Consider the following 70735-nt stretch of genomic DNA (forward strand, 5'->3'; position numbering starts at 1 on the left):
TCGAGCCATTTAGCTGCTGGACAGTGCATGTGTCCGCATGTGTGCGTCACCTGGAGAGTTTTCAGGAAGAGCCACAGGAAGACCCCCTTGGCAGCGCACTTTTGAAAACAAGATATGGACCAAATACGCTTTTTAGGCTCTTCCTGCCTCGATTTGTCTACATTTGGCTTAGAGCACATTTCCCAGCTTTCACATCAGCAGAGGTTTAGCTTTCAACACAGAATCCTACACTTTCGTTTCATTTCTTTGTTTTAAAATCTCATTCAATGCCGGTTTTGGATAAACACAGCTGATGGAGCACCAGCCCTCATGCTGGCAACAAGGACCCGGCCCGGCAAGCCACACTCAGAAAAGCAGCCCTCCCCCTGATTCTGTACATAAACACCATTAGCTGCAGAACATCATAATGTACTACAAAACCTATGTTGCGAAAATGACTGTCACGAGGGCTTAAAAATTTTGATAGTAAGAAGAAATGAATATATGCAGAAGAAAGTAAAAAAAAAAAAAATCTTGTTATTTTTGCACCGACCCTGACCCTCCATTGGCTCCTAGCTCGGAGCGGTGATTGTTTTGATACTGTGCCACTCTTTTCCTCCACATTTGCACAAGGACCTGGGCCACCGCAGTGGAGTGGACCGGCCACCTGCACAGTGCGTCATGATGTCATGTGCAGCCTGTTTCCTAGAATTGTGCCCTTACATAAAGTCCATGATCATGCCTTTCAGCGGGTCACTGACCACACTGAAAACCTGACTATGAATCACAGTGATGAAAAAAAAAAAATCTGTTTCACTAGCCTTGGAACTGTGATGCAGGGGGTAATGTGGGGTTGGTTGTCGGATGTGCATTGTGTCCATCACTAAACCTGAGAAGGGATGACCTGACAGACTGAATTGAAAGGGTTAATCATCCACCCACCTGCTGACCTAGAGTGACCAAAATCACATCAACACATTGTTTTATTACATCTGCACACTGTCCATATGACCCATTTTATGAGTTTTATGGGCATACACACCCTGTGCCACCAAATAATGAAACGTAGACATAAATAATTTGAGAATTTGTTTAATGAATACATTCAGTAGAACTTAGTACCTTATCTCAATGCTAACACAGTTGCCCAACACTTTGCCCACGCTTTCACAATTGAGGCAAATTTTGCGAATCCGTCTCCCCAGTTACAAAAAATAAACTATTACGCAGGCAAGTAGCACTATAATGATCCATTTGTCCATAACATAGGGTCCTTCATTTATGTAGATGTTACTTTGAGACAGACCACCTGCCTAAAACTTTGCTAGCTGAGCACACCCTTTCATGACCGTGCCCTCCAAAGCTGATTGGAGGAGCACAACAACAGGCTGAAGGTGTTTGGTTGGCCTTCAAATCCTCCAGATCTGTCCAGTCCAATCAAGCATTTGTGCCATATGCAGACAAAACCGCAGTGACAAACAGTGGGCTGTTAAGCATGCATGTAGCTCAATGAAACCCTCCAAGCATTTAGTAATCAAACTCACTGGTAAGCCATTACCATAGAGAATATCCTGAAACCACTGATGATGCTCGGGCAATCGTTTTATTACAGAACTGCTCCACATGCAGAATATTTATTTATGTCCAAATGTTACAGATGTCACAGCAAACCCAGAATAAGCATTAAGACTCTTAACTTAATGAGATATGAACACACCGGAGCAAACATGAGTAAAGCATGGATGCAGTTCAACTTCTTTTACATATTTGATCCAAGAGCACAGATTGCAGGTCAAAGAATGTTAAGTATTCTGCACAATCTCAGTTCTGCATACACCATGGACAAGAGCAAGCAAAATACATCAAACAGGATCACTTTTTAAAAGACAACAGCCAAACAGCGCTGCTAAATGTAAAAATATCAAGAAAAAAAAAAAAAAAACAGAATAAAAAAAATAAGGCTATACTGCAAAAAAGAAATGATTCACTTCATAATTTCTACATTCTGATGGGTGGTGTCCACACCAGTTTCCCTAGATCGACAGCAGTGGAGTTGTAACTGAATGGGCCGAACTAAGCAGCTTGCTAATGTGAGATTCCAGAGTTTCAGAGGCTTTGAAACTTGGTGTGAATGTAGGGTTAATCATTAGGCCTCAGAACTCCATAAAATTGAGATCTTCAAAATGACATCACACAAATAAAATCATTTATCAGACACCCTTATCCAGAGCAACTTACCACTGGTAGTAACAGGGACAGTCACCTTGGAGCAACTCAGGGTTAAGTGTCTTGCTCAGTAAGTGGGGTCTGAACCTGAGTCTTCTGGTTCATGGGCGAGTGTGTTACCCACTAGGCTATTACCATTTGAAAGATGCCAAAGATTGAACTCTTTTAAAATGAAAGTATGTTACAAAATATACATTAACACCTTACACCAAACAAGCATAACATTCTGACATCTGAGATCTGAAACGAATAACGCTAATTATCTTGTCCAATTAATGCTAGAATTTGTAAATGTAATGGTTAGATAGCTGGATCATAGCAACTGCTGAAGCGCTAACAGAGTATTCGATGAGCAATGCTTGTGGGCAGTGCAGGGTGGCCTGTGTCGTCCCATGCAGTAGAAATAATACTCTCCTTGCAAACCTTGGCTCCTGTATTTATGTGGATGGCGGTCGATCTGCTGTGGTAACCTCTAACAGGAGCAGCTGAAGGAAGGAGGTTACCTGAACTTAATGGAGTGAGACCTGTGAAGCAGGTTTGTAGAATGCATGGAAGTTTGGAAAGATGAAACAAAAAGAACCAAATGGTTGGTCCCCTCCAGCATGTTGTGATTATTGCCGGAGTGTGTTGTGTTACAGAGGGGCTCTGTGGTGGGGTTGAAAGGACGACAGCAGCCACAATCCTGTGCATTGTTCCCCCCGTCTGCCCTGTAGCCCAGCACAGTCTCTGCTGACCTGACCCTGATAAGAGCCACGGATGCCGTTACAGGAAGTTGGATGCTCCTCGACAGATAGGCCTCCCCTGATGAAAGGGTCCTTTTCACTTCCTGTTCGATTGGCTGCCTGTGAAGCAAAAGTGGAGGAGGGTTTTGGTCTGGTGTTACATTGCAAATTCCAAGTTCACCCCAATAAAAACTAAGCACAAATCAATTAAAAAATTAGACTATTAAAAGATAAGAAGAACAGATAAATAAAACTTGAAGCATCCATGAAGCATTTATACAGAAATCCAACTGTGGATTTAAAAAAAATAAATTATGGAAAGACAATCTGCTTTTCATTTTGCAGAAACATCAGAAAGAGAGAGGCTGAGTCATAATGGCACTCCTGGCTCCTGTTTTCCTGCAATAGCAGATAGGTTTCGATTTCTATCATATAGTAAATGTGATTGAAAATAAATGGGTTACTGAAACATTTATGATTCAGCGGCTGAGCTGAAAGTGTTTTATGATCTCTTGTCCGACAACACAAGGTCATTTTGTAATCAACTGGTATCAAATAGATAAACTTGCTCAGTTCAGGGAAGAAACCCTATTCTCAGCTAGCAGTTGTGGCAACCCCTAGTCTGAACAGAAATGCAAATTGAAAAATAAAAATAAAATCTTTTTAAGATTGAATATGATAAGATAATTTCTGTCCAGTGTCCAGCAGATTTTAGCCTTCTGTTTAAAGTTCTATGCTACCAGAGTAACTTGCTCACGGCAATGCTGTGAAAGCAGAATATGACTGTACATTAGTGGCCATAAAAAGCCTTCCAGTAACATGTCTTGGGCATGGGCCGGAGGTAATTATTTCAAAATTCAATAAAAGGTTGACAGCAAGAGTGATTTTTATTGCCATTTCTCAGGAGACCAGACCACTATGTCAAACAAGATATAGTACACACAGAGGAAGGCTGTCATTTTGAAAGATTTTCAAAAAGCACATATCAAAAATGATGTGTAAGTGTGAGTGACAGAAAACATAAAATGCTGTGCTTCCCACAGAAGAAATAAAAATAAAATAAGGTTTGAAACTAGGAAACTGGTCTGATAAGATGGCTGGTTTATTGTTTTCAAAGAATACTGATCATGACGGATTCTGATTTTAGGACACTGTATACAACACCACCCTTCAAAATTTCATTAGACATTCTTATTTTCATTTCATTTTGATTCTGCCTGATAAGTCAATAAAACTAAAACTGTTGATGTAAATAAGTCAATCAAACTGTTGATGAACCACTAATCTATCAATACCAGTAACAGTACACAATGAAAGGAAATATTGAAAGGGAACTGTGCAGGCTTTCTTGCATATGATGTTATGATCTATATTGTGACATATATGGTTATGATTTATGCTATAATACTATGCTAAAGGGTCCTGAGCAAAACTTCCTTCATATCTGGTATTCAAACATGACAACTCATTTGCATATTCACAACCATCCAGTGGTGTGTCCTTTTGAGGCTCTGAATATTGATAAGCCCCTGCAAAAGACAGCTAGGCTTTGTTGGCAGATTCATTTCAGTTCTGATACATATCAATTTTTAGTAGGGAAAATTTTAGGGTGTGTGTGTAAGAGATATTATATATAACAATATCTCATGCATAACAATGTGTGCCAGTCACGGATTATGTTATGTGCTCCCCCTCTGCTCTTAACAGTTGTACTCTTCCTCACAGGAAATGCATTGTCAAGGTATTCCCTCAGGCTTAGGTTATGCTGCAGAGTCATCACAACAAACACTTACCATTCCTGTGTATTAGAGTGAATGTACTCAGTCTATATATGTGTGTGTGTGTGTGTGTGTGTGTGTGTGTGTGTGTGTGAGAGAGAGAGAGAGAGAGAGAGAGAGAGAGAGAAAAATGATGTTTGTTTTTGTATTCTTTCTGCATGATTCTCCCAGAATTTCAGTCTGAATCATAAACATTGGTTCTGCTGTATTCAATAACTAGAACCTTGGTTCTCAAACTGGGGTACAAGGTTTGTTCTAGTGGTATGGCAGGAATGTCTGAGATTGTTAATGGGGTGGTAGTAGCCTAGTTGGTAACACACTTGCCTATGAACCAATCGACCACAAAGTCACAGGTTCAAACCTCACTTACTACCCTGAGTCCCTGAGCAAGACACTTAACCCTAAGTGTCTCCAGAGAAACTGTCCCTGCAACTACTGATTGTACTTTGCTCTGGATAAATATGATTATGCTTTACATTTTTGACTGCAATATTTACAATATTAATTATATTAATATTAGGAATAAAAACACTACCTGTGAAAACTATATCATGTATGTACCTTAACACACCTATGCTGTATATTAGTGCTGGTCAAAATTGCTGTATTTGGAGAGCTAAGTAGTTCCTGAGGTGGTACTCATTGTTGGTGTTGGACAAGTATGAAACATTTAGCAGTTTGATGTTGAAATTACCAAGCCCCGCCCAACTGAATCCAAAGTTTTAATAGTTGCAATTTCAAAAATATATATTAAGGATGCAGTCCTAGTCTGTATGAATACACATGGGTTTGAGCAGTACTCACTCAGCCTGCGGCTCCTTCCTGCTGAGGTTGCAGAACCTGGCCTGTTGGAACGCTCTGGCTCAGACTGAGAGTACTGGGGGACGAGAGGAGGGGGCAGGGATTTGTGATGGCTCCCTGCGTCAGTGTCAGGCGTGCGGGGAATCTTGGGCCAGCTTGTAAACCCAGAGATCTGCTCATTACTAAAAATGGAGGGGGGGGGGGGGGGGGGAGTAATGCAATTAGTCCTCAAGATATTTTGAATTTAATTACATTAATTTATTCAATGAAGAAATTGTAAATTTCAGAGTAATACTTGTAGGTACTGAAAGCATATTTGTAAGTATCTAATGTCAACTTAAAAAGTTGACTCATCCATCCATTAAGGAACGACAATAAAAATCTGGTACTGTCCAGCCCTAGGAGTCACCACATTGCATAATCTGCTCCTGCTAAATGCATTAGTGCAAGGGAACATATACATCACCCCAGTATCTAAATCAGAGATAAGGGTAGTCCTGCCTGAACTGGGCTCCAATGTGTTCAAGTAGCCAGTTTTCAACTAACTTATCTCTATGGTTTTCATTTCTGAAAGTGGTGGAGGAGTCAGCTCTGACACAACACAGTGTTGTTTTGTCCAAAGCAAAGGTTGATAACATATTGGAAATTTCAAAGAGAAACTCCAACAATTCGTGTCTTAATCTAGTCTGGACCCTGCTATCAAATACTGGTTTGACTGTCAAAGGCTTCTAGCCAACCTGAGTACAACATCTATTCATGTTTCAATTGATTGGTCTGCAGACTGCTTTAATTCTTCTAATTGACACATGGTTGCATGAACACTCCCATTGCTGATATACAGCACAGACAAGCCACATTACATTGGAAAACTAATGTATCAATTTTAAAACTAGCTCACTGTTTCCACCACACCTCCTGCTCTGCACTTTAGATTACACTTTACCTCTGATCTGATCGGTACCATACACGTGACTAGGGAAATTATGAAAAAAAAAATCCTATTAAAGTCTTAGCAAATATTTTACAGTTAATACTGGTTTACATAGGGATGGGCTGAGCTGGCACATTGCAGACAATACAGACATAACCTTAGCAGAGTGGTAGGGCACTGGCAAAACCTGCTCCCTGCAAGACCCGGAAAGCGTTGAGAGTAAAACAATTATGAAGGCTTTCTTTTTCAGGCCAATTACATGAGGACAGGAATCAAATTCAGCAAGTGTGAGGGAGGACTCCACAGAATAGTTACACGATTCAAACTATCTAAAAGATCCAAAATATAAGCTATTCAAATTAAACAGATATAAATACAAAAGAAATGCAGTGATAATTTGCAGCCAGCACTGTGGTTCTGATTATGTATAGATGGGGTAGAAACCTGATGAGGCAAAGAATTTCTCTAGTGACAGCCACCATCAACATGAGAAGAACTACGGGGACAATCTGGAGCATCGGTCCAAGAAACCAAAGGGATCCTCAGGCTTTACCACAGATTTATTTGTCATCACCAGACCATTGCCTGGATGGTCTTCCTGCATAAAACAGTCTAATATCTTCTTAAATGCAAATGATACTGTAATAGCTCATTGTAAATAATACCACCACACAATACTAAATCATACCAATCCTGCAAGTCTATTTTGAAGGAGGTCCCCTCACAGATTAGCTCCTCTCAAGGAGGTGGAGGAACACAAGACACAGTCCTGAACATGAACCTGATATATCCCTGTATGAATGTTTGGAACCCAAGGGGGTGAATGCCAGAATGGAGAAGCATTAAGGTTTTAAAAAATTACCTCAAATAGCATAATTACTAGTATTGAAAAGTTTACTGATTGATAGTAATTCTGGCATAAAGTTGGTCGGGGTTACCAACAAAAACCACCTCCATAACCACCTGAGCAGTCATATGATCTCCATTAAGGTGGAGAGTTGTAGGGAGGCATGTCACTTGCTCTTCTCATGTCTGCCTACTTGTCTGGAGGATAATCTGCCTGGGCTGGCAGCTGGGTGGGAAGTTAAAATGAATGTGGAAGACTGGAGGAGGCGTACCTGCTGGAGTGGCCATTGCTTTTGCTATATGGTCTTTGGGGATGTCCCTCTACAGACCCCTCCAGTCCTGATTCTTGGGACAAGCGCCAGCACTCTGAATCTGAGGAGCACATAAGGAAAACGTACTGTTTTTTTTTAAACACTCTCTCACACGCGCACACACACTTACTTCACACCTTTGCAATCATTAACATTCATATGACAAAGGTTGAGCTTTGGAGGAGAGTTCATTTTCAAGAAGGAGTGTCAAGTTTTCACAGAGCTTCCCCAGCACAGTTGCTAAAAACATTTTACTGCAGCAAAACTATTATAAATGCACTGATTTCATAACATTTTAGAACATACAGTGGGGTGGGGGGGCTTTTTTGTCAACTGCAATGACCTAAAGGCAATGGACATCAAAGACACCCCATCCAAAAATGTAAACTATGAAGAGTGCACTTACTTGAGGCAGTGAGTGCTTAAGAAGGAGGAAATTAAATCTCTCATGAAAAGCCCCCGAGGTTACTCCCATATCACATGTACACCAAAAGGCAATATTTAGCCAGAGTAAAGTATTTCAGCTCCTGTTCGGTTCAACAATCTCCTGACTAAATGTTAAAAAACAGTATTGCCGTATATGATGATATATATTACACTGCAAAGAGAGTCAGTATTGAGCATTATTAAGCTTACCAATCTACTTAGCTGTAGCCACAATAACTTAAACAAGACCTTATGTACTGCAGAAGCAGGGTAAAGTGATGTTGTAAAAACTATTTAGTGAATTGTGAGAAGATGAAAAGTGTCAATGTGATGTTTTAAGTCACATACCCAGGGTATGGCGCATGGAGTCAGCAGTGCTGGCTCTACTACCACTACGTGTAGGGGGTCGCGAATCATAGCGGGAGGAGGGCAAACCATACTGCGTCTGTGGCCTACTCAGTGGATAGGCTCGGTCTCGACCTCCCTGAGAGCCACTATGGAAAGAAATAAAAGAATCAAATAAAAAAAAACAAAAAAACATAGGTCAAGACATTATTTTGTATTACACAAAGTGACTCAAAGATATGTAGGTCTCAGTCAGGGTCACTTCAAAATTTGTAGTACAGTCACCTCTGGACTAGAGTATTTTTTACTGCAGTCAAGACTCATAATATTGTGCAAGAAGCTTTAGTTGAATACATTCAAATTAATGCTAATGTTGTAGTAGTAACATTACTGCAACATTAATGTTACATAGTAACATAAGTAGTAGCCTGTTTGGAAACATACTCGCCTAAGAACCAGACGACTACAAAGTCACAGGTTCAAACCCCACTTACTACTATTGTGAACCTTAACCCTGAGATGCTCCAGGGGGACTGTCCCTGTAAAGTGAAAGTGAAGTGGTTGTCATTGTGATGCACAGCAAGCACCACACACAATGAAATGTGTCCTCTACATTTAACCAATTACCCTTAGTGAGCAGTGTGCAGCTGTGAAAGGCGCCCGGGGAACAGTGTTTAGGGTGGTACCTTACCCAAGGGCACCTCAGTAGCGCCTTGGTGGTTTGGGATTTGAACCGGCAACCCCTCGATTCCTTACTCGCTAGGCCACCACTGCCCCACTAACTACTGTACTGTACTGTACTGTAACTACTCAGGATAAGGGCTGTCTGGATAAAATCTGGATAAGGGCATCTGGTAAGTGCATAAGTGTAAAGGTAAACATAGCATAAACAAAGCAGTATTGATGGAATAGTGTTGGTATTGTGCACAAATCAGAACAGATAAAAAGAACCTCATTGGGACAAGCTGTACCAATCCTTCTATCAAATCCCAGTTTTCCATTTCAATCTAGATGACCTCATACTGCTTTTGCATACACTCCTAAGCAAACAAATAAATGTATATTAAGCAAAATATATTATTGTTCAGGAATTGTGAAAAGAAATCAATTTGCAAAAAGCAATCGTTTGGTCTAAAAGTATATCTTAATGATATCAACTAATGTTCCTATTTTTAATTCCATTATCATCAAAAACACATCCAGGCCAAAATAGTCTCTAGATAAGGGTATTTAGGGTAAAGCTTGTGACTGTGCACGACTGTGTGTGTGAGACTGAGCTCACATGGAGGAGTGACTCACCCAGTGTTTCTGTGTGAGCTTGGTGTGGCTGGTCTCTGAAGGGGCTCATCAACACTGTGTCTTGAGGGTAGGCCTGACTTCCTCTTGCCCCTGCCCATGTTGGTCATGATCTGTAAAGTTTTTTTTTTTTTTTTTTTTTCAGATTACGCAGTGGCTCCAAATCTAGATGGTAACTCTTTAACCTGAGTGCCCCCACTAAGAGTCTTTGTGATGTGATTGGCTGCCTTACCCCAAGATACTCTGTGGTCAGTAGGGCCTCTCCAGATAGCTCATTCAGCTGTGGCTGAAAAACTTCCTCTTTGTCCAGATCTGCTTCCATTGCATCCTCCTGTTGAAACAATTACCACAGAGGATTTCTAAATAATATATTGAATAGATTCAAATTAAATAGGTGCAATGTAAAATATTAAGTAAATATTGGATTATAGAGTTGTTACAGAGAAGCATGAATAAATGTATGATGCCTTGGTGTTCAGACATCTGTTAACAGAAAGCAATGGATGAGTGTATTGACAGCCTTTGTCTTAATATGGTTCACGTCAAAAATCCGCCAGTCTGACTGCATTGTCAGGGAACCAGTGAGGGCAATGATACACATTTCAAAGGCTTTCAGATTAGCGCAGGGCAATGGGACATTTTGTTTGCCAGCTGCCTCAGGGAGGTGCCAGCCCTACCTCATCGTCGTCGTCCTCATCGTCTGACTCGCGTTCATCTTCTGTTACCTCCCCTGAGGGCAGACAGAGAGTTTAGAGAGGACAGGCACTCACATTCACAAATGCCCTCCTTCAGTGGTACAACCTCCTCTACAGAGAAGGACATGAATGCTATTGTAAAGACTACTTTAGGAATTGGATAGGCTCCCCGTCGAGCATTGACTGATAGATGCCTCTGAGGTTGCAAAGTGTGTCAAAACATATCTATTTTAACAAAACTAAAGTGTAGTTAGAAGAAAAAGATATGTGCAAGCTGAGGATTACTTGACGTTGATGCCATAACCTAGCATGAATGAACCAGGTAATATCTGACATAGCTGATAGGATTATTTATGTGTGATAGTAATGAATTAATTTAGCTTCACATGTAGTTCTTTTTGACTTTGTGATTGTATTCGAGTGTGCATGTTATGTTGAGCATTTTATATTCTACTGAAGAGCAGCACTTGTTTGATACAGAATTATTAGCACAACTCTGGGTGGTAGTAGCCTAGTGGGTAACACACTCGCCTATGAACCTGAAGACCCAGGTTCAAATCCCGCTTACTACCATTGTGTCCCTGAGCAAGACACTTAACCCTAAGTTGCTCCAGGGGGACTGTCCCCTGTAACTACTGATTGTAAGTCGCTCTGGATAAGGGCGTCTGATAAATGCCGTAAATGTAACTCTCATTCCACTTATTTTGGAGAGTTAAGCCCTAAAAAAAATATAATGTGCAGCTCTAAAGGAATTCTTCCATATTCCCTTCCTCCATGGCTTCACAGTTGTGTGTTTGCAGTATTAGTCTGACCTGAGTTGAGCTGCTTGATGATGAATTCTATCTGCCTGTTCAGCTCTGGGTTCTCCTCTTTGCTATAGCAGTGCAAGATCTCTTCCATGCTCTGTGGTGAAAAAAAAATAAGCACGTGAGGCAATTTAAGGTGTACTTGAATTAGGGGTAAAGCTTGGAAAAAAACCAAAAAAAAAAAACGAAACCAACAGTTGCCTCTGTGTTGTGTAGTGGCTATCTTGTTCAACCTCTTGAATTTAATTATTTAAAACAATGCAAAAACTAACCATCTCTCTGGCTTCATCCCGCACAGTTGGGACACAAAGAATGCTATAAAGAGCTCCATTTACAAAGGGGCGTATCTGAAATGGTGCACACAAACACAGACACACAGTAAGTACATTGTTTAACTCGGTTTATCTTCTGCATAAAGACATAGAAAGACATCATTTACTCTACCCTGGGTGAGGCATACATTCTTATTTCCTGGGCAAATGTTGACCGTGCTTGACCAATGTTGATCATTCTATGTCTACAAATGGGCATAACCCCATGCTTTTTATGCAAGATGGACATACAAAAAAATCCACTACCTTAAACTATTTGCACTCTGAAATTGGCACACAAGGTGCGTCACACACTTCAGCCATTAATGATGTGGATTTTCCCATTACCTCATGATTCTCGTGTCCAAGGAGATCTGTCAAAACCTTTAAAACATGCTTGGGGTTCTCAGCACACTTTCGTTTACCTGTCATAAAAACACATATTATTTTGGTAAATTGTCTCTCCCCAGAGCAGACAGCATTGTTAACACAATTCCCTTATGCTACCTTGGGTTCTTAGGCACAGATTCATGAGCAGGGCCACAGCGTAATTCAGGGTGATGTCAGACAGGCAGTCAGAGTCTTGCAGTTCATCCACTAACCAGCCAATAACACCGTCCCTGATCATGGCTGACTGCTGTGCTCGCCTGAACATTTAAAGCCCAGAGAGAGAACAAACACATTCCGATTTCAGTGTTCTCCAAGTAAACACCAGTGAAGCATCAGAGGGGTGAAAATGATTATGGAAATGATTTAGGAAACTTCTGGAAATGTAACCTTAGGCTGAGTTTCTGCAGAGCCACCAGCGCATTCTCTCTGGTCACGGAATCCTTGCCTTCTTTCTTAAGATAATATAACAGATTCCTTAACAGCAAAGGTGACTGAGACAGGTAGGAGCGGCCTAAAGACAAGCATATTGATTTTGGTCACAATGTATCACTAGAAAAGACAAAAGCAGCACTTTGACTGATATAGCAGACCTATTAAACAACCTATTGACTCATTGCAAGTGGAGCTGCACTTTCAGGAAAAGAAAAGAAGCTTTAAGAAAATTGGAAACTTCTTTTCAACACAACATATGTAGTCCAACAGATTACATTTCACATCTATCATTATTTGCATTTTCTTCTCACTGCCCGAACAGCTCACTTACCATCTGGCAGAGAAGCAAAAGCATTGATCATGCGGGCCATGTATTGACGGACAACATCATCCTTGTATTCCATAAGCTGCAGAACTGTTTTCTGTAAGGTTGATAAAGACTCAAAAATTAAACACACTTTACACATTACAAACATTATCAGAAACATTATGAGAAACCACCCCACCATAGGCATTTGAAATACAAATAGCATAATAATGACCAAATTGATGAAAAGGGGACACATTCTGTGCATTAAGAAGGCTCTTAAAAGCCATCCCAGGACATGCACTTTGTTGTGAATGAGGCATGCCTCCTGCACAAAGGAAATAATCACAGTGACTCCAGACTGAGTAAATCCTGTAACCCGAGAGCACTCTTTCAGTTTCTCCTAAATACCTGCAGAAATTCTAAACCTGTAGCCGTGCCACTGGAATCACATCTAAAACTCCTGTTCGTGTAGATGAAATAATTTCTTTGAAATAACCATGTTTAGAGTGTGGGGATGTAGGGATTTCAGAAGAGAAAATTAATGTGACCTCTCAGAGGTGATCAAGGAGACCCAATGAAAGCCACTTGATGTGGGTTTGTAAGTGGGATTGGGAGTATGTGCACATTTGTTGATTACCTGTCTGGAGCTACTGAATTCCAAGAGATCATAACTGATGAACGCCTGCAGAACTGAGTCCCTCTGCTCCCCTCGAATGGATCGAGTCAACCTCTGAGAGCATCGACACACATACAAATCTAGCAATGACAATATGCAGCACAAAAGACATTGCAACTAACCAATCACAATCAAAAAACTTCACTACTCTAATGTGAGGCGAATGAAACCTAACCAGTCCCACAGAAGATCTACTGTACCACAAACTGTTGAAAACCTTAAAGGTCATGATAGAAATGTGTTGGAACACACAGCACTGCACACTTGGAGTTTATAATTACTATGTAACTGCAGAAAGGCGTCGTTTTACAGTGTTCTGTTAAAATTGTTCAGGAAAGGCTGACTTGACCTACAAATTCCAGATCTCAATTGGAACAAGCATCTGTGTGATGTGCTGGAAGAGCGGCACAAATCCACAGAGGCCCATCTTACAACTTAAAGGACTGTTGCTAATATTTGGCGCCTTCACAGGCCTTGTGGAATCCATGCCTCAATGAGCCAGAACTATTTAGGCATTATGCAGAGTTGGTTTTAAAGTTCTGTCTCAGGATATAATAAATCAAGGTAAGATAGAGAAAATCAGTTCCAAGTAGGTGAAATAATGATGATTTATGCTTTCTTGAGTGACATCCCAGACCCAATGAAGTCTTACCCAGCGTAGGGCCTGCAGCAATGCAACCTTCCGTCGGTCCGAGCCATTGATTAAATCAGTCTTTAGCTTCTCGTAGTCCAGGGATGGAAGCAGTGGTACATCTTTGGCCCTGCAGTGACCATAAAAAAGGGGGTAGAATATGGGATATTGAACAATCCTAGTGCAAAGCAAAGCAAAAAATAAAATTTACACTAGAAAAAAAGTACTAATAATCTATAGGGTGTATTTAGTTTATTATTATGTGTTTAGCATAAAGCTATACATAATCAAAGTACTAAATTTGGTCATTATTCATTTTTGGACTGTCAGCTTACAGAAAAAGAAATAATAAAATGTCTGTGCTCCACTTTAAAGCTCCTCCCTTTATTCCTTTGTATAGTATTCTAGGAATCTTTTCTTCTTCTGTGTTAATCACTGGGTGTGCTTCAGGTTTGCCAGTCAAATCCCCAGTTAGAGTTTCAGTCACATAGCTGCACATTTTAAAGGACACCAAATCATGACCCTCCCTGTAAAATTATGTCTTGGGATTGCATAACTTACAGAGTTGGGATGGAGGCTCGCAGCATTGAGGAGGCCTGGGAGGAAAGAAAAAAGAAACAGGCCATGTTGTTTTTTTTATATTTTAAAGACATTTTAGACAGGTCGTTTCAGTATAGGATCCTCTTGGTCACTTGTTAAAGAAGGAACTCTGTTAGTGATGCAGTCAAGCTTCCTGCATTTGTCAAATGAAACAAAACAATACCAATGCATGTTAATATTTATACTGACTGTAAATCTCCAAACTGGCCAGCAACATTTGGCCATTTTGCATGAGTCTTCTACATCTAAAAGACACTGACGTGCGGAAAAAATGTCACATGCAGAATCCCTGGGTGAGCACACGTGTGTTTTGGGCATGCAGTGAGTGACAGAGGAGTGACAGGGGCGCTCTCCTGTTCATGGAACAGGAAGCAGGTTAGTCAACATTATTCCCCAAAGTTACTATCACGTTGCACCTGGCTTGTAGATCTGATTTCCCCGGAGAGCCAATAATGAACAAGCAATGGACAAAAAGGCTAAGATCCGAAGGAGGTATTTAAGTTTTTTTTTTTTTTTACGTGCCACTAAATAGGGCATGGGCGATGTGTGGGGATTTAAATCTGAAACTCTATCCCAAAAATGGACACTTCAGGGAAAGGTCAGGGAAATTATCCATTATCCATATTATCCAGGGCTCAAAGGCATGTTTTGCACTTAAATGTCTACTGTGAAAGAGTGACTCTGCAAGGATCTGGTTCTTGAGTACCTTTAATATTCTTTCAAGGAGCAGGATACTACCAATGCTCAAACTACTTCTACTTTGGCCAGTGATTGAAGGAGCCACAACTTTCTGTGGCAGACAGGGGTGCGAGTGTACACACAGCAGTCAATGCTCTGTTAGCTTTACAAAGTTGCTCTTTTCATGGATGTCCATGAACCACACAGAAGAACATCAGTGTCACACTGTGACGAATATATAATGTTTGCATTTTGGGGCAATTACGTGACTTATGGACAATAGCTGGACGGGTCCTACCCAGCTCATACTAAACACATTCAGTACTTTAAGCTCAACCTCAAAGTCATAAAGATTTTGCAAAAAAGCAGTCAATACTGGTCTGTGAAGATTCTCGGTCATCCGGGTGAATTTGTGTGAAAGTTGAGTCATGGCAACTGGACTTCTTTCTTTACGGGAGAGACGTTTCATTCAGATTGACAAAGTTCTGTGGATGCAGAACAAAACGTCTCTACTAGAAAGAAAGAAGTCCAGTTGCTGTGACTCAACTTTCAGACAGTGAATACTTGGTAAGATCTAATTCACCATATTGTATTATGTCAAATTTCAGGAATTTAGTTGGGCTTTGTTGCTGCCTACTCAACAAATGCCATTAATATTCCCACACATGGAAGTAAACCATTTTTACATGATTAATGCGATAAGAGAACTGACTGAGGGTTTCGTTAAAAGTATTTTGACTATCATATACTATATACAGGGTCTCTGTCTGGTTTTACACACTGGCTGCCAGAGAATAAATGTTGCGGAACGGTTCATGATTTTGTGACTGATAAACAAATGGAAATACAGACAAAGTGCGGTGAAATGCTAACTAGAGACTGGGCTTTGGGACAAACAAAAAACACTCCCCCTGAGACAGAGAAGAGCATTCTCACAGTAAAGGATGCCTTACATCCCATTAAACCAGGCCAATCTAGTGGGAACTAGACACAGCGGTGAGTTGGAGATTAAGTACAAATGGGAGAAATGTGCAGGAGAACGTTGGGAAAAGACATGGGGAGCAAGGCATGAGCAAGACGAGAAGAAAAGAAAGAATGAAAGACCATTAACTTACATATCCATCATCATTGTCATAAGGGCTCATAGAGAAATATCCCTTCATGGACACACAGTCAAACACACACACACACACAAACATGAACAGGTGAACACGAGTAAAAAAAGAGATGAAGAATAAAGAATAGATGCCTATTTTTCAGGCTAAGACCTTTAAAAAATTGTCTGACCATGTCAGATCAGTCACAAGGAAAATTGCTAACTGTGTAATTTACAAAATAATCAACTCAACCTGCACCCATCAAACCTTCTTGGACTATGATACATTTCTATAACCTCTCAATGACTAATCTTCATTTTGTTCACCTTAATTCAATTCATAACAGATGCATGGTGGAGGGGAAAAAAAATCCAAATTCACATCTTAGCAACCTAAGAACTGTATGCACTGAACTGTTTACAGAAGGAGGAGAATTTCAAATGAAAGGTCAAATTGTGTTTTTGGCATTGATGCATTCTGTGCTACAGTCCATTTGTTTTTTCTTAATTTACACACTGGATTTAAACAGTTGGTCACAAATGGGTTTGGAACAAATGTGTGATTATGTAACTAAATTTCAATAAATTTGCTTCTGCAAAACAAATAAGTATGACTTTTTCTCATGAAAGTGCTTCTAGCAAATTTTCAGAATAAAGTGGCCAGAGCTGTAGATCTCAGGGCTTTGGGAACTGGCGCACAGTAATCATATTTAGCTTTGCTGAATAACGCTCATTTAATCAGCATTACAACGTGGGGTAACGGTCACTCACGGTTCCAGGCCTGATGAAATCAATGCTCTGCGCCACACTCTGGTTACCAAAGAGTCTCACGCATACTCCCTGCAGATACTCAGGGGAAATCTGGTGATGATGGAACAAACAGAAGTCGGCACATGAGCGTTGGCTGTGGGTTAGTGTGAAATGAATTTGCAAGTGTGTGTATGTGTAAAGAGAGGAGGGGGGGGTCTTCTTGCCATTTTCCCGCTTATTGTGGCTTCCAGGGAGTCTACCAGTTCAGCTGTGACACCAATGAGGTTGTGATAGTCAGCCTGCGTCTTGCTGAACTTCCTCATGTAGCTGGATGCCTTCATTTCCATCTCTGCTAACTGTACCTGCATTTGCTGCATTAGGTCTTCAAAACACAGAAAGAACTTTAATACAACCTATACAGAATATGTCCTTACGAGCAGAAAACTGAGGTGTTAAAAGACAAGTTAAGCTAAGGAGACAGCATTTGTTAAATGTCAGAAAGACCATATTACCTTTGTTATTCTGTATTTGTTCCCTCTGAAGCACTAGTGTTAAAGAAATTAATAAATAATACAAAAAAAATCTATCATCTAATACAAATCGTGTTGAGAGATACAAGAGGCAAGATATCAAACCGAGAGGATATGGAACAGAAGTACAATCGACCTTATCGAGATAGCTGCTAAAACATGCATGTTTTACAGCTACAAAGGAGAAAATACAGAGACAGGATCCAGGATCCAAATATAAAGCAACAGAAATGAAATGTTAATAAAAGACTGTAGAACAAAGTCCAGCCTCAGTTCTCCTTTTAATGAGAAGGAACAAAAAAGAAAATGTGAACTGAGATATTGGGTCCAATGCCTTACATTTTAAGCAAACTCTTTTTCCTTTTTTGACCAAGAAACATGGATTTGAAACATCCAATAACTTGTGTTCAAAAGGGGTAGACCAAGGATACATATAAGGTGAACAGCCTTGGAGCATTAGAAGCTTCCAGCGTTGTTGAAAGACACTTTTCCAGCTTTTCTTTTAGGTCTGGCATCCAGGAATCCTAAATCAAAAAGAAAATCTCATTATAATATTCCAAAAAACGCAGTTTGAAGGTATCCACATGATTATTTCCCAATTCAACTGTACCTGGAAAAGCATTTTAAATGACGGATGTATAGTGGGATTAGGCACAAAAGGAAGAGCATAGAAGGGTAAAAACTCTGCGCTCTGGCTCAGTGCTGCCCCTTTGGTCTCCAGATAGTTTTTGAAGAGCATGATCCGCTCATCAAACTCTGCCCTGTTCTGTATATGAAAAAAGAACGTCACAAATTCTCATAGTTATGACCGTGAGCTGCACAACACTAGAATTACTCAGTGGGGGACATGTAATCTCACACGCGAAGCTGGACTAAATGTATTTGTTAGGGACGATGTAATAGGGACACCTGCTGGTTGACCAAAGAACAAATGCCAAAACATCTGCACTGCATGTTCTCTGTGACCTGCCTGAACTGATAGTAATACTGTAGTAAATACATTAGTACAATAATTAGTACAAGCAATGCACTTTCCAATAAGTACCAACCATTAAAACTTATCCATAAAATATATAGAATTATGAAAAATGACTGCGTTATATGTAACCTGTACCGTTTGTTTTGGTCTCGCAAAAACAACTTTTACCAGTTATTAATAAAAACCATTGATATTATAGCAGTTTTAAATAATTGTGGAGAACCATGAATTAGTAGTGATGCTGTAAAAACTTACTTGTACCGCTGAGAACTTCAGAGGGTAGATGGTAAAGTGTATATGCAGGTAAAACTCTAACTTCTGCACGACTGGATCACTCTCTCGCATGTCAGCAGGTATGTGTTGAGCCCAGAGCTCGAAGAACACCTTGTGATCCCCATCTTCAAATGAAGTCATCAGGTCCTTCTGAGTGTAAAAACCACGATTCATGCACACAGTGGCACGCCTCGGAAAACATCTGTCAAGCTTTATTCTAAGTTCTGATGCATGTGGTGTCGACAGAACACAGTGGAACGAAAGTCAGGGGTTTACCTGCAGGTTTGATGTTTTGGGATCCTGAAGGATGCTGTCTGGAACCTTTGGAATTGCCTTCCCTTTGTTTTCACATTCCTTCTCAAGCTGTCTGGCTGTTTCTTCAAATTCGCCGAATATCAGGTACTGATACAAATATATATATATAAATATGTAAAAAAAAAAAAAAAACGAGCTTAGTAAATGGACTCTTTAAAAATACAAATGGACTAACCAGTAGATAAAGAGCCAAACGAACCTCTTTGATCATTCCTAGCAAATGTGCTTCACTGGCCGAAAGGTCCCCCATCTCTTCACCTCTGCTGAAACCCAGCCGCCACAAAACATTAACTCGCGTGGAATTATTCAGAACACGTAACCGCACCCGGAGGCTCATGAACTATTTACGGCGTCTCGCACGCACCCCGACGCCGCGTTTCCATTCCGTTTACGGCCGTGTTAGTAACCGCGCCAAGCACTTCCACCAAAGCCCGACCTACCTTACAGAGAGTTATCGATCTCCCGGTAAATCCTCCCTCTACACGGCGATTCAACACGGTAAGACACGCGTAGCCATTTGGGCTAAGGACGCCAGCTAACGTTTCTACTGTACTCCCTACTAAGTCCTAATGTACTCCCGATGCGCTGTGGTATAAACCATTCCATGCATTACACATTGTCATACTTTATCCTTCCCTATCCCACATCTACCGGCTTTTAATACCGTAAAATCCCGGACCCGATGCATGGACGACTCCAGAGATCGGACGGTAAAAACGGTATCTAAGGGGAAGACGCTGGGCGCGAACCTAGCAACCGCGCACGCATGTTTAAGGGCAGCAGGAAACCGACGCCGACTGTCGTAACAATTGTAGTTTACACCTGCGTTGCCAAATCCGCTAAATATAAGCAGACTTTGGCAACCCCCCCCAAAAATGGACAAATTCGACCTTTCACTGAAGGTGAAAATTCAGGTCAGTAAATTGGCATGGCCAACTAACAAATTTTGTGTTGATTGGGACACATAACAGGGCTTTCAGAACCTTGCACTGCTGGAAGTTCTACTTTTAGTTTTTACTGGCAGGGACAGATAAAATGTTTCCATGGCATTCCCTCTGGAGCTCTGTCCTCTCACTGATCTCACTCTATCCACACACTCATCTGCGGTCATATTGTATGCCTGGTTTGACCTGAACTATTTTATGGGACAGTGGACAATGTCCTGTTATTCCATTTGCACTATGTCTTTTTGGATACTGTGACTCTCCAAACCTTCGCAATCTTGTCTCTCTGTGTACCTGTATATAATGAGATGATAATAAAGTGGACTTTGACTGCTTGTGTTTGAGTACTCTCCCCACATTTTCCCCCATGATAATGAATGACAAAGTTGGCTCACAATTATTTAAAAGGGAGCCAACAATTCAGTCAATACACCAACATTAATTTAATTAACATTAGTGTTCTATGGCTGACTTCGTGCATTTAATGTAGATGCATGTAACTGTAATATTTAAGCATTCAGGCAAGAGTCAGCAGTCTTAAAATTTCAAAACTTATAAAAGCAGTTTTATTTACAGCAACTAGTAAGATTATTACATCGTATCATATTTATTCTTCAAGGAAACCATAAACAAAGGAATAACATTTCCTCCAAGGGAATAAATACCATTGACTACACTGAGAGCAAAGAATCAGGAAAAGGCTTTTAAAGACACGAGTTAGAAGGCAAGTTTTTTCATGAGGAGGTAGACTCTTGAGTCCACTTCAAATCCATGCAAGTTGTTGGCATCGCCTTGTAACCTCATCAGCAGGCCACCGTAGGAAACATAGGCGGAGCTGAATTGGGGAAAAAAAAAAACAAAAAAACATTAATAATATGTTAAATAGTATTAGTATTATTGATATCACATACAAATTACTACATTAGTGCATTTTATGTCAGCATATTCACATCATTACAATTTATGACAATAATATAATTATTTCACATAATTATTCATACGTTATGCAAATTAAACAAACATACGGACACAAAAACCAGACTCATGTAGTTGACTTAATACACAAAAACATAACTCACAGTCGTGTAGCTGCTTCTGTGGATGTTTCATCTCCCTCAATTCTGTACACTTTGCCGTACATTACGTAGTCAAATTGATCTGCCCTAAAGAAAAAAAAGACTTTAGAGCTCAAGTACGATGTACTAGATGTGCGAGAGAGATAATACATTATGTTACAAACGCACCTGGAGGGTCGATCATCTTGGGGATTGTACTCTCCATCATCTGGAGTGCCATCTTCATACAAAGTGCTGGCTATCACCAATCTGAACTTGTCCCCTGTTGAGGAAAAAGCATTAAACATGAACACTGTACATATAAAAACACCCGCTTGTCCACTTACCTAGGTCCACGGGGTAAATCTGAATGTTGACATCAAGTATGAGGTCCATTTTGAAAGATTCACTTTCACAGTGAAGGCGGGATACTAAAAATATGATATATATATCCACACACATATATATAGATGAAAATATGAAAAGATATGATTACCATAAAAGCTTTAAAAGGACAATAACGGCGCTTACCTCTGTCAAATTTCTTCCCATCAGGGTCTATGTCTTTCACGTCAAAAATGTCCTCAAAAAGAATTCCTGCCATGCCAGCCTTGGACTAATTACACGGTAATTACTGATGAAATAATATTTATATAAAAAAATACAATAGGAAATTGTCGCGAATCCTTTTATCAACTGAGCATCTTAACGTCGCGCCGTACAACGCTCTCGTTTGTTATGATTAATAACTAATAAGAGCGAAAGTTAACAACGCGCGAAGTTTTGTGAGGGTTTAATGAATGAACGCGTGGCGCGGACGACACCGCGGGCTAACTGCGCTGGGGCGACGAAGAACTTACTTGCTGCGGTCGCTGTAACGGAGCCCGTCAACTATTCTCCACGATCGGCAATTCCGGGCTTCGGACATTAAACTAAAAGCACCAACGAGGGGCCCGCAAAACCGAACATTCGCGCTCCGACAAGCGTGCGCTGCCCCGACCTGGCTATTTACTTCCGGCTCAACGTGCGACCCTGTAGCAAAAGCGCGTATAGCGCCCCCCAGCGGACTGGGGCCGTAACGACGGATGTTTTTCGTAAATCTCTTAAAATAATAATACATTTTACTACTACATATACAGTTTTAAAACGTCAAAAAACGTCTGCCCTGTTCACAAAGGTTTTCCACATGCATTGGCAATTGAAATCGTTGGTTTGAGCATACGTAATTAAAATTATGCATCCATTGCATCCTACCTAAATACATATGGCATTTAAAGTTTCATTTAAATAAGTTTTTTAAAAAAAAGAGGTGCACTGGTAATTTATTGTATCAGTACACCTGATATACATAGTGTACTAGACCAGAAAAGTGAAGCAAATGTTAAAGAGTGTAATAATTTCTAGATCTGAATAAATAGATGTATGGATAGGTATATTTTCAGGTGGGTCGGTTTTTATTATTGTTATTTTTTACACGTGTAAAGGACGACCAATAGAGTGGATTCGTATTTCTTTCGAAAGCTGCTCTACTGGTCGAGCGCCTCGGACCCGGAAGAACGGGAAGAGGATGGGGAGAGGGCGCGGGTTATTCTTCCTACAATAAAACATAGATACAAAAAAAAAGGTCGTAACGTAGGTCGTGCGCAGTCGGAGAAAATTACGCGTCAAGATGTCGGCGTCGGCGATCTTCATTCTGGACCAGAAGGGCAAGGTAGGAGCCCCGGTTCGTGAGAAAACTAACACCGCTGGCCGCAGTGTGAACGCGCAGTCATCGCGCCGGGATAAAGAGACGGAGAACAGCTCCCTCTCAACAGGTGCATGTGAAACATTGGGATTTGTGGAATCTGTGAAAGAAAACTGGAGGAATCAAGACCTCGGGCGCGCGAGAGTGTTCCGGCATGATATCAGGACGGGACGTGTCCTTCAAATGAAACCTGAAAAGTTTCCAGACATTATGAATCGGTATGATTCGTATTTCAATATGTGGCAGGCATCCGCCGTAATGAATGGGGAGGGAGGGCGGGGCCTCACGCAACAGGTGCAGCTACGTCACTGTCGGTGTAACTTAACCAGAGCTAATTAACCAGAATTAATTATTCATAAAAAAAGACGTGCAATGACGGGCGATTACTTACACAGCGGGTGAAAGCAAAGCAGCAGGCAATTTATTTAAAATGCGGAGAAATCCTAAGCATGTATAGAATGAAACTCATGGAAGGATCACCTTGCCATCTTCAAAACAGCAATGTAGTGCATGATGAGTCAAACCGGTTCTTCCCTCCTGAAGAAAAGTGGATAGATTATTTTTGCATTGTAAAGGATTACTTGATGACTCCGCCAGATAATGTGTGCATGAGTGAAGTAGGCCAAAGACGAATGAAATACCCTCTGAGACGCCCTGGACACCGTGAACTGCTGATGAATGCTTTTCTCACAGCACACCGCAGTAGATACGTGGTGGCTCCTCAGTCATTCTCAGGTTTATTGTTCTGGCTCATGTTAAAATCATGTTTAAAATATTGGGATGCTTATATGTATTCTGTTTTAGTATCTAATTTGGAAGAAAAAACACACTGTTTACCTGGTTCACAATCTTAACTTTATCTAATTGTCACTGCACAAGTGGACACCATCACAAGTGGAACAAAATATAATGCATGGAAATGGAAATAATGGAAACTGGAAATGAGAAAAATAAAGGTCTTGAGACTACAGAAGGTCGGAATGCCAGGACTAAGCTAGGGTAATGCAGGTCAAACAACAGCTGGCAAAGGAAAGATGAAGGAAAGAACACATATATAATCCAAATTATGAAATAAGATCCAGGGTGGTGGGAATCATCATAATAATTCAACCCCCTCACCCCATCTTTCCTTGTACAGGGTATCATTTGAATAATATAATGTATAATGTAACTTACCTAGTACAATTAAATTGAATGAATGGCATTCATCAGGGTGACTTCAGTAGTTACAGGGCCAGCCTGTGTCTTACTAATGGTATTAAGTGGGGTTTGAACCTGTGACTTTGTGGTCTTCTGGTTCAGAAGCCTAGTGTGTCACCCACTAGGCTACTACCACCCTATTAACTAGTGGACTGTAGTGTTGTTACTGTTGTGTTTTTGTTCTTTTAAATAGTCCTTATAGCATTTGATTAATTTGACTTTGAACCAAATGCTAAAGATTTTTCATCTGTAAATAATGAATATGTGAAGTCAGCCAGTGACTGTTCGAGTTCGTTTGTCTTCCTATTTTTTCCTGTCATTTCCTATTCGTTTTTTTAGCTTTTCTATTTTTTTTGGCTGTAATATGGGCTCCGATTCATTAGCTCTGTGGTGCAGTGCAGTTGGTTTGCTAAGAGGCTGTTGTAATCAGCCCATCCTCTCCTGGGTACATGTTGCACCATGTTCTTGTGCGGTGTCATGGACACTGTTGTTATATAAATAACGTGTTTAATAAGTACGTCCTTCAATATATGCACTTCTTTTACTCCCGCAGGTGCTGATATTTCGGAACTACATGGGGGATATTGACATGGGTGAGATCGACCACTTCATGCCCATTCTTATGAAAAGAGAAGAAGAAGCCGAATTATCACCAGTTGTCACCCGTGGGTCAACCCATTTCCTCTGGGTCAAGCACAGCAACATCTACTGTATCCTCCAGTTCATCTGCTCCTAGCAATTTAACATTGATTTCTTTTCACCTTCATTCCTCACTGTAATGTCCATATGATCCAAAGTGATGTAAGGCTCAGACTGTCACAACCATGGTGGTATGACGAGGCAGGTCGACGGAGACGATGAGAATAGATGACGAAGAAGAATTCAAATTCAAATTTTATTTGTCACATACATAGTCATACACGGTATGATATGCAGTGAAATGCTTTTTGCGACTGCTATAGACCACAGTATTGCAAATGTTGCAAGTATACAGTGAAGACCAGTATGCAAATATTGCAAACATAACCAAATATTCCACTTTTACGTCTTTAACATTAAATATGTGTAACAGGTAGGGTGAAATGTAAATGTAAATGAAATGTAAATGAAGGTGTGCAAATGAGTGAAAGACAATGAATAAGGACAATGAAAAAGCAAGGTGATTTTGTGCAAAGAGTCCAGAGTGATTGAAAGTGAAAGTGCTGGAGTGTAAAGGAGTTCTATGTAGTGTTGTTGTTGAGAGCTCGGATAGCCTGCGGGAAGAAGCTCCTCCTCATTCTCTCTGTGTTGGACTGCAGGGAGCAAAAGCACTTCCCTGATCGCAGCAGAGAGAAGAGTCCATTGTTGGACGCATTCGCACAACGTCACGAAACCGGGGTTTAATTTGTGCAGAACAGGACAGCGACATCTGGTAACATGTGAACGTGTAACACAACAAAGACCCGACTGCAAACAGAAACAAACAGGGCAGCTTTATACAGTCGACACAGGTGAAAAAGATTAGGGAACATTACACATGGCAAACGTGAAACTCCGGTCCGGATCCCGGAACGGAGTAACCCCTTCCGGACCGAATCATGACACAGACAGATTGACCCACACTCTTCTTTTAGATTATACAAGTACAGAAGCAAAATATGGACGAAAACATGCTGTAAATGAGTCCATCTATGATGTTAACAAAAAAAATACAGTGGGCCTTTCTGTCCCACGTCATATAATCTTTCACCCTTTAAACTCCCAAATTCAATTTTCTTAAAACATATGAAATGGCTATAAAGAGTCACATGTTTATTTAATCCAGTATGTACACATTGTCAAAACTAATATTGTTATAAATAATCACTATTTTCTCCCCAGCACATTATATATTTATATCTGATAGTTGCCTTAACAGCCACTGTTCAGTGGTGGCCATCACTAAGAAGAACTCAAATGCAGCCCTTGTGTATTCATTCCTTTTTAAAATAGTGGAGGTGGGTGTGGTCTTCCAAATCCACAATGGAACTACAGTACCGTTTTGTCTATTGGTTCTTTCTGACTACATTGGCTGACGACGGATGTGATGTCGCCTGTTGTCTTTAGGTTTTTAAAGAGTATTTCAAAGAGCTGGAGGAAGAGAGCGTCCGTGACAACTTTGTGACGGTGTATGAGCTGTTGGATGAGGTCATGGACTTTGGCTTCCCCCAGACTACTGAGAGCAAGATCCTGCAGGAGTGAGTTCACCAGTTCACCATTGCAGACTCACTAGGTCGCCAATCAGAATGCTTAAATTAAGGTGCTCATGATCTGGCAGCGTGTTTGGTTAGATAGTGGACAGTGTGCCGGGACGACCATAACCGAGATCATGACTGCATTGACAGGAGGGGGTTTAAATAGTCTAAGAATGACGAAGTAGCACATGTGAGAGCTTAATCCTTGGGCCAATAATTTAAATTGTACAGGCATTTTAAAAATAGTAGTAAGTAATGTTTTACGTATGAGATTCAGATTGACAGATTAACTGTGTGCCAACACAAAGAAGTAAATATCACAAAAATGCTGTTCAATCATATTTATGTGCACCGAATACCCCATTTACACATTTTTATGCTTATATTGCTGTCACTTAAATATAGGTCTATAGCAATGCCACAGTGTCATAATTTGCAAGCATTATAATAGTTCACATTAGTTCACATACTCACTCGCTGATTATTCCTTAGCAGTGATGTGGATATTAAAATGTACAGTACAGGCCAAAGGTTTGGACGCACCTTCTTATTATATTATATATGTGTTTTCTTGATTTTCATGACCATTTACATTGGTAGAGTCTCACTGAAGGCATGAAAACTATGAATGAACACATGTGGAGTTATGTACTTAACAAAAAAGGTGAAGTAACTGAAAACATGTTTTATATTATAGTTTCTTCAAAATAACCACCTTTACTCTGATTACTGCTTTACACACTCTTGGCTTTCTCTCGATGAGCTTCAAGAGGTCGTCACCTGAAACAGTCTTGAAGGAGTTCCCAGAGGTGTTTAGCACTTGTTGGCCCCTTTGCCTTCACTCTGCGGTCCGGCTCACCCCAAACCATCTGGATTGGGTTCAGGTCCGGTGACTGTGGAGGCCAGGTCTCCACTTTTTGTTAAGTACATAACTCCACTTGTGTTCATTCATAGTTTTGATGCCTTCAGTGAGAATCTTCCAATGTAAATGGTCATGAAAATAAAGAAAACACATTGAATGAGAACGTGTGTCCAAACTTTTGGCCTGTACTGTGTATTAAATTGAAATGTATGTGAGGCACAAGACGTTAATATATCATGAAGACACACAACAACAACAAAAAAAATCTCCTCTTTGCTCAAGACATTTTTCCGGCCCGGCGTCTACTGTCTATTTTGCACAGATTCAGTATTCCGTTGACCAGCACAATGTCCCCCTATCTCCCCCACCTGGTCTTCTTTGTGCCAGGCAGATTGGCACAACAGCGATGAGAGGCGAGGCCTAAGCACGTCCGCCCTTCATTTTCATGCTAATGCAAACGCGTCTTCTCGCAGGCAGATGCTTTCATTAGCATTTATGAGACGCGTGTGCCACCCAATTGTTTCCCTTTCACCCGTCCCCTGCTTTGTTATCTGCCAGCCCCATAAGCACCTGCGACCACGCGAGACGCCAGGGAGCCGCGCGGTAAATTAACCAGAGGAACTATTCTCAAAAACTTTTTTCAGCGCCGAACTTGGCAGATGCTAACGTCAGGGACTTTTAGAACTTCAAAAATCACAATTTAAACCACAGAGAAAACAATGGCATTCGTTATTTTAGGGGAGCGTTAAGGCCAGTGTGCTTTAGCGATATCCGCCGTGGCCTTATTTCTGTTTACTCATTTGTTATCCCTGAATATAAGAGAAATGCGCGGTTAATGTTCGCTAATGTCACAGCATTCATGCCCTCTGGATTTCAGCAAAATAAACAGAGGCAAACAAGGATGGACCGGTGGATTGATCCGTACAGAAGCACTTTCAAGGGATGTTTGACCTAGTTTAAAATGGGAGGAGCAAGTAGGGCATGACTGACAGCTCCCTTGCACCCTACTTTCCCATCTCTATGGCATTTAAACCCGCTCCTTTCAGTACTTAAAACAGTACTGCCGCGCCACACACCTACGTCCCCTTCACCTCCGTTTTCCTCCAGCCTTTACACGCCAGTCTCTACCACTGCAGTGATCTCATGAACTGGAATAACCAGCCCAGGTGGATTTTGAGTGGAAGTTCCGTATTTGTTGTGCGGGTTAGTGTTGGGAATGGAAGTGGGGCATGAACTCATGTATTACAGATGGCTTATTAGCTTCATTGTTTCTTTTTTTTTTTACCTGCCAGATGGTGCTGGACCTCTGGGTCAGATGTTTTCCTCTCTAAAGCTTTGTCCGACTTTGGCGACAGTCACTTTATCATTTTAAACATGAGATCATTCATGCAGATCTTCGGCAAAAAATACCTTTTAATTTGAATCTGAAAACTCATTCAGCAAAGCATGAAATTACACTTTTTTTGAGCATGTTTTTATAATTCGTTGCTTATCTTTCATCGTCTTAGATACATCACACAGCAGGCACATAAACTGGAGGTGGGAGCTCCTCGGCCCCCTGCCACAGTCACTAATGCAGTGTCCTGGAGGTCAGAAGGCATCAAATACAGGAAGAACGAGGTCTTCATGGATGTGATCGAATCCGTCAATTTACTGGTTTGTATTTTTTTGCTTGTTTAGTGCCATATATAGTACAGGCCAAAAGTTTGGACCCACCTAGTCATTCAATGTGTTTACGTTGGTAGAGTCTCACTGAAGGCATCAAAACTATGAATGAACACATGTGGAGTTATGTACTTAACAAAAAAGGTGAAATAACTGAAAACATGTTTTATATTCTAGTTTCATAGTTTCTTTGCTGCCCTTTGCTCTGATTACTGAGGTCGTCACCTGAGGTCGTCACCTGAAATGGTTTTCCAACAGTCTTGAAGGAGTTCCCAGAGGTGTTTAGCACTTGTTGGCCCCTTTGCCCTCTGCGGTCCAGCTCACCCCAAACCATCTGGATTGGGTTCAGGTCCGGTGACTGTGGAGGCCAGGTCTCCACTTTTTGTTAAGTACATAACTCCACATGTGTTCATTCATAGTTTTCATGCCTTCAGTGAGAATCTACCAATGTAAATGGTCATGGAAATAAAGAAAACACATTGAATTAGAAGGTGTGTCCAAACCTTTGGCCTGTACTGTATATTAATTAATTGATGATTTAGTTCCACGTTTACAGCAGCTTTTAACGTCACTGGCCCCTCCCCCCGACAGGAATAAATGCCTCCAAACACACACAATGAACCTGAAACGCGAGAGAAGGGTTCCAGAAACAACTTTCCCCAGCTTCCACGAATTGAAACTGCAAAAAAGAAACAACAACAATACGATTTCCTTTTATTCATTGCCCCCCTCCCACCCCGGTCCCCACCCTCACAGGCTGACACTCCCTCCTGTAATGAGGTAATTACTTTCTGCAGGGTTAGGACCCAAATGCACAAGCTGATTAAGAGGACGCTCATGTATTTGCGCCAAAAATTGTACATTTTCCTTCTCCCATGCTGCCTATAAATGGCTGTTTTGCAACACATGTGCAGCGTTGTTCTTTCTTCTGACTTACTCAGCCCTTTCAGATCCTCAGTAATTGCTTAGCAATTTTTCTCATGCCGCGAGCTCATTTTTCCTCAGAGCCATGCAGGCCGAGCGCTTTCCAGTTGACTAAGCCCTGCAGTTTCTGTCTTGTCCCAGGTGAGCGCCACGGGCAGCGTCCTGCGCAGCGAGATCCTGGGCTGCATCAAACTCAAAGTGGTGCTCTCTGGCATGCCAGAGCTGCGGCTGGGCCTCAATGACAAAGTGCTGTTTGAGATCACCGGCCGTGAGTAAAGCAAGCCCTCCTCCTCCTCCTCCTCCTCCTGCTCCCTTTATTTACTCACGTTCGGCATTGTGCGCAGGAAACTGCCCCTCGGTAGGGCATTTAGTTAGTCTGTCTCTGAATGGGCTGGGTTGGCGGAGCCACAGACAATGTATTAATTACCTAACAGTAAAGCACAAATAATACAATTATCTCAACTTTGGACACATGAAACACTGCCCTCTTGTGGATGGGATGTGTAATTGTCGCAACGAGGCATTGCTGTGTAGAATGAGTGATCCGTTGCTAGAATAAAAAAAGTGCATCACTGATTAGAGACAGGAGCCAGCAAGTGGAATCTTGATACCAGGGTCAGCTGCTGATTGTTAGATATTACTGTTTGCTGAAGCAGGGCTGTCCCTGATGTCGGTCACCTCAGCCATACCCAGGTCCCTGGGTAGCCAATCAGGGAGCTGGAAGGGTCTTTCCTGTCTGACCTTTTGGCTCTGCCACTGATGTCATTATGAGGCGTCTCATTCCCGCTGCTAAAAGCAGATCCCCAAAGAGCTTTGCCTGCTGGGGGGAGACCTGGCTGTGCTCTCTGATGATGATCACATGGTCTCGCTCTATCAGAGACCTCTTCTCTTTCTCAGCAAAATGTCACAGACACATAAACGCACAGTGCAAACACACCTTTATCACACACACATAGGTCACCCACTCAAACTGGTTGAGGTTCATGAACGTCTGTTCGTTATTATCCTATTACAGTGTTTATAATAATTATTACAGTGTTTATAATAACCTCCTTTGAGGTTATTACAGTGTTTTCAGATTTTTTTCACCATTCACCATGAAGTCAGACGTTCTCTGCAAAAGAGAATAGAGAATAAGAAAATTCAGGGAGACAGAGAGTTAAATTCAGTACTGGCCAGCCTTTGGCAGCCCTAGCAATTTTAGTTTGTTTGTTTGATGTTATACAGGAGAGAAAAGTAAGGCGGTGGAGTTGGAGGATGTGAAGTTTCATCAGTGCGTGCGGCTCTCGCGGTTCGAAAACGATCGAACCATCTCCTTCATTCCCCCTGATGGCGAGTCAGAGCTCATGTCTTACCGCCTGAACACCACGGTATCTATCTATCTGTCTGTCTGTCTGTCTGTCTGTCTATAAATCTGTATCTTATTATCAGTCCAATTTCAATAAAATATGTATATAAAACTTGCCTAGTGTATGATGTTTCTATAAATGTTCTGAGTGACAGCTGCTCAGAGTAAATATATCTATTTTTAAGCTGTAGTCGCGTTTATCACAGCCGTCTCATCCCCGTCCCCCCTCACTGATATCTTTTATTTATGGGCAATAGTTGAGCAGTGGCCCTTACTGTGATCACCAGCACACTACAGCTGTAAATCATCCCTGATGTTTTAAATCTTCTGTCATAATTCCTCCTGTCCGTTGTTTATGAGGTGCTGAGTGTCATGCGCTCAAAATTCATGCAGTTCCTCCGCAAATATTTGTGGCTTTGGAAATTCACCATGTTAATTTACTTTGCTTTAGTGATCAACATTATAATACAATTATGTAACATCTGTAGAAACAATTTGGTGTTTCTGTAGATGTAAAGACATCATGGTCTGAGGGGCTGGAAACCATTGAAGTAGTTTTATGCCACCTTTCCCTCCATCATTCATGCCCTTTGTCCTGACAGGTGAAGCCACTCTTCTGGATCGAAAGCGTGATAGAGAGGTTCTCTCACAGTCGTGTGGAGATCCTGGTAAAGGTATGGGACACACACTGCTACTCGTGCATAGGTTTCTGTTTCTGGCAAGCATAACGTACTGGCGGTAAAGCACAGTGGACAGAGATCAGCACTTTCTTCTGTGCCTTTCTGCCAATCAGAACTATATTGTTATTCTGTGGAATTCAGTTTGCCTGTCATGGCTGCCCACTGCTCACCAAGGGTGATGGTTAAAAGCAGAGGACACATTTCGTTGTGTCACCGTGTGCTGTGCTGCTGTCACATGATTCCATCCATGTGACCGGGAGCAACACGGAGATGAGGTAACGTGACTCCTATAAATTGGCAAGATGGCCACTGCCAGCCGCTCTGTCATTGATTGGCATTCGTCGACTCGGCTCCTTCTCCACCTCGACCCGTGAGACATCTCCTCACCTCTTCGCTCTCATCCTGCCCCTTCCCCAATTCAACCTAAAATGCGATCGTCGACATCCGTGCGGTGTTGCGGCTCACATCGGCTCTCGTTCACATGCTCTCTCCGTGTTTATCGCGGGTTTCCTCTGGGTTCTCAGGTTTCCTCCCGCCCTTCCAAAGGCATGCACGCTAGGTGAATAGGTGACTCTGAATTGTCCCTAGGTTTGAGTGCGTGAGGTGAATGATGTGTGTGAGTCCCGGCCCTGCACCCAGTGTCCCAGGATGGGTTCCGGCAGCTACATTAAAACCCATTCTGCACATCATTCTGCACCCATAGTATGAAATGTTGTTCATATGCCATAACTGTCATTATAATTCCATGCACATCTACAGGAATTACACTAAGTCGGTTTGAATAATGCGTGACTGCATTAGACACGTTCTTGGTGCATTTGGCTTCAGATCTCATGAATTTTGGGGGTCTTTGTCAGTCCCTGTCATGTCTGTCATGTTTCACTTAATGTCTGTGTTGTTTTGTGCTGTCGTCTTGACGTCTTGTGGGTTCATCAGGCTCGCAGTCAGTTCAAAAGTCGCTCCACTGCCAACAACGTGTCCATCCTGGTGCCTGTGCCAAGTGATGCCGACTCTCCTAAATTCAAGACCACTACAGGCAGCGCTAAGTGGGTTCCAGAGAAGAACGCGGTTGAGTGGAACATCAAATCCTTTCCTGTGAGTGTTTTGTCTGCTTTGAAATAGCAGTGATTACAAAGTGCCATGCATAATTAATTCTTACCTCATTTATGGGTGATTCTTCAGCTGTGATATATTTAGTGTCCCTGGAAGAAATAAGAAAAACAAAACACATTTATTAACATTTATTTACATATACATAACAGATGATTTTCATTCATATTTTTGTATATTCCTGTAATTTACTTGATTTTCCATCATACGGTATGAAACACTGTTCTTAGACCATTATTTAGAATTTGTATACTTGGTGATCATAGTAAAAGTGACACAAAAGTGAAACACACGGCTGTAGAAATTATTTGCCTCCATAGGGGATAAAAAATTTAATTTCCACCACAGTCATTTATACATCTTTGTCTCTCTCTGTTTATTTGAAATGGTAAAGAAATATATATTCTTTTTTTAAAAATGCACAATTTCTACCCTTAAACACATAAAGGTTGTATTTTGACACATGCACAAGGGAAATTTCCATCTTTAAATATTTGCATGAATATGAAAATATGCCGTTCTGTCACACATCATTCATTTTCCACAGAGGGTGCTAAACCAGTACTTTTCTCATAGGAACTGACTCGCATAGATGGCAGAATTTAACAGCAAGTTCTTAACATGCAGAGGCGTGGTGGCGCTGAGCCCACAATGCTGGTCTGAAATGAAGATGGACCGACACGCCATTTCGACTCCTGCCGAGAGGAATTAATTCCGTCCCCTTCTTCATATAGGAATATTCAGAATGTAATTCCCCGGCCTGCCGCAAAGCACATTCTCCTCCTGTGGTTTCCAGCTTCAGCACGTTAAGTGCATCTTTGGCTGCGGAGGCCATGCAGCAAATGTGTGGTGAAGGCGGAACTGTGTGCCGTGGTGCTCCTGTCACTTCCTGTTGAATTTCAGAAGCCGAAATACAAAATCCTACCAAGCAGGATTCGTGATGGCCAGGTTTTGCATGAGTGCAGCTTTTCCTATTGATGCCTATTCCTCTGCTACGGAGTGATCATTTTTATTTTTTTCTCAAATAAGTAGAAGGTCTTTGGGAATGGGCAGCTTATCAACTTATGTTGTCAGTAGTTTCCTGACTTTCCTGTTGGTCTTGTTTTCTGTGTTGTGAAATAATTGTGAATCTTGTATATCTCTCCTTCTTTCTCTCTCTCTGTACTTCACAAGGGAGGGAAAGAGTACGTAATGAGGGCTCACTTTGGGCTTCCCAGCGTGGAAAGTGATGAGCAAGAGGCAAAGAGACCCATCACTGTCAACTTTGAGATCCCCTACTTCACTGTGTCTGGCATCCAAGTGAGTTATAATAGCATCATATGCACAACTCTTGTACATTTTTCAATGCCTTTTTAAATCGGCTAAATCTAGTGTCCCATAAATCACCATCTTCTGTGTGTGTTTTGAAAAACAAGGTGCGGTACCTCAAAATCATTGAGAAGAGTGGCTACCAGGCCCTGCCATGGGTGCGCTACATCACACAAAGTGGAGGTGAGTCTGTCAGTGTTTCACCGAGATGTGAAAAGGGAGCAAAGTGACCCCCGGCCCTTTTATTTCCCAGTCCAAGGTTATCCTGACATGCTCCACGCACTCATAATCATATTTATCCTGGACTTTTAAAGTACATAACATGACATGACATGAAATCAGTAGGACTGTTTCAAACTGAAACCAAAAAGTTGGAGTAACACGCCCAGATGATGCGACTGGTAGTTAAGCCACACCTGCATGTGTGTGTTTAACTGGACACAAATATTTGATCCCGTTAACCACAAGGGATAGCATGCATCTCATTTACAAACCAGGAAATTGCCACCAGCTAAATCGTTACGCTGCTGTTTATGGTCTGTGATGTAATAGGTCAACTGGAAAAGTTCAATTCCAACATGCAAATCAGCACCTTTCACAGCACTTGTGCTTGTGTACTGGGACAGTGACAATATTCCGATGGTTAATGGATGACTAAATTGTGCATGGAAACATATGCATGTCTAATGTTTGTTTAGGGTTATGAAACATTCACGGAAAATGTTCAAGACTACATGAGAAGCATAGAATAAAATACCCCAAAACAGTTTGGTAGCTCTTCTTCTTTGGCGGGAATAAAGGACATAAAATAAAATTTAGATTTTGTAAATTAAATCCTAGTACTCAAAGCCTATATATGACATAAAAATGCACAGTGGAACCTGTTAAAGAATAGATATTACAAAATTGGCTATATACAGATTAGATCATTAGTTATATTGCAAAGTGAATATAATTGAAAGCACTTTTACAAAGAAGCTGTTGGTGCTTAAACGTTTCAAGTGTTTTAAGATGTAGAAATATAGAAAACAGCAAAAATGTAGTAATGTAAATGCAGTCATGCATGTGTTTGAAAATTGAAAATATGTTTTTTTTTTTTGCTTTCTTGTAAATTTGGTTAAATGTATCTCAGCCCTTGATGTAGTCTCTCTCTTTTCAGTCTTCATCTAGTAGATTTAAGTACTATAACTACACTAATATAAGTAAGTAGGTGCACAAAAGTATTTATATGAAATACATATGTATAGTTTCACTACTGACATTTGGATAATGCCTTTCACAGTCCATCAATGTAACATTACTACAGCAGTACCTAAAATAGCCCCAGTCTCTATTTCTGAACCCTTACCTATTACCTTTCGCCCACACAGACTACCAGCTGCGAACAAACTAGGAGCGAATGGGATGAGTGGACCATTCTGCTTCAGTGGCAGTCAGCGACGGGTGACGGGCGAGAAAAGAATGTCCTGGCGCCGCTCTGCTCCCTTTAGCGCAGCACGCCACCCTCTGTCCTCCCCTCCTTAGCCAGAGGGCAGTTTTAATTTATAGCTTTACCCACGCCTTAACCCTCCAGCGGACACTTCTCAGCCAGACACCACAAACAAAGCTGTAAAGGTGATAAGGGATTTTGAATATGTTTCTGTAGCTCTTGTTTTTCGATGTATGTGTTCCTATGTTCGCTGATATGCTGCAGGTCTGAGCTGATCACTCTGTCTGAATGCGGAATCCGGTTACTGTATATGGTTTTATTACTCTGAGAGTGGCGAGCCTTATCTCTCAACCAATGAAAGCAACACCAAGAGCCCAAGATCAATGATTAATAAGGCCTAACTTCGTCAGGACAGGGGTGTAACACTATATTTGTGCCACCGTGGTTTTGTATCACCGTCATCAGCGTCGAAGGCCGGATCTTTATATGTCCGACACAGTTACTCACGGAAGTAAAATGCGAATATCATTGTATGTTTCTTGTTTGAACAAACCAGAATGACTTCAGCAGCTAGATCTACCTCCTGGCAAACAAACCACGAAAATCATCTGTCTGATCTTTCTTGCTTTGCACAGACCGAGTGGTTCATAAGCAGCGAGTAAACGGGCACTGTCTATTTTACAGCCATTTACCACGGAACAGCCTCCCTCTCCTGTGAGAGCTATTAACGGTGCATTGCCTCATTGTTTTTTCCCTACGAAAACATCCGCTCCTCTTCTTGAAGTCAGATGCTACGTGAATTGCACTTCCTGCTTTCTTGTATTTGTTTCTGTGTGGCCGCTGAATTCAGGGACTGGCCTGTACACAAGTTTAGGTTGACGTTTCGTGACATTTTGATAAGATGAATGCAGATGAAGTGAGCCTTTGAGTCGTTTAACGGTCCCCGGGGGTTATGGCTATGATGAAAATGTTTTCACACTGCGTGCAATTGATGCTTCTTACCAGCGGAATATCCGGGCCTTTACTGCTGAGGCACCAGTATTTGTATTTATGAAGCCACAACTTATGCAATACATGGCAATAGAGTCATAACAATTTTTATTCCAGGATGATGCAAACTTTTAGATACGTGTTTTTGATATGCTTTCTTTTATTTAATAAAATACTATGCTATTAACAACTTGGCAAATGTAGAAAAAATATTGAATGGTTCTTATTTTATTTTATGAAAATGAAATTAGTCAGTCAGGCTTCTCTTCATTCTACATTATTTTAGGCAACTGATTGGATTCAGATGCTTGTTTACACTCTGACTGCTGCCTGATTGGATGCTGACGCCGTTCCCGATTAATACATACTCACCCAGAATATGAAACAATCTGACAAACAGTCTTCTTTGGCTTCAGAAACGTTCTTCTTCTGATACAACAGAAGATGCTTAATGTACTCATCATGGTGGAACATCAAGATGGAAAGCAACAACGTAAAACTCATTTGAATTTTCATCTGAATGTACATGTGAGTAGAATAAGGAACCAGCAGCTTTTCTTATCAAGAGCTGCATGTGGCCGCTGACAATGGATCACACAGAGGGTCATTGTTACATGATGATGGACGCTGGCTGGGGCACAATAACCAGGCTGTGAATCGTGGGAACTGACATCGCCTAGCACTGCCGGTTTGGGTACCTCTGACCCCGTGAAATGTCATATCTGTCCTTTGAACACTTTTCACAAGCACGAGCATGAGATAAAAGCATGGCCATAAAGGTAGATGGGTGGATGTTCGGCAAAACACATTTATTTTTAAAATAAATCTGTCTCTCTCTGTCTCGCCATTTAATCCAACACACATCTAGCTTTGGACTGTTCAGCTGCTGTTCTCTATTCATATTTCAGGTTTTTTTCTCAGGAAAAAATGGTTCAGCTTACCATTTCTAACATTCTAAAATTTGAGACAATTCATACACACAAAGTTCCAACCTTTTATAGAATATAAAAACAGCAGGTAAGTAGAAAATTACGTCCACATGAAAACAGAGGTAGGCAAATGTATCCATAAAAGGCAGACGAGATGATGAATTATAGTACTGATTTACTAATGATCATAGGCTAACCCACGAATACATTAACAAATGCTAATAGGAATACATTTTTGAGGAATTCTCTTAGAATGCAAAATTATAATGCTGGGGTCCATGATTGCAAACTACTGTTAATTCATACAAGGAACATAGTTTTCAAGAATCATGATTAATTGATATTGATATCAGCAATTTAAGAAAATTATTAAGAAAATAAAATTAACTGTGAATTAAATGTTTTATTGATATTAAACAGATGCTTTGTTGCTGATCTCAACTGTCATTCATACTGTCCAAAATGGAACATTCAAATAGTCGATCATTAAATGTCAGACAAAAATCCCCTCTCCGATTCCCCTTATTCTCTCCTTGAATCAAATAAATAGAAGCATGAAGGACAGACGTGGCGGAATTCATTACAGTCCAAAATGGAGCTAAAGGCCATGGTGTGAAAAAGTGGCAAATTTCTCTTTACCAAGGTCCGTTTCCCATGGAATCCTTTGGATTGTTCATTTGGCCTTGCTGTCCCGTGCATGTGTAATTTATTACAGCTACCAGCTATAATATGAATTGTTCTAGTTTTTTTTTCCCCAGTGCAAATAAGATGTAATGCATGGGTAGATGTAAGTCCCCTGCATTATCAGGGGTGCAGCTTTCCCCGCTACATCCAGCAAGCCAGTCTCTCTTGTTCCCAGAACAGCCATTTGATGTAACTGAAACGTTGCGTCTGTAGAGCAAATCTCCTGCAGAGCAGGAGGTGGTCAAGGCTTAAATGAAGTTCAAATGAGTTGAGCCAGACTAGAGGCCGTCTCTCTCCTGGTCTCCCGCATCCGTCCAGAAATGGTAAAGACCCCCACCCCCCTGTCCCTCAGTCTCTGCTCAGGATCAGTTCTGTTTATGAGGAAGACCACCAGGGAGTACAGAGCTACAGCCAGCACTGTGGTGCCGCCTCCGGCCAGCAGCACCACTCCAGAGATGAACATGTCGTTGAGGGCCTGGCCCGGTTTGGGCATGTGGTTTGCCAGGGCCACCTTGAGGAGCACGGCCCCGCAGGTGACGAGGGAGAGGCCAGTGAGCAGGACCACCAGCAGGTCTGAAAGGCCACCGCTCTTGAGGAGCTCGATGCGTCGCCGGCTGCGCACGCAGTTCATGTCCTGGACGGCCGAGCTGAGCAGCTGCTTGAGGAGGACGGCCAGCGCCAGAAGGCAGAGGGCCGTGCCCACGCCCAGCCGCCATTCGCTGGACACGCTGGTGGTGGTGGACAGGAGGCCCACGCCGCCCAGTCCACAGCCCAGGATCAAGACTACCGAAGCACAATAGCACAACAGGGACTTCCGAGGCTCCCGGAACCACCATAACTCCACCTGCTCCTCCAGGAGACTCTGCTGGATGCGTGCAGGGTCGGGAGGCAGGTAGCCCCGTGGAGGGGGGTAGTCTTCCAGCTCCGACATTCTGCCCACAGACCAGCCACAATTGCTGAAAGACTGAGGCGACTATACGATTGAACGCGCCGTCTGCCTCCGTCGTTCAGACCTGTGAGGGAACAGACCGTAGACATGTGATCATCTGCTCCACGTGCATTCATCTACTGGTGCATTTTCACACAGGAAAAGCAAACTGGACCAAGGGTACCAATCAAGGGTCCAAACCAAGGGTCCACATTAGCTAAAACAGTAAATTAGCATCAAAAAATGAAAGAAAGAAATAAAATCCAGCTTGCCCTGAAGATCTTGAATGAGATGAGATAATAAAACCCACACATTCATAGACTCGCTTTGTGTAGAGTAGCGTAGTTATTTTTCATAATGTATTCCGTGTAACACAGCACATTTCCTCACTGTGTGCCTAACGTTGGATGTTGCTGCAATAGAACCACTGTTGATCTCTAGGTGGGGTTCGAACCCCAGGCTGATATAGAAATTGCATTGGATATTCCGGATCATCTGATTGGCCAGCATCCAGCAGATTCTCAGATTCCGTAAACTTTGCTCTCTTACTTCTTATCTTACAATCTCATAATGTCCCAATACGTAATCAGACACTTCTGACATTAAACTAACAAGCGTCTTCAAATAAGACCAGGCAGAATAGAAACACGGACGCTCACACAACTCTGTGTCTGTTCAGATGATAAGCCTCCGTAATATCATATCAACATCAGTAGAATAAAAGAATTCACCTAGGTGGCGGAATGACCCACGTAGCCTGTAGACCCCCCCCCTCTTTTGGCAGTTTGATTTGCAATGGCAGAATCTATTCTACATATTAAAAAGTTCTGCTGCACCGACTGGCTGGTGGTGTTCGTGGGGTTGGTGTGAACCACTTTCAGAATGTATTCACTGACAGAGACTTCAAAGCACTTACGCGGGTCGCTCTGGATGAGGGCCTCTGCCGAATGCAATGTAAATGTAAATGCAGTTCCCACAAATTAATTGCATGAAGCGTCTGGTACTCGTAAATGCGTGAAAAGTTCTAGAGGAAGTCAGACAGAGCTATGCAAAGTCATCCACGAACATGAGCAAAAAAAAAAAAACTTGTCTTGGGGCCGCCAACCCTTGCGCTGGTTTAACGTGTGACTTGTGGCTACAGACACCAATAAACACTGGTTACAAATCCAGCGCCTTCCTCAAAAAAATGAAAGGCCCGTATCGCGACACCGCCTTCATCTCACCACAGTTGTGGGGAATGCGGAGAGCCTCATCCTCGCCACAAGCTCAACGGACCGTCCCCGGGGTCCGGACGACCCTCAAGGTTGCTGCTCCGACAGCTTGTCTTTACAATCCTGTCAGCGCCTTTACAACAGCAGTCAGCAGACCATTTCCTGGCAGGAATTCCAGCCCTCCATGCAAACAAAAAAAAAAAAAAAAGAGAAGAAAGCTGCACAGTGTTCATTAGGCGGGGATATATGAGAGCAATGCGATAACCTGCTCGGCTTTATGCACACCGAAGCAGGTTTGGTATTTGGGTGTCTCTTAGCGCCGCCCACGTAACGTCCGCGCAGATTCGGTTATTGTTCCAGCGTGTAAGTCAGTGTCATTACATGTGTCTTAAGTGTTTGTGACACATTTATAATTAGGTCCCTGCGGATTTGTCAGCAATGCCCCACAGCCGGAAATAGAATACAGTAATTGAGGTGACGTGAGTTTAAAAAAATAAAAAATAAAAACCCCACACAATCTCATACCGTGTCTGCTGCTACTTGACAATCAGGGGACGAACACGGAGTCTTTGTCTTTTTTTCCCCCCACTTTATCTTACAGAACATCTCTGACATCATTGATGTTCCTTGTTCTGCAGCCCTTGTATTCCAAAAGGAGCAAAAAGGGATAAAAGCGGAAGCGTAGCCTATGATTGCGCTGTCAGGAGACACCTCAAATGATCATAAAAAGATGCTCATCAGTTCTATCTACTCGGATCAGGCTTTCTTGTGCAAGTTCACCGTGACACAAAGATTCTGCTCAGCTGTTTGATTTTTTTCCCCTTTATGCTGCACATTTTTACAGCTCTCTTTCAGCCGACCTTCGGAAAAAATAAAAGCCTCTCACGATTCATCAGTGTTTTATTTTGTCGTCCCGAGGTTTTTTTTTTCGGGAGGGACTTCATGCAAATGAGCTCAGAGAGAGACCCGAGGCCCGAGACTTTGAGTGGTTCAAAATGTCAGACCTGAAGGCGCGGTGGCGTGGCCTCGGTCGTCTTACTGAGTCCAGCACCGGCCTGCAGCCCCGTTGCAACCCGGCTCCAAGCAGACAAAACGACAAGGCCTTTAAACGCTGAGCGTCCCCATCAGGCAGAAGCTCTCTTTCCCGTTCAATTATTCATAGTGACCTGTGAGGCCAAGAAAAAAAAAAAAAAACAGAACGGATGAGGTTTCCATAGATTTAGACGTGTCAACATTATTCCCTACTGGCACAGACAAAAAACCTTTAAAAAAAAAAAAAAGTGCAGTTACAGGTTGCAGAAGAATCTTTTTCCTCTTCCTTTTAATGACAATCCCCTGTAGACCAGAGGCATCAGGTCTGGCACAGTGGCTTCAAACAGCTTGCTGTGCCAAGCACCATGGGGCACCGGGTGCGATGAAGGGCCGGGACAATATTCTACTGGTGGAAGAGAGAGAGTGGAGGGGGCGTGAATGTGCATTATTCAGAAAGAGATGAATGGCCATCAATGCGAGGGATTCAGAAGGGCCGTCCGGTCGCTGTTACCATGCGGCAGCTGACCCCAACGTTTCCACATCCTCTGTCAGGCCAGTCCCGTCTGAGCGTGCCCATATCACACCGGCCTGACTCCCAACCTCCAACTGGGACAGAAGACAGTAGAATTAACACCATGAACATATCACTTCACCTGGTGCATAGGACACCGTGGAATCGCCATATTATAAAAATTCAATGTGCGAAAAACAGTCCAACATGACAAAAGTGTATCATTATGATGAGCAAGAATGCGTCATTATGCCAAACCATGAATCAGCACCACAGAGAACACCTCTTTATCATTCTGAGACTGAAATCTTACTAATACGGGAGCTACATAGAACAGAAACATAGTGACTGACGTTAAAAAAAGCCAATAAGTGCTTATGTTAAGTAAGAATAACTTAAACAAGCATAAAGCATCAAACTAGGCTATAATATTGAGGTAGATGTAAGTTAATGATTTGAATTGAGTTTTCATTGCATATTTAGTGTAAACAATAACTATATTTATTATTATCTTACTAATACGGGAGCTACATAGAACAGAAACATAGTGACTGACGTTAAAAAAAGCCTTATGTTAAGTAAGAATAACATAAACAAGCATAAAGCATCAAACTAGGCTATAATATTGAGGTAGATGTGAGTTAACGATTTGAACTGAGTTTTCATTGCATATTTTGTGTAAACAATAACTATATTTATTACCTACATAGAGCTACGTCACAAATGATTACATTTCACAATGCTTTACACAACTAATATGGTTCTTATAAAAATGAGCAGCATCAACGCGGACCGGCACTACTACTACATACAACTTTATAAACGCTACTACTAGATATAACTTTAGTCACGTTTCTTCAATGTATCAATTATTGTGTTTTCAATGGATAACTGAAGTAACATTTTGGTCAAATGGTCACCACATCAGTGGGTAACAACATTTAACTCAACTCCACAACCTCCATTATAATTTATAATTATAATTCACGTTATTAATTACTCTACTTGAAAAGAAAAAAAATGACTCGACACGTAGTCACAGGATTGTGGCAAAGGACACAATTAGCGGCTGATTTTTTTTTCCTCTGGTGAATTGAAAGAGGTTTAAATACATCAACACGTGTGTGTGTGTGTGTGTGTGTGTGTTTAATGAACAAGTGTACAGCCATTGGGTGCTTGAGCGTCAGGTGCGCACAGAGGTGAAACCCGTATCAACATGCAGGGTGCCGCTTACGGCACTCGCACAAACAGCTAATCAGCAGGCGGCACACACTCTGTACGTTGCCATCAAACGGCGACGCACTTACGCCACCTCAACGCGCATCTCGATGGCAACTAACGACGTTGCGTCGAATCCCCCGAATGAGCCAATTACGCCGCGCGGCGTGCAGTGGGGTTGATAAGCGTTTCCCACCACGGTGCTCGCCGTTCCCCTCCCTGCGAGTCTAATCCACCCGTATCAGCGAGTGCACAAAACATCCTGGGGCAGCGGTGGCCTAGCGGTTAAGGAAGCGGCCCCGTAATCAGAAGGTTGCCGGTTCGAATCCCGATCCGCCAAGGTGCCACTGAGCAAAGCACCGTCCCCACACACTGCTCCCCGGGCGCCTGTCATGGCTGCCCACTGCTCACCAAGGGTGATGGGATAAATGCAGAGGGCACATTTCACTGTGTGCACCGTGTGCTGTGCTGCTGTGTATCACAATGACAATCACTTCAAGTTCAGAATCCCGGTCTCATCTGCTCTCCCCTCCTGCGTGGCGACTGTGCTGCAGAGACCCGGTCAGTTCCTCTTCAGCGTCCCCTTCCCCGTACCTAACCTAACACTGCCGACGCCCTCCACCCCCGATCCCCTCCGTTCTGCTTCAGGAGCCCCTCTTCTCTTGCATCCGCTCCCACCCCACGAACCCAATCTCATTCCAACGGCGGGCAGCTACGTGCCGAGCAGCCTGAGAGGGGAAGAATCCGTACGTCGGTGAGTGAGCGGGAATTAACATGTTCCCGGAGGGTCCCTGGCGTTCCTGAAAAGAGCGAAACTCTTGCTCTCCGACCCCCTCCTTCGTCCTGGCGGCCGTGGCCCAGGAACAGCCGCGCCGAGTACAGCTGCTGATTAAACCCCCAATTAGCGGCGCGCACCCCTCCGGCTCCGGGGCCGCTGACAGAAGGAGAGCCGCTTACCCCCCGGCAGTTCCCGTCGGTCCTCTCCCGGCCGTCCAGCGCTGACCTCACTTCCTGTACACACCTGGCCTACCGACACTTACATGCAAAACATCCCAAATGAACATTTTTTATTAAAAAAAGACAGCGTACCCAAACACTGCGGGGTCGCGTAGGGCCCTCGCCTTGTGTCGGGATCAAGCTCCACGCGATGCAACTACAGGATCAGGCCCTCAAGTGCTGCGCCACATATTTACATTGGGGTGGTAGTAGCCTAGTGGGTAACACACTCGCCTATGAACCAGAAGACCCGGGTTCAAATCCCACTTGCTACCAGAGAAAGACACTTAACCCTCAGCGTCTCCTGGGAGGGGACCGTCCCTGTCACTACTGACTGTAAGTATTTACAGGGACAAGGCGCTGTGGTGTGTTGCTGGTGCATGTTGCCATGTCGCATGTTGTACAACACACCACTTCTGCACCACAACTGCGTGTGTGAGTGATTTTTTTTTTTTACGACAACGTTTGCATGCGTCGTGCACGGCGCGCCTGCGAATTTGTTTCATGTGCTTCCTGAAAAACGACAGCCGTGCGAGATCGATGCCCGGAGCTCAAAGGTTACGGCCGTGGCGTCTGCGGCTTTTCGCTGCCGACCGATCGCGAAATTGCACTCGCGGCGGGCGGGCGTCGGGAGCGCGCGTTTCTCGGTGAAACGGGACCGCGTGCGCGCGTCCGTCCTCTGGACGCTTCTCGCTCCACGTCGCCGCGGGTCGGGCGCCGAGTCGGCGTCCACCTGGCCGAAGTCGCGGAACAACCGAGGCAAAGTTACCGCCGTGCGCGGCGTCGCCGGCCGCTTCCTGCCTTTACCTGCGCCGCGTCGCCGCTCTCCCGGGGTTCCCCGTCGCTGTCGCGTGATAACAAATAATTTACACATCGTCCTAAAATCCCGGTCCCGCGTCTCGCGGCGTTATAAAGCGGGGCTCCATCCCGGCGGCAGGTGCGCGGCGGCAGCTGCGTCTCCTCTGGACTCTCGCCCGCCTCGGTCTGGAGGTGTGGTCAGGAGCGCGCCGCGGGGACGCCCATCCTCCCCGCCCGTGTCGCTTTACTCCGACAGGAGCAGGATCGGGATCGGGACCGGGACCAGGACCAGGACCGGGACCAGGACCAGGACCAGGATCAGGACCAGGATCAGGATCAGGATCAGGACCAGGACCAGGACCAGGAGCGACATCCTGGTCTGAGGTGGCTGGAGATGGTTCTTCTCCCTCAACCTGTGGAGGTTGGATGATCTGCTTCTCCCTGATTCAAAAAGGTCCACAACACCAGAAAAGGCTTCTGTGCACAGTGTAGTCAGGTATAATACAGTGAGATCATAATTCTGCTGACAAGACAAACATTTCTAGTTACAATATTAACGAAATGGATAAAATAATTTATTATTGCCCTTGTGGCTCACGTATTTTTTGCCCCTCACTCCCAGACCCAGCTGGAGACCCAAGAGTGAGACAGCTTGAGCTCACCATGCCGGTCATTAATCTCCTCAATCAGGGTCACATTTTCTTGCATGGCACACCAACATTGCAAGGCCCATTAGCCACAAGAAAAGCATATTTATCATTCATATTTAGATTATTTATCTCATCATGTAATATTTAATAAGTATATTTACATTTGGTGATATACATATTTATACTTAAAAAAATTATACACACACACACACACATACATGTGGAGTTATGTACGTAACAAAAAAAGGGTGAAATAACTGAAATGTTTTATATTCTAGTTTCTTTGCTCTGATTACTGCTTTGAACACTCTTGGCATTCTCTCGATGAGCTTCAAAAGGTCGTCACCTGAAATGGTTTTCCAACAGTCTTGAAGGAGTTCCCAGAGGTGTTTAGCACTTGTTGGCCCCTTTGCCTTCACTCTACGGTCCAGCTCACCCCAAACCATCTGGATTGGGTTCAGGTCCGGTGACTGTGGAGGCCAGGTCTCCATTTTTTTTGTTAAGTACATAACTCCACATGTGTTCATTCATAGTTTTGATGCCTTCAGTGAGAATCTACCAACGTAAATGGTCATGAAAATAAAGAAAACACATTGAATGAGAAGGTGTGTCCAAACTTTTGGCCTGTACTGTATTTATATAAAATAAGTATTTGTCCACTTACAAAGAATGGAGAGATCTGTGATTTCCATCATAGATGCACCTCAACTAAAAAAAGGGTGCGTTTAAAGTAGTGTGTTACTAATAGTAACCTTTGAAGCTTGGATCCCAGTTCTCATTGACCATGTCCTTCCATGTAGTTCTGGGCTGATCCCTCACAGTTCTTATGATCATTGACACTCCACAAGGCAAGATCTTGCATGGAGCCTCCGTCCGAGGGAGATTGACTGTGATCTTGACTCTCTTTACATTTACATTTATATTTACAGCATTTATCAGACGCCCTTATCCAGAGCGACTTACAGTCAGTAGTTACAGGGACAGTCTCCCCCCCTGGAGACACTCAGGGTTAGGTGTCTTGCTCAGGGACACAATGGTAGTAAGTGGGATTTGAACCTGGGTCTTCTGGTTCATAGGCAAGTGTGTTACACACTAGGCTACTACCACCCTCTTCCATTTTCTAATAATTATGCCACCAGTTGTTGTTAAACTATTGCTCTGTAGCCCCTCCCAGCCTTGTGCAGGTCTACAAATTAAAAAATAAAAACAGGCCGGCCGACAGTTCGACAGGGTTCCTGGGAACTAATTAACCAGCGTTTTATTGGTGTTGCCGTCACAGACACAGATGACGTAGCGAGGGGTTGTTAGATTGCTGAAATATAATGCTGTGCCTGATGTTGAAAACTATATTTGTGGCGGTTCTGAAAAACAAAACAACAGTGGCAGTAAAACTGCATGAAATTATAATTCTATAAATACTCTTCCCGCACTTTACAGTCCTTATTAATATTATAACATTTTATGCTCTTTTTTTTTTTTTTTTTAAATCAAAACGTCTGCTGCCTGCTGCCGGTACCAATAAGCTGACAAAAATATCCGGCCATCAAAATTCTTATCATCCTTCACCCCTACCTCATCACATAGGCTCACATACTCCTACATAAAATTCTGCATTCATGGAGGTGTGTTTTGAATCCTCCTCACCAAGCTCTGCATATCCTGCACCTGAGGTGAAGAAATTGTCAGGCTCCTAGATGATCATCTTCTGATCGTTATGACAAGCACACACAGATCTCCTTGTTCTGTCTCCAAGGAAGCTGGGATTATCCGGGAAACTAAATGAATAATAAATGGTTGTGTTGTTCGGTAACGTAATAAGTTATAATTCACTGCACCCCCCCCACCCCCCTTCAACGTTCAATCTCTTTTGTTCACACACCTCACCTGCTGTTTTCAGGGAGGTGTTGAATTTGAACTTCAAGGTCCTGTTTACTGTAACGGTTGTGGAAGGTTTCCAGCACCTCGTCTTTCTCCTATATAGCAGAGCACAGACTATTGATCCACCTTCCCTGTCCTCTAGTACAGCTGCTCTCTGCATTTGTATTCAGATTAAGGGTTTTAATGTGACATGACACGTTGTAAGTAGTTACTTACAATGCAATTCTTTTCCATTAAGAGTGTGCGTCGCACTTCTAGACACAAACACACACACACACATATATATATATATATATTTACACACATACACATATACAAGCACCCATCTGTTATAGGCTGGTTACATCATATATATATAGGATAACAAGCTTTTGGACACTGCTGCTGGGATGTAAAGAGTGAATAGGACGGAGGCAAGCTTCCACATGGGTGTCAACGTAATTGCTGACATCAGCCCAGGCAATCGTAGCATTCACATGTTGAAGCTTCAGAAGGACATATTGAGTTCAGGACAGCAGTTCCAACTCACTCTCCAGAACTGCTGAACTGAGCTAATCTTACAAAATCAGCTCTTCGTTGGAGAGTCAAGATGAAAACATGTTCAGGACAGCATTGGCTGATCCACATAAGAAAAGATGGCTAGTCTGTTGTTATACCTTTGTGATAGGGCAGGGATTGGCCTGGCGGGTCAAATCCCAAACTGCCAAGGTGCCACTGAGCAAACCATTCCCACAAGCTGCTCCCCGGGCGCCTTTCATGGCTGCCCGGTGCTCACTAAAGGTTAAATGCAGAGGACTCATTTCGTCATGTTCAAAATCACTTCACTTTCACTTTTTACTTTCATACTCATGCCCTGAAAAAGGAAAGACTTCAGTCAAGAGCCAACTAAGATTCTGTAATTGGTTTCTCAATAAGTAAAGGCAGTCAGAGGGTCTACATCTGGAAACCCTGAAAGCAGTAATACATTCAGCAGGAATTGGAGGAGGTTTCTCAGACAGCTCTGGTACTCTGCCAGGGTTGGATAAAGAATACCAGGGGATCCACCTCACTGTCTGACCAGAGAAAAAAACGTGGGCAGCAAGTTAAAAGGAAAATCCCTGAATTCAATTGCCAAATTTTGTATATTCCAGTTTAAAATGCACTTTAAAGGTATTCCTTCCACATTGTCACGATGGCTGGACATGGCGAGAATGGAGGACGCATATGCACAATGTCACAAGACAGGGAATTCATTACAACAAGCACGCAACGGAGGAAACATCACCAATCAACGACCCGACAGCGAACAGAAAGGAACAGGGCAGCTTTATACAAGCAGACACTGATGAGAACAATCAGGAATAGCAAAGCTATACACGTTCCATATCAATAACCATTGACTTGTCTGTTTGTAGTGAGCTTTTTTTTTTTACATTTGATATAAAATTTGATTTTAATTTAAGTTTCTTATATTTTATTTATCTTTGTTAGAAAAATGTACATCTGCCAGTTTATTCCATACATTATCTCACTGTACTTGTATAGTGACAATAAAGGCATCAATCAATCTATGTGTTATGATGGTGTGATGTTTATGTCTAATTAGGCTGCTGAAGCCATGATGTCCATGAATTAATCTTCCTGAAGGAGAACATCTATGACATATTCAAACACTGAACGGGTTATTAAGTGAGGTTTCCTTTTTATTCTAGTTATGAGACATGTAATTCCTTTCATAGCCAGATAAGATGACAAGAGTCCTTTAGACACTAGCACGCCTTTGTTACATATCATATATAATGTAATTAATTGTCATGTCGGCAAGTTATGACTAAATGGGATCATAGTTTCATCACTTTTTTTCGGAATGAACATTAGATATAGATGTACAATATTGCATGGGTGTAAAAAAAAAGTAGTCTTGACAAGGGAACTAACAAGGGTATTGAAAATGAGTTCAGAAATAAAAGCAGGGTTAACAACAGTTTGACAGGGGTTCTGGGATTTAATTAACTGTCACGGCTGGGCTGGACATGGCGGTGAAGGAGGACGCATTCGCACGATCACAGGACAGGGGTTTAATACAGACAAGGGAACATTAACACGCACAGTGACCCAATGGTGAACAGACACGAACAGGATAGTTTTATACAATTATATAAATAGAGACCAGGTGAACACGATCAGGGAACATTACACGAGACGAACATGAAACTCCGGTCCGGATCCCGGATCCGGAGACAACCCCTGCCGGTCCGGATCATGACATTAACCAAACTTCAGTTTCATTGGTGTCACTGTCACGAACACAGATGTTAGATTAGGCTGATGTGCATAATGTTTGGAGATGGATCTCTTTGTTGTCAGTATTACAAAACACATTTAGATTGTGATGAATGAGCTCCATGAGAGGGCAGATACAAATGAAAAAGGGGAGGCCAAGGACAGAACCCTGAGGGACACCTTAAGTGACTTCTTTCAGAGCATTGTGTTAATGAATGACAAACAGGCGTAGAGTGTGAGTAGTTACCCAGCATCTAGATAAGAAGCCAGTGAGAGGTATATCATTGCAGACTGTACCTAATACACTTGAGGTGAAGATGAATCCTGGGTGCGCCAGCATTCAGCAGACAGGAGAAGGTCATTAATAACCCTGAGGAAGGCTGTCCCAGCACTATGGAAAAGGTGAAAATGAGATGAAAGGGGTTTGTATAGATTATTTGTGGCGAGGCAATACTGTGTGAAGCAATGACTTTTTTTTTCCTCAGCGCTTTGCAGTGGGGCACTTCAGAACTGGAGGGTGCTGCACTTGAGTGAGAATATAGCCGACAACTTTTCTAAATGAACACAGCAATATTAGAGCTGCAAATCATGAATACTGCAGCAAATGGAGTCCATGGAGTGCTGTTGATATTTTAGGTTTGGCACAGACCTAAGTTAACTGTAGGAGAAATAAGATCAGTGCGGCTTTGTATTTCACCAAACAGGGTTAACAGTTAGGTGTAAATCACAGGCAACAACAGACTGTTTCTGACACCACAAACTTGCTTTGTTGAAAAGCTGGAGCTCATCCCAGCCTTTTTGACAAAACAGGAACAACAGATGAAGAGATGAAGAGGAAATCAGAGTGTTATGAATGGTAACAAGAAGACTGTCTGGGCATCTCAGTGCTGCTCCACTTTCTTTTCCAGTGCTGCTTATAAACAGGAATTAGATAATGTCAATTGAATACTTGGTAAAAACCACTGCACAATTCTGAAAAAAAAGTCTAAAGAGAGTGATCTCTGATTAGAGAAAAAATATATGTTTTTAAACCTAAATTTCATAATGTAGGGATGTACTACCTGGTTGATTGTACGTCAGTATCAGCCTTGGATGAATAGATGACGTCCTTTTTCAGCCATTCAGGACCTATAAAATGCTGCTAAAGGATCGATGGGTTTCATTACTGTGCAGTCATATTATTCAGTACACATTTAAACATTAAACATTTCTAAATATAAAAGATGTCAGATTAAATGCACATTAGGTTACTGTGTACGGTTTCAGAGAAAATCGCCTGTTCTATGTTTTAAGGGTTTACACATCACTGCTTGAGCAGCTTGGTGCGTGGCTGTGGACAGATGGATGCACACGCTCACAGGGAGTGGGCCGTATGGTGCTGTGATTGGTCATAATTATAATCTACCACCTTGGTGGGGGGAGCTGCTGGCTGAGAGGTGTTTAAAGGAGTCATGCAATACTACTGAAGGATGATTTTGTTAGGTCTAAATTATTTAATAAGGTGAAGCCTGATCATATAATAAACAAATCAACTAATGATTACCATCTCATTTGTTTTGGAGGTGTCTCACATAACTTCCACACGTTTGAATGGAGTACCCATCTTGTGCAAGGAGTCACTTATAGGGCAGGGGGATAGCAATGGGATGTTCCATGTCACACGTCCTCATCATGGCTGCCTTTGAGGTTATCCTGATTAGAGCGAGGTCAACGGCCAGAGGAGTGTAATAGTGCAGGCCAATTGCTACCAGTCCTTCGCTGGTTTGTGGATGATGTGTGTGTGTGTGTGTGTGTGTGTGTGTGTCTATATATATAACACATGGGATTAATAAAATGAAGTCAGCGTCTGTGCAGAGATGGATTGTCCAATTTCTACAAATGGGACATGCCATACGAAGCTGCCTACAACAACACAGGACAATGATCTTGACCCCAGGTAAAGACTAGTCAATGACAGCAGACGTCAGCGAGCAGCTACGCTTTCCTACTAGCATCATCATCACTACACTGAGACCTGACATTGCGGCTTTCAGTGGAGAAGCATGAACTGTCCATGCCTTTGGAGCAGGGCATCCAAGAGGTGTAGGAGAGGAAGAAGTCATGGTATGCTGACCTATGGGCGAAATGCCAAGAGAAAGGCTGGAGAGCAACATTGGGCAACCCTTCTCAACCAATTGCTTCCTGAAGGACATTGGACATCAGCCAAGGCTAAGAAGGTTGAAAAGGATCTCTTAGAAGAAGCAGAGAAGGGAAATTGCTGGCTCTGGATGAGAAGAAATGATAAGAGTTGGGGAAGCAACAGACCACATGACTATCAATATCCCGCTGCAGGGAACATCAGGGAGACCTCCACTATCCTGAGATGTTTTGGAGATTGAAGGGGGCAAAACATCAGTGAGGGATGGCTTCCAGCTGGTAATCTGAATATTTAAATAAAGAGGGCGAATCTCAATGACATATTGAGCTGTTTTATCACTTGTGGTAACTAATATGATTAATTTCTGTTTAAGGTAGGATAATATGGTGATTATATCGAGCTTTCATCACTGCACCACTCCTGCTGCTCATCCCCAGCACAGATTGATGGAACTTGACGTCGCATTTCCTTTAAGATTCCACGGTTGGCCTCAGCGGAACACCACACTCGCTCTGATTCATTTGTCTTCTCGCTTCCAATCAGTGTCACGGCAGGGGAGGAGTTTGGTGTGAAAGGAGCACTCACACAAACACACTCTCACGTTCTCTTAGAGACACTCTCACAACTCTCTATACGCACTCCCACACTCCTTTGCAACCACCCACACCAAGCTAAACTCCGAGAGCTTTGCAGGTTGCACTTCAAGTATTTGGAATCAAGTACCAAGTAATAAATGATGGCAGAGGGTCTTTAACGTTTGAGGTTTTGAGCAATATGATAATCAGGCATTACACAAGCATAGTGTATGTGCAGTATATTAACAACACTGTATTTATAATATATTATGTATATATATATATATATATGTGTGTGTTATATGCGTATTAAATATTGGGTTGTTAATCTGAATCAGAGCTCTAAATCATAACAGTGCATAAGTATGCATGTTCCTGTCACATGAAGTCAATGTTATACTTTTAATCTCTAATATCCGACAGGCAGATCCACAAATAACGTGCCAGCTTGGTAGTTTTTTTTTTTTTCTTGATTTCTTGTGAGGGCAGTGGTGGCCTAGCTGCTAAGTAAGCGGTCTCGTAACTGAAAACCAGCCACTGAGGTCCCTGGTTCTCACACGCTGGCCCTCGAGCACCTTTCATGTTTACCCACTGCTCACTCAGGGTTATGGGTTACATGCAGAGCATTGCTGTGTATCACAATGACAAAAGAACATCACTTTTGCTGGTGAAATTCACCCCCTTGTCAAGGGTAACTTAGTTTTCATCAGAAATCATCAGATTTTATTTTTATTTTTCTTTAGATTAGATTTATAATGACTGGTTGATTTTGCTGATATGCTTTCTGCCCTACAGCTGCCCTCGAGCTTTCCTGAAACTCGAGTTCTGCTCTGCTTCAGTAGCTTCTTCACTGTCTTGTTTGTATATTAGACCCTGAACTGCTTCTGTGCCTTGGACACGCAGTTTTCCATTACACTCCACCTCTGTCTTCTGGGACTTCATCTGGAGTTCCTCGTACACCCTGTGCTCTGACATGAGAGGGACGGGGGGAGCCTTAGGTGCCTGTTCAAGCTTGCCTTTGACCTTTCAGCCAGTGTCTTTAGCTCACTGCAGCAACAACGCAAAAGGCTTGTTGCCCCGTGAGACACGTCTAAATCCCAAAGCGTCTCTCCTTCATCTTGCACATGATCTTATGGTCTGCATTTGTTCATAACCTAGGGTTTACAAATAAGGTTTGGTGTTTGGTTAATCTGTCATCATGCTATCAGGTTCACTTCTGAAATTAGATTAATGCCATCATCTACATTATTAGTGAAAAAGTGATCTCCACTGTTAACAAAAAGTTCCAGAGACAGTTAGCCTGTGGTAAGTTGTGTTTCCCTGCACACAGTCGGGCCTCACTATCTTTGAAGCCTCTCCACGGGATTCTCAAGGTTGCTGGTCAGCATCAAATCTCATCCATCCAAGGGAGATTGTTGGAAGTAAATACCTGCAATCAAATCAAGAAAACACGTTTCTAGAAAGGTATGAAAATTTGAATGCTATCAATTATTGCACATATAAAATATTTATAAATACAGTGTTTTTTTTTTTTAACAAGGCTTCCTTTGGTACGAAACCCTCCCAGAATAGCCGTGTTGAGAATGTTATTATATCTGTTCAGCACTTTTTCCTCCAGGTCAGTGGTGGTAATGAACCACTTTATTAGGCATTTCATTATCTTGACAAATGATCTCTCTGATATATAAGCAGCCACCCTTTGAGTCCTGGACATAAAATGTTACAGGCATTTGAAGACACAGTGATCTGCAGCAAATTATCTTTGCACTTTCACGGCAATTAATTTAATGAAAACCATAGTAAACTTGAGGGAACTCATTTTCATAACAGACATAAAAGGAACTTTTATATTACAGACTGCAAAATGTTTAGCTGTTAGTAATTCAGCGAACGCTGTGATCATTAAAGTGTATAATCCCTTCACACAAATTCTTCTGAAGAACAGAAAGCTAAAAGCTGAAAGAAATGGAATAAACCTCTGGAAGACTGATGCAGCAAGGACTGGATTCTCAAAACATCCTATCTTGGTGTATATGCAAGGATTCCCGGTGGAGATTCCAAGTCCAGGTGACATTGAGTTGGTCCATGAAAAATACCCATCAGCCTGTCGGTGTGATGTATGCATTTGAGGAAATGGATTAAATACTGAAAACGCTTATGCCGAGAGACTCACTTACTGCACTGTTTACTGCTGCAGCATGCAGTTGCATCCTCTGTACAAACGCTCGATATTTAACATGTGACAATGACTCTGTGTTTACCACAGATTTCACAATGTTACTTAGGCGGGGCCCAAGAGACCTGGGCAAGATAGATTTTCATAGGATGTCAGAATGACAAGGCGAAGGACTGGTGGCCTTGTGTAGATTGTTTAAACTGTCAGTCTCAAGTGAATAAGATGGATGAGCACAATGCAGTGAAAACTTTTTCTACTATGGTCCACACTGATATGATCAGACATTTCATGTGTTTCTACCAGTATATGCAGTATATGGTGTCTGATGGAAAATGTTTTCTTTTTAAGTTGGTCTTGTCTAAATGCAAATATAGAAATACTGAATATAATGTATCTGTGGTAGTAAATTACTGGCTAGTGGGCTGGGTGGTGATACATGCTGTAACATTACATTTACAGCATGTATCAGATGCCCTTATCCAGAGCAACTTACAATCAGTAGTTACAGGGACAGTCCCCCTGGAGACACTCAGGGTTAAGTGTCTTGCTGTAATAAGTGGGATTTGAACCTGGGTCTTCCGGTTCATAGGCGAGTGTGTTACCCCTAGGCTACTACCACCCTCTTGCATACATACCACCTCCAACATACTTGCCTATGAACCAGAAGACCACAAAGTCACAGGTTCAAACCCCACTTACTACCTGAGCAAGAAACTTAACCCTAAATGTGTTCCTCTCATGCAAGTGGTGTCCTGGCAAATCATGAACTGTCATGGTGCCACCGAGGTATCCTTGAGCAAGGTACCATCCCCACACACTTCTCCCTGGGCGTCTTTCATGGCTGCCTACTGCTCACAAGGTGATGGGTTAAGTGCTGTGCTGTGCTTGCTGTGTATCACAATGACGGAAACAATCCCTTTTACTTCTGAGTGCAGACAAAAGCCGGTTGTCGTCCACGTAATGGAGCACTCCTGATGAGAAATACTCAGTAAAAAATCGTTCTTTACATATGTCCTCTTCAGACCCAAGTCTGTAATGAAGCTAAATGTATTCTCAATATGACCTAGAGAAGTTTCTGAAGGAAGCTGGTACGCTTTGATATTTCAGGAGGAATTGTGGGGTTTTTTTTGAGATTCTGTAGGTGTTCTCCAAACTAATTGTTAATTAGATCTAAGTTTAATGTATCTGTTACAATTGGAATCTGGTGACACACTTGCAGACATACTATGGGCGGGGGGACAAGCTGTCGTACCAAGAGAGGACACTGGACGCGTTTGGTCGGTGAGGGAGAGACTTACGGGGAATGAGGACTGGGAGGAAGAAGTGAGTTCGGGATCTGTGGGAAGTACCGGGGCAGAGGAGAACCGGAAGATAGCGGGCTTCAGGACATATTGGTCGGTATCTTGGGCGTGGGTGAGGGAGCTAGCGTCTCTGGTGAGTAATCTCATTCAAAGAGCGGGCGTGTCTCCTCGAGGTTACCTCACTTTTATACTCGCCGCCGCCCGCTTCCATTTCCTCTTCCAGGCAGGTGTCTCCCAGGCTGGTCCGGCGCCCTCTGGTGGGCTGGAGGCGCGTTGGCCATGACAGTATCTCGTGAGCATTACAAAATCTCGATTTAAAAATGAATGTATCAGTTTTCATCCGGTGTGTGATTAGCGTTGGTGATTATAACTGCAAGTAGGATAGCTGCATGTTCATCCTGCTAGTACTTCTGCTGAAGTATACTCTCAACCGCTGTTGTAGAGTCAATGTGAATGCGAATGTGAGCCGTCTCTGAGTAGCACGCCAGAACAAAGAGGCCAGAGGGGAGCCGGGCAGTGCCGCAGGTATTCCCATGGCATTTAATATATAGTTCCAAGGTCCTGGCAAAAAGAGACAGACAGAATAAAGATTCACTCTTTTGTTTGCAATGTTTTTTTTTAACACTAAAGCATCTTCACTTTCACTATATATGTCAGGTTTTTTGCAGGGCAGGAAGCAAAAGATGCAATTGCACAACTAACAAGCATACTAGTAATCAGTAACAAAAAAAGGGCATGCAGGCCTTCACGTTAGCATACATGACACAGAAAAAAACACAATGATGGGCAGGGGACAAGACACAGCAAGGATACAATCATACTTAACATGAACCAGCACAATCAACATGAATAACAGGTAACACATAGCTCAACATAATTCATAACATTTAAATAGTATAATAACAGTTGTAGTTTAGTAGTTGTACTATATGGGAGCTGTGGACATTTTGTGAACTGGCGTGATCTGATTCAGCAGATGGTGGACATCATCACAATCTCCTGTCACTCCCCTTTCCGTTAGACTGGTCTAAGAACTCTGTGGCCAGTGTCATCATCTATACTGTGGTATGCTGGGGTGGTAGCATGAAAATGGCAGACAAGAAGAACCTGATCAGGAAAGCTGGTTCTGTGGTGGATGACAAACCCTTCATCCCCACCACCATTAGCCTCTACAACTCCTCCCTAAGTCACGCACCCACAAAATAAACCGTGCAATAACCTGCAGCTTCTTCTTTCTTTCTTATTCTTTATTTATTAAAACTATCACGGTGTGCATTATGTGCTATGATTTTCAACAGTCAATGATGTGCAATACTGTGCAGTGGTCTTACCAGGCGTTAAAACTAGATTATGTGCAATTATTCTACATGGTCAATGCTACTTTCAATTACTTAAGTAAGGTCTGAGCAATAATTTAAACTCACAACCTTGGAGGTGCGTCCCTAGCATTATACAGGAGTATATGTTTTACATATAAACAATTGAATTAAAATACATTTGAACAAAAAATGGGAATGGCATACAGTTCCACACACAGTTTCAGCAGGCAAGTCTGCAAAAAAGCTTATTTGAACAACTATCATGAGAACGTTTGTTCTTGTGAGTTCATGTGAGCCCTGAGCCAGAATCTACCTCTGAGGGAGGAAGTCAAATGCAGAAGGGAACTAATCAAGAGACTAGTGCTTTGTTCCCTGGGGACTGATCCTTTGTCTGCAGGAAAGTGGAAGCACCTGAGAAAGTCGAGGTGCACAGAGGCCGAGGACTCCCAGCAAATGTTACAAAGAAGTAAGTATGTGGAAAAGCAAGCGTCATGGAGATGGACAACTGAATGGTGGAGCAAGGGTGCCTCAAGTGGCAACGGCAGGCTAATGAAAAACGAGAATGTGATCCAGTTATTGTCCCAACAAGCATATTATACATGAGCATGAATAAAAAATGTTTTACTCTGATTTATCTATGTTAGTTGTGTAGATTTTGTATACATAGATTGTAGAGCCACAATTCCACTATTTTCTGTTTACATTAAACTACTAAAAAGAAAATGTATTTTAATTGCTGTAACATCATACCATGCATATTTCAGTTTGTCCTTCTTTTGTTGCTATATAATTTGCTCTTGAAAATGTGAAAAGCAATAGTTCATTTTCATTTGATGAGATAGATAGAACTGACAGATAGGACAGTTTTGAAAATTAATGGTTGGAAACTATTTTATGAACAAAAAGTTAATAAACATTTTTACCAAATAGCAACAAGCTATTCAACTCCATCAAAAAGACAGTTTTATGAAGCTGATACTGGCTGCACCATTCTTTTAAAACAGGGAACAAGACGGTCTATTGTCATTCAGAGCACTAGGTGTCTGTTGTGTTTCTGTCTGTAGAAGCCGTAGTTCTGGGCTACGCATTGACAAAAATGATGGCAATTACAAACACACACATGTGCATGACCGAGTTCACCACCTTCATTTATGACCTCAGATGATCCATTTAACCCTCTGTTGCTCTAGGGTGGCTGTTCCTGTTATTAGTAACTGTTGAAAATAAGGTTCCAGGGGTAGTGTAGAGAGGTAAGTTACAGGTTTATAAGAAACCAAAACAGTTTTGACAGCAGACATACAGTTAGACCAATGATGCTTGGTCTATCACATTCACTGACATGTCGATTCTTATGCTTACTTACTTATTAATATTTTTTATGTGTGTGGAAGGTTGGGAAAGGGGATTGATACTGCTGGTCTTTAAAACAGTGAAATTATAATAAACATAAGAGGCATGATCCAGTTTTCACATGGCACAGTAGATGCTAGCAGTCATGGTTATTGAATTCGTTTGCCTCATATTTGCCATTCAGCTTTTGGTGATGCATCATATCACACGACATGACATTTTAAAAATATAGAAATGTTTTAAACCAGGTCTAATGATTAAAAAAAAGGTGGCATGCTGAAATCAAATAAAGTAAAAGGTTATATATATATACACACACACAGACAACCTTTTACTTTATTCGATTAAGCATATATATATATATATATATATATATATTCACACACACACACACACACACACACACACACACACACATATACAATTATGTAATTCTGATATGAATTTACTCGTTTTTTTCATCTGTTGACCAAGTTACATGGGAAATCCACAACAGAACAATGAACTGTATGTGATATTTTATTATAGGGCCCATATGCTTTAGCTGAGGTTCTGGGTCTGTTCCTTTAAACGCCATGCAGCATCCATGTACTTGGTGATTTCTGAGTTCTGCCGAGGAAAATTGAGTCGTCTGTCACTCCGATCTGTGGAAGTCTAAAGACAAATTCAACATTAATACACCAATATCCTGGATGTTCATATACACATTTCTTTATGAGAGTAGACGTCTGGTAAATGGTCATACAGCCAGCAATATTACCAGAGGGGTGGAGATCCAGCCAATCTCTTGACTCTCTGTCTGTGGATGGGTGTATTTCTCCTTCGGTTTCAGACAAGCTTTGTGAATGGCCTTCAAAAACTCAGCTGTGTAAGAGGTTTAAGACTTTATTGTCATTGCACAATCATACTTGGTACAACAGTACAACAAAATTGAGGTCCTGCCCATCACTGCCCAGTGCAAAATGAAGTGGTTAAGACAGGAAGGTCATTAACAAAGCTGTCATTTGCATGCATGTTTTTCAAATATGCTTTTTAGACATTCTTCCAGATTCTTCTGATGCCTGGGCTGTTTAAAAGAACATTCCAAATCATTCCATGTCCTTTGACCCAAATGATCTGAATGACCTGATTAAAAGTAAAACGTATACATGCAGAAGACGTCGACGTACTTACGGTCCTCCTCCATCTGCTCGTTCACGTTCTTCGTCATCGGCTTATCGGTCAAGAAATGAACTGGGGAGACAAGTACACAACGCACACGTCAGCCAGCGCGACACAACTACGCAAAATGTCACGCCCGCATGTCGCCACGAAGCCTGAAATCTCACGCTTTTTATATGGATTGATGCTGAACGTCGTGTTCAGCTTCTGGCTTCTTTGCTCTTTCAGGATCGTCTCGACGTGGATCGCGTTTTGATGCACCAAATCCACGGGGTCTTTGGCATTTCCTTTGACCAATGGCGCTGACATGGTTTCAAAATAAAGAGTTATTTAAAAAAAAAAAAGGGGTTTAATATAATGATCCCACACGGCTAAACAAGTGCGACAACGTGCCAAGTGCGTGGTTGCCTAGATACCGTAAACAGTTTGTCTTGCGTCATTTGTCCAGCAGAGGGCGGCAATTCATCACCACAACGCGCCAGAATCGGACATTTTCTTTAGTTTTTTGCCATTTTAAAACTAGTGGATCAGGTACTTTCGCGATCCTAATGGATGCAATTCATCAAGTTTCAAGTTAATGCGCTAAATAGAAACAAGTTCCATCTTGTCAGAAGATGAAGGGTGTCTCCAATACTCATTGTTATAATGGCAATTTAAAATCTAAAAAAATCCATACATTACACAGTACACAAGGCAATCGGACAACGAAATAAGAATGTCAATAGTGCCTGAAGCACACAATATCCGAGGGCAAATTCAATGAAAATATGAGCAGCAATGACATTTTATTGATGCCGTCCTGTCAGTCAACTGTCAGTCATTTGCCCTGTTTTGGGCCCAAGAACCAAGTGACAAAAAAATCTAAATAATCCCATCTGACAGATTCATTAAAAAAAAAAAAAATCACAATTAGATGCAGTTGATAACATCAGATTGTACCACAATGTTGTCCCTGAATAAATATTTTTATTCAGCTTTTTATTTATTTTTTGATCATGGTGCTGTTCTTATGCTGTTTGAAGTAACATGAAACACACTGAATTTTTGGTTTTTGGAATGCGTGCAATAGCTCATGGATGAAGAATACTGTTGTCCAGTGGCACCACATACCTTTTGTATTTATATTGTTCATCCATCCAAAATGATGAATGTTCAGAGTTGTTACCTCTCATTTCCCTTTTAGTTCCCCTGTGTTCAGTCCATGTTTTCGTTCTCATCCATCATTCCACACCAATTTTCCTTTTGCATTTTGTTTTCATACAGTGACCGCCCAAAGGCAATTATTCTGCCATAGCATTTGATTTTCAATGGTGCCCCAGTGGTGAGGACTCTGATCATATTGACGAGATGTAATTTCTTTTATAGAGAGAGACAGGATAATGAAGTCTCTACATTTCAGATTCAAAATAAATGTATTTTTCAATTTCCCAGCTGTTTTCAAAATCATTTGTGTGTTTGTTTTATGGAATTTTACTATCATGAGCTCACAAAATGTCAAATCAAATCAGAGCAAATCTGTGAGGAACTGACGTTATTTGGACAAAACAAGTCACTTGGGAGAAATATTGCCAGTGTTGTAGACTGCTGGAGAAGGATTTTTAAGAATTTAAGAACTTTAAGAACTTTAAGTCACAAACAAAGGATTCCATTTGACACTACCTGAATTTGTTGAAACAGATGTCAGGCAAAGCTGTAGATTTCCAGTTGTGCAAACATGGGGCTTCATGTAACCCACCTGTTTCCTCTGGTTTGTCCCTCCCAGTATTAACCATGGCTGTTCATTACTGGCTACGTTCATGTGCCTCTTCTGTTATTATTTTTTTTAGTTAGTGTTCTAGATCATGGCTGTTTAAACTACCAGTTTCACTAAGGTATGTTGCTTATTTACCTTGTCCCATGTATTGAGTATATTCATGTTTACAAATGGAAATATACTAAATACACATTGAATAAATGGAATATTCCGGAGGCAAAAATTCACAATTATGTCTATAATATTTCCAACAAGTATGCATGCATACATGAGTTTATATTTTTAGGTTCTGCTGTTCAACATACATCAGAAGAGAACGTAACATTATTCAACCCCACCATGAGAAAGGTCTGTGTACCAGCGGCATGAAGCCCTGCTGGTGTCTGTGACGAGCAGTCGCCCTGAACTATCTGCACAGAAAACATAACAACACATGCAGCATCCAGGCCTATTGTCTCCTCAGGCAGCAGATATAGCTCAAGCATGTCGCTTTTTTTTTCTTTGAGACAGGACTCAGCTAGAGGGTGAGGGGTGCTGATACAGTGCGCCCAGAAACTATTGACAGTGCATCACTTTTTTCCATTCTACACACAACACCCAAAATATCGTAAAAAAAAATAATCTTTTTTTTATTAAAAAAAAAAAACCTTGGCAGACCTATCCTTGGCCAGTTTGGCCCATTCCTATTTGCAACACCCCTAAAGCTCCATCAGGTTGGATGGGAAGCATAAGTGCAGCCATTTTAAGATCTCTCCAGAGATGTTCCATTAGACTCAAGTCTGGGCTCTGGCTGGGCCACTCAAGGACATACACAGAGTTGTCCTGAAGTCACTTCTTTGATATCTTGGCTGTGTGCTTGATGAACCGTCACCCCAGTCCGCAAGATGATTGCCGACTGGTATGGTGCAAGATGGTGCATGTTTCCTCCAAACATTACACTTGCAATTCACGCCAAAGAGTTCAATCTTTGTCTCATCAGACCAGAGAATTTTGGCAAACTACAGGTGGGCTGCCATGTGTCTTTTACTAAGGAGTGTCTGTGCCACTGTGCTCATTGGGACTTTCAAAGCAGCAGAAATTTTTCTGCAACCTTCCCCAGATTTGTGCCTCGAGACAGTTCTGTCTCTGAGGTCTACAGACAACTCCTTTGACTTCATGCTTGGTTTGTGCTCATATGTGGGACCTTATATAGAAGGTGTGCACCTTTCCAAATCATGTCCAATAAAAAAAACATTTTACAGGTTGACTCCAATTAAGATGCAGAAACATCTCAAGGATGATCAGGGGAAACAGGATGGCCCAGAGCTCAATTCTGAGATTCATGGCAAAGGCTGTGAATACTTATGTACATGTTATTTCCCAGTTTTTAATTTTTTTATAAATTTGCCAAATCCTCAAGTAAACATTGTCATTATGGGGTGTTGTGTGTAGAATTCTGAGGGGAATTTTTTTTAATCCATTTGGGAATAAGGCCGTAACATAACAAAATGTGGAAAAAAGTGATGCATTGTAAATACTTTCCGGATGCACTGGAAAATGCTCCTTCCCCCTAGTAAACTCTCCTATCACCCAATCGGTGGGTGAAGGTGCCCTGCTCCCCCAAACACAGGTGAAGAAAGGGCGACAGCCAAATCTTTATCAGGGCTGATAAACTTTAACATGCTCACACACAGCTTACGACCGCGAAGTGCTCTGCATGCAGGTAACAGTGCCAGGAAAGTGATGGGAACTCAGTTCAGGCCATCAGATTGGGCCTGCATTGCTCTATGTCTCGACTGAAGCTTCTTTTTGTTTTTTTTTCTCAGTGGTGAAAATTAGTTGTGCACTCTTTAAGGCAAGTTCAGATAACTGCTGTACCAGCAGACAAGTGAAATACCTGGATCAAATTAATAAAGATCCCATTAGCTGATTGGAGTAAATAAAGAGCATTTTAGGACATGCTTTACCATTCTACTATTTGTTCTGTTGTAATTTTCACAGGGTTTCATTAACTGTTTCTGTTAGTACTGAAATTTTGCTATGAGGGAGAAGTGTCATAGGGGTGAGTCTGGCAGTAAAAACACAGACCTTGATTCCTATCTAGGTAGAGGAGTGTATCTAACATGATTTGGATAGAAACCAGAAAACCAAATTGAGAGCAGGTTACAAGCATGACTTCTATAGCCATGGTTCTCAAATGGTGGTACTTACTGCTTCCGCTAGTGGCACACCAGGAGACTCTGAGATCATTGTTAATAATCAAAGCTGCTTTGTATGATGGCTGTCAATAAAAATATATATTCACGTTAGGAACTTGCCTCCTGCCAAAATATTTTTGGAGGTGAGAAACACTGCTCTACAGGCTTAATATTTGGATCCCTGGATTTAGTTTCTGTTTGCTCTTGAACAGAACCAAAGCCTCCATGAAGACCACCAGGGGCCAAAGCCTCCATGAAGACCACCAGAGGTCAGCAGGGGCTTGGCTGTACTGTCGTGCCTGAACAGCAGGGGCTCAGTTGTGCTTGGACAGTGAATCCATCAACACATCCTAATGTAATTTGTACCCTTGTACAATCTCTTGTCTACCTCAGCCCATCTTCATTATTTCTTCCTCCTCTGCCCCGAAAGGCACACTCATCTGATGAGCCCGTTGGTGTATTAACAGATGTGATTAGCCCAAAGCACACAGCAGCAGGACAGAATCAGTCCCGGGGTTCAACACACCACTGCACATCCCATTGATTGGCTTAATGCAGACAAAGCGCCGACCAAAACTATGTGTGCTCCCCACTTATCAAAGCTTGGTAATGACTCTTTGACTAGAGCAGGCAGTGGCAGAAGAAGCCATCGGTCAGGGCCAGCGCTGCAGTTGGGACCCTTTTGTCTTTCTCATTCCTACCTGCCTCTCCGAACTGAATGAAACAGGGATGCGACTATGATTGGATTTTTGCCTGATTTCAACCCTCAAATCACCTCCTGTCAGTCATTTAATTCCAGCAAGTTAGAAACAATCCGTTTCTGTTTATCTCTTCCTAATGGTGTGTGTTATTACTCCATATATCCCTGGAGTCATGTATGGAATAAGAGAGAAGCAATGAGAGTAACGAAAATGACTGGATCATTTCCAAACCTCTTCAGCTGTGATAGTTTCATCTGAGAGTGTATTGAGTCATTTTGTATTCATATTAGGGCTTTAATTGCGCCATGAAAATGTCCCCAGAATTCAGCATTCCAGGCTGTAGACTTCTATAGGAATATGAGTATGAACATGACTGAAGTAAATGCAGGTGAAGGTAATCCTCAATGCCCAGATTGTTAGCTAAAGTCCACAATGATAGGACATGGTATGCTTTTTTTGTCCCCTTTCCCCTGTATGGTGTGACCTGGCCCATCAGACCTTGTGGCCTGCTGGTATGTGCCCTTTCTGAAGAGATTTCCACATTCTGTGAAAATGATCATTGTGAGCAATGTTAGATGGTAAGATTAACACTGGTTAATTAACATGCATTATGTACGTATGCATATCTTTATTAGAGTTGCTTCAGGTCTTTAGATGTTTAGATTAGTTAAGGTTAAATAAATATAAAATAACATTTTCAAACAAAAATCTCTCATTTATCAGGTCTAGATATTTAACTATTTGTGCTCTTGTGGCACTTGTGGCTAGTGTTGCCATACTTTCCTGTGTGAAACAGCATATAATAAGTTATATAGACAGGTCCATCTTTGGTGTCACATTCCTTCCTAAAGTGGCTTTTGTTTGAGAAAGGGATGTAACCTGCGACACGCCTTGGAATGCTAAAAGTGTCACTTGTTCACTGACACATGAACAAGACCCTAAACCTGACAGTGAAAAGGGCACTTAATCACATCACCTTCTCCTACTAACTACTAGCTGTCCAATCCAAGAGCATTTCATGTCCATGGTTTAATCCATTTTTTTTATCTTCACCACTCATAGTATTAGCATGCATGCAATAACAATGTTATGTCTTTTCTGAAATCTCTAACATTATCTGCTGATGCTTCTGTTAGTCAGGAGGCTTGGAATAGAAGGAAGTAAACTTCAGGTACATTTATTAAATCTTGTTCCACTTGGTCTAATCTCATGCATTCCATACTTGCACATGATTGTTTATTGCACTTTATGTCTTCCTTATAATCTGTATATTGTGTGTGTCTGTAAATAAGATCTTAATTGTAATTTTTCTATCTTATTTTCTTTCATAACAAATATTGTATAACCAGAACTAAATTCCTTGTGTGTGATAACATACATGATTCTGATTCTATGCTTAATGACAGAACGTGCCTATAAAAATGTTGTTTTCCCAGGACGTTCCAACTTTTTAACATGTGCTTTATATATCAGCAGTAACCTCTTTATATTGTCACTTTACCCAGTTGGGTAGCTGTCATACTTAGACAGTGTTTTGTGTGTCATAGCCAAGTCTTTAATCTTTTAAAAGCTCAGCTGGATGTGACTAAAAACCTGGCAATGTTAAGTAAACCACTTCATTTATTTAGAATGTTAACGGAATCAGAACATGGACCCTCCTTCCCCGAGTGACAAGCCAGGTAAATGTCAAATCTGTCTACAGCTACCACTTTACACCAAGTGACAAAAGGGGAATTGAATTTCCAAGGAGAGGCTAGTTCATATTTGCAGAGTATAGGTTGGAACCCAGCCATGACATGACTCTTGGTCTCTGTCTGTGTGTGTGTGTGTGTGTGTGTGTGTGTTTAAAATAAAACATGAGCATGTGAGAGAAGTCTTCTAGAAGACTTGACACTGGCACAGATTTCACAATGGAAAGCTTTTTGTGAGCATTTTGATACTTGACAGGCATGGTTGTTGTCACCTTCACTTTTTCACCAATCAGAATGGCTTACATAAGACACCGATAATCTAGCTGCGTGTTTGGATTGTAAGATTACTTTTGCGATGTGTGCACAGAAAAGGCAGCAAAATGGAGGAGGAAGGAGGGGGAGGGGTCATTTATGCACGTGACCTCTTGATAGAATGTGGAAGTAGGTTGTGTTTGAAACACAACCTACATCTTCCAGGTAGCAGAAATGATTACTTTTCAAAATCCATTTATTTCTGTAAATCATACTTGTTGTGACATAAGCAAACGCTGCCCACACGCTCTGTCTTTTGCTATGACTCTGTTTGATTTACATTTACAGCATTTACCAGACGCCCTTATCCAGAGCGACTTATAATCAGTAGTTACAGGGACAATCCCCCCCCTGGAACAACTTAGGGTTTAGTGTCTTGCTCAGGGACACAATGTTAGTAGGTGGGATTTGAACCTGGGTCTTCTGTTTCGTAGGCGAGTGTGTTACCCACTAGGTTACTACCCCCCTGGTGGTTTGATGATTGGTGTCTAGAAATAATTGATAACTTATGATTTCTATGTATTTTTGTGAGCAGTCATGTAACCTATTTTTTCATCAGCTGTCACCCTGGGCATGTGCCTTGTCTCGTCTTCCCCTGAGTGACCTTTGTGGTGACCTGTGTCTAACTTTCATGATCATTTCAGGGGCCACATCCTTCGATGGCTCCAGTCTCCGAGTGTTGAAGAATGAGATGCATTGGATCTTTGGGATCTGTGCGGACCTGTTATATCCTTTGTGAAGAAGCAAAATCCATGTTGCACAACTCTCAGACATTAGTCTTCAACATAGTATATTGAATACTGCCTTTTGCTTTCACTTCAGACTCTATGAATTTTACTTGTTCTGCCAAGCACTGCATGCAGTTGTGACAGCTGCTAAACATCAGCAAGTACTTTATGATGATCTACTTTCTCCAGCCACACTTCGAGAAGGAAGGAAACATCAAACTAAAATATCCACAAAATGTAATTGAACGTGCTTCTAAACTCAGTGAAAGCAGGGGAATGTTGAATTGTTATGCAGCTAGTAATTTCGAAAAGATTCAGCCACTAGTCAACAGCTCATTAAATCTGAGGCTGTTCTCCGAATGCAGCCTACCCATCACATTTGTGAAATAAATTATACATTATGCTGCTCTATACTTTGATCATGTTTTTCTCTGAAGCAGGGGAGTTAACACGTTATCTTACAGGAGTCTTTTTTTTGTGCGTTGCTAAAACCTGCTAAGTGGAGCCAGATTTTCAAATTCTTTTGCACTATGATTGACATGTGGCTCACTTCATCACAACAACTAGGTCGCCCAGTCTCACACCTTCTGTGGGATACACTCTGACAAAAAGTCTCTTGATGACACTGCACTTTTCATCCATTGGCAGTCCTTCAGTCCTCTAATGTGGGAGCCACAAAATGGTGACAAGCACATTTCTTCTTCTGGGACACACAGTCGTAAAGCCCACAAAGGAGCCGGGTCTAAAATAAGTCATCGCTCATAATTTCTTGTGCTCTGTTCTGCTGAGGTACAATTCAGCAGACCAAAAGAGAAGTGCAATACCTTTACCTTTGAACCCATGACCCACTGTGAAAGTAGGTGAATGTTAAGTCATGTCTATATTGTGGCAGAGTAATGTGGACACCTCACAATGTTTACTGCTCATCCATTAATGCCTGCGGTGAAAGATATGCTGACATGCATTCTTCAGACCACCCAAGAAACAGCGGGGCCTGACACAGAGCCCCTGTCTTCAGCAGCTGCCATCATACATTCACCTGACTTCACACGTGGATTATGGCATTTGCAGAGCATCACCTGACCAACTGTGTTTGCTGCAATGTTTTTGTTCTTCTTATCCAATTAAAAGGAGGATATGATGTTAACGGTTATTAGTTTAGAGTTAAGTAGTTGATGGAATCACCCTAATTACAGGCTTTTTTGATCCTGAGAAGTTCAGTTGTGTACTTTAGTATTCAGTATACATGTTTCTGCTTTTGTATGATGTTGCCTTTTGACATGGGACTTCTCACCGAGCATGTCATGGCAAGGACAGAAGCATACGCTTGGCAAGTCTTGACCCATTCAGAGGGAAATGTCAATGGCTGATTGAAACACTTACGTGTCTTAGCGTGTGAGCGGCTGTGCTGATCTGCGTCAGCAGAGCTCCAGTGCATCAGCGTGTTGATGTCTGGTGGTTGACTGAGAGCCGAGAGACAGCTAGACAGATCTCAAAGTGAGGTGGCGACTGCACAAACTGGCAGATAAGAACACAAAGACTCGGCTGCCTCTCCCTTGTCTTTCAGAGCAGTCTTGGCTTCATCTGGGCCGTCTCCTGTCATTCCATCAAACTCATTCGGTAATCAGGTTACAGGGACTCACGTCTCCGGATTTGTGGTGCGTTCAGTTCAAGTGACTCTCTTTTGTTACAGCATGTTGTCTGGCTGGATAGGCTTCTTTAAACTTTTAAGTGTTTCTGTCTTTGCAGTCACAGTGCTGGAACTCTTTATCTTAAGCAAGAACAAGTAATCAAGAGCCCTTGAAGTACCTTACAGATTGAGATCAGTCAGGTATCTTCAGTCCAGGCTGAGAGTCAAAGTGGAAAAATGTTTGAAAATCATTGAAAAATGATTGAAAATCATTTATTCACTTGTGGTATTTTTAAAACCACATTTTAATCAATATAGCATGCTATAAAATGTAGTTGAAATGGCCTCAACACCACTTGTGTCATTTATTTAATTAAAGTGATGGAATCACACTGATATTGGGCTGCTTTTCCCAGGTTGCACTGAGGATGTATTCCCATGGCTTCAAGACTACATCTGTGCTTCATTTCCCTTGACATGATGAATGAACAGTGACCAAAGATATTAACGGCAGTGTGGACAATTTCTTCATAACAAACTGATGCATTGAAGATGAACAAAGACAAAAGAGTTTCAGTGTTATTGTGTAAGTAGATTTTTCTAGTTTACATATGTTATATGTGTAATATATGACATAAAAGTACTTCCCACAAACACATATCAATACTTTCTTAATTTCTTTATGTACATTTGGGAATTTTGTCCAAAAATCTATGACAAGAATCTAATGTTAAAATACACTATAAAAGACGAGAAAATGGATGACAAAAGTATCAAACCAGTTTGCAAATAGATAAAAGTAGTTTCTCTTTTTATTTCCCTCTCTCAGCTTGGCAGGCCTTAAGCAGCAGGATGGACCCTTTGGGTACCAAACCCCAGTGCTCTCAAATTCACAGACCTCATGAGGTTCCACTGGGCTGACTTCAGCGTCAGACATCCTGTTTCGGCCGTGCTACAGGCTTTCTGCGAAGCCCTGCCAGGTTTCCCCGAACAGCTGTAGGGCCAAACACAAAGACAAACACCGGCCAATTAGATTGAAATTAATTGCAGACAACTCAGGTTAATGGGGGCACTGCGCTTTGGAGGTTGCTATGGCATTAACAGCAGCTTTTCCCACATCATCTTGTCTTGTGTTGCCTCTGCAGATCCGTATCTGTTTTACAGTGTTGCTTCAGACTCCACCAGGTTTCTGTCTTTCCTCCTTACTTTACCTCACGTGCATGCATTTGCACAAACAATTATACATACATGTACAACTCTCTGTTTCAATATGATATAGCAGCACAAGGATAATTCCACTTAATTAAGTCATTTGGATATGAATTCACATGTATTTATTTATTTTAGAAATTTGTTCATTTTCATTAACATTATGCTCATGTTAACAGGATATTAAGGGCTTACACTGTGTCTGGGTTTCCAGTCAATAAAAAAGTCAAACATCTGAGTCATATTTTGGTCAAAACCCAGTCACGTAGTGGCGGGTGGGGGCCAGTAATTAGTCAGCAAGATTTTAATCTTTTAAGATGCAGTGGGATGGAATCAGACTGAATCAGTTGCTGGGAAACTGTAGAAATCCAAACCAAGATTAGCCAAAGTCCATGATGGAACAGAAATGCCACAACAAAACATGGCCAATGGCGCTGCAGTTTTATGTTTTCATGGTGGGGGGCGCATTCTCCAGCAGGCATCCCGACTGACACACATACTTCCAATCAGGCCTGAATCTGTTCTACTGACTCCAGTGTAGAGCACAGGGGAGGGCAAATAAAAAAAAAACGGTATGATAAATTGTTATCAAGAATAAACACAACAATAAGTGTGCTCTGAAACTAAACCTGGTGGAAAATTGATGTTGTAGCAAAGTAGTCAGGCTGATGTCTTTCTCTAGAGAACACAGGGCACACAGACTCTCAGACACAGAGAACTACTCATCTTCTGAACCTCTTGAAGATCCATGACCCAGCAAGAAGCGCTCTCAGCGGCCCTCCCCCGAGAATGACGACAGAAAGGCAGGATGGG

The 70735-nt window shown here is 42.0% G+C and overlaps 5 protein-coding genes across 16 annotated transcripts; 1 reads left to right on the forward strand and 4 right to left on the reverse strand.

Annotated features, from left to right (window-relative positions):
* Positions 1-1055: 1055 nt before the first annotated feature.
* Positions 1056-19892, reverse strand: armc9 (armadillo repeat containing 9). Of its 8 annotated transcripts, none has more exons than XM_029001349.1 (26): positions 19574-19892; positions 19333-19393; positions 19095-19220; positions 18801-18968; positions 18177-18332; positions 17998-18090; positions 17549-17573; positions 17261-17418; positions 17058-17147; positions 16306-16347; positions 14474-14508; positions 13934-14042; positions 13243-13335; positions 12627-12717; positions 12251-12374; positions 11981-12120; positions 11822-11898; positions 11435-11509; positions 11169-11259; positions 10339-10391; positions 9894-9992; positions 9665-9774; positions 8369-8514; positions 7556-7655; positions 5510-5688; positions 1056-3047 (listed from the first exon to the last, which is right to left on the reverse strand). In XM_029001349.1, exons 2-26 carry the CDS (start codon positions 19381-19383, stop codon positions 3025-3027), a joined length of 2454 nt encoding a protein of 817 aa, XP_028857182.1. In that variant the 5' UTR covers positions 19384-19393; positions 19574-19892; the 3' UTR covers positions 1056-3024. The 8 variants fall into 8 exon arrangements, with proteins under 8 accessions (XP_028857182.1, XP_028857180.1, XP_028857183.1 ...); XM_029001347.1 differs by having other exon boundaries at positions 19333-19396; XM_029001350.1 differs by having other exon boundaries at positions 19333-19396; positions 19798-19859.
* A 722-nt stretch (positions 19893-20614) lies between these two features.
* Positions 20615-23383, reverse strand: polr2h (RNA polymerase II, I and III subunit H). Of its 3 annotated transcripts, none has more exons than XM_029000103.1 (6): positions 23268-23383; positions 21664-21748; positions 21480-21563; positions 21322-21415; positions 21157-21240; positions 20615-20912 (listed from the first exon to the last, which is right to left on the reverse strand). In XM_029000103.1, exons 2-6 carry the CDS (start codon positions 21734-21736, stop codon positions 20795-20797), a joined length of 453 nt encoding a protein of 150 aa, XP_028855936.1. In that variant the 5' UTR covers positions 21737-21748; positions 23268-23383; the 3' UTR covers positions 20615-20794. The 3 variants fall into 3 exon arrangements, with proteins under 3 accessions (XP_028855936.1, XP_028855935.1, XP_028855934.1); XM_029000102.1 differs by lacking the exon at positions 23268-23383 and adding an exon at positions 21993-22557; XM_029000101.1 differs by lacking the exon at positions 23268-23383 and adding an exon at positions 21993-22557 and having other exon boundaries at positions 21664-21766.
* On the forward strand, positions 22656-37442 carry ap1m3 (adaptor related protein complex 1 subunit mu 3). The gene is made up of 12 exons (XM_029000096.1): positions 22656-22843; positions 24630-24786; positions 25985-26052; positions 26162-26292; positions 28660-28807; positions 29882-30008; positions 30968-31110; positions 31691-31762; positions 32705-32863; positions 34052-34177; positions 34294-34369; positions 35557-37442. The coding sequence occupies exons 1-12, from the start codon at positions 22802-22804 to the stop codon at positions 35577-35579; spliced, it is 1272 nt and encodes a 423-aa protein (XP_028855929.1). The 5' UTR covers positions 22656-22801; the 3' UTR covers positions 35580-37442.
* On the reverse strand, positions 37394-45347 carry tmem125a (transmembrane protein 125a). Of its 3 annotated transcripts, none has more exons than XM_029000099.1 (6): positions 44922-45346; positions 41901-41995; positions 41648-41792; positions 41362-41523; positions 40370-40537; positions 37394-39231 (listed from the first exon to the last, which is right to left on the reverse strand). In XM_029000099.1, exon 6 carries the CDS (start codon positions 39147-39149, stop codon positions 38478-38480), a length of 672 nt encoding a protein of 223 aa, XP_028855932.1. In that variant the 5' UTR covers positions 39150-39231; positions 40370-40537; positions 41362-41523; positions 41648-41792; positions 41901-41995; positions 44922-45346; the 3' UTR covers positions 37394-38477. The 3 variants fall into 3 exon arrangements, with proteins under 3 accessions (XP_028855932.1, XP_028855930.1, XP_028855931.1); XM_029000097.1 differs by having other exon boundaries at positions 41648-41795; XM_029000098.1 differs by lacking the exon at positions 40370-40537 and having other exon boundaries at positions 41648-41795; positions 44922-45347.
* Positions 45348-58989: 13642 nt separating this feature from the next.
* Positions 58990-60104, reverse strand: cfap144 (cilia and flagella associated protein 144). The gene is made up of 4 exons (XM_029001616.1): positions 59889-60104; positions 59734-59793; positions 59321-59424; positions 58990-59214 (listed from the first exon to the last, which is right to left on the reverse strand). The coding sequence occupies exons 1-4, from the start codon at positions 60028-60030 to the stop codon at positions 59101-59103; spliced, it is 420 nt and encodes a 139-aa protein (XP_028857449.1). The 5' UTR covers positions 60031-60104; the 3' UTR covers positions 58990-59100.
* Positions 60105-70735: the final 10631 nt, after the last annotated feature.

Source organism: Denticeps clupeoides, chromosome 13 (genome assembly GCF_900700375.1).
Source record: "Denticeps clupeoides chromosome 13, fDenClu1.1, whole genome shotgun sequence".
Taxonomy (NCBI): domain Eukaryota; kingdom Metazoa; phylum Chordata; class Actinopteri; order Clupeiformes; family Denticipitidae; genus Denticeps; species Denticeps clupeoides.

Excerpts from the sequence above, each read along its gene's own strand:
- polr2h (XM_029000103.1), bottom strand. The coding sequence starts at position 21,736 with ATGGCAGGAATTCTTTTTGAGGACATTTTTGACGTGAAAGACATAGAC. Across the intron at positions 21,416-21,479 it reads GATTTACCCCGTGGACCTAG|GGGACAAGTTCAGATTGGTG; the intron begins GTAAGTGGACAA and ends TTTCCTCAACAG. Across the intron at positions 21,241-21,321 it reads CAAGATGATCGACCCTCCAG|GGCAGATCAATTTGACTACG; the intron begins GTGCGTTTGTAA and ends TTTTTTCTTTAG.
- ap1m3 (XM_029000096.1), top strand. The coding sequence starts at position 22,802 with ATGTCGGCGTCGGCGATCTTCATTCTGGACCAGAAGGGCAAG. Across the intron at positions 26,053-26,161 it reads TCCTTTTTAAAATAGTGGAG|GTTTTTAAAGAGTATTTCAA; the intron begins GTGGGTGTGGTC and ends TGTTGTCTTTAG. Across the intron at positions 31,763-32,704 it reads GTGTGGAGATCCTGGTAAAG|GCTCGCAGTCAGTTCAAAAG; the intron begins GTATGGGACACA and ends TGGGTTCATCAG.
- tmem125a (XM_029000098.1), bottom strand. The coding sequence starts at position 39,149 with ATGTCGGAGCTGGAAGACTACCCCCCTCCACGGGGCTACCTGCCTCCC.
- cfap144 (XM_029001616.1), bottom strand. The coding sequence starts at position 60,030 with ATGTCAGCGCCATTGGTCAAAGGAAATGCCAAAGACCCCGTGGATTTG. Across the intron at positions 59,794-59,888 it reads CATCAATCCATATAAAAAGC|TTCATTTCTTGACCGATAAG; the intron begins GTGAGATTTCAG and ends TTGTCTCCCCAG. Across the intron at positions 59,425-59,733 it reads CGAGCAGATGGAGGAGGACC|CTGAGTTTTTGAAGGCCATT; the intron begins GTAAGTACGTCG and ends CCTCTTACACAG.
- armc9 (XM_029001344.1), bottom strand. The coding sequence starts at position 19,470 with ATGAGCCTCCGGGTGCGGTTACGTGTTCTGAATAATTCCACGCGAGTT. Across the intron at positions 11,510-11,821 it reads TTGGACACGAGAATCATGAG|ATACGCCCCTTTGTAAATGG; the intron begins GTAATGGGAAAA and ends GCACCATTTCAG. Across the intron at positions 9,993-10,338 it reads ATGAGGACGACGACGATGAG|GAGGATGCAATGGAAGCAGA; the intron begins GTAGGGCTGGCA and ends TTGTTTCAACAG.